Source organism: Scomber scombrus, chromosome 21, assembly GCF_963691925.1.
Source record: "Scomber scombrus chromosome 21, fScoSco1.1, whole genome shotgun sequence".
NCBI classification, from domain to species: Eukaryota; Metazoa; Chordata; class Actinopteri; order Scombriformes; family Scombridae; genus Scomber; species Scomber scombrus.
The window spans coordinates 196781-268869 of NC_084990.1; the positions used below are offsets into that span (position 1 = coordinate 196781).

General features: G+C 38.9%; 2 protein-coding genes across 3 annotated transcripts; one reads left to right on the forward strand and one right to left on the reverse strand.

Moving 5' to 3' along the window:
* Positions 1-15468: 15468 nt before the first annotated feature.
* LOC134002999 (monocarboxylate transporter 4-like) lies at positions 15469-18552 on the forward strand. The gene is made up of 5 exons (XM_062442079.1): positions 15469-15691; positions 15797-15937; positions 16593-17194; positions 17553-17733; positions 18230-18552. Exons 1-5 carry the CDS (start codon positions 15469-15471, stop codon positions 18550-18552), a joined length of 1470 nt encoding a protein of 489 aa, XP_062298063.1.
* A 1791-nt stretch (positions 18553-20343) lies between these two features.
* Positions 20344-44741, reverse strand: csnk1db (casein kinase 1, delta b). Of its 2 annotated transcripts, XM_062442081.1 has the most exons (10): positions 44289-44741; positions 42067-42177; positions 41477-41625; positions 28226-28454; positions 27927-28097; positions 26190-26338; positions 25766-25934; positions 24550-24683; positions 23994-24064; positions 20344-22126 (listed from the first exon to the last, which is right to left on the reverse strand). In XM_062442081.1, the coding sequence occupies exons 1-9, from the start codon at positions 44362-44364 to the stop codon at positions 24032-24034; spliced, it is 1221 nt and encodes a 406-aa protein (XP_062298065.1). In that variant the 5' UTR covers positions 44365-44741; the 3' UTR covers positions 20344-22126; positions 23994-24031. The 2 variants fall into 2 exon arrangements, with proteins under 2 accessions (XP_062298065.1, XP_062298064.1); XM_062442080.1 differs by lacking the exon at positions 23994-24064.
* Positions 44742-72089: the final 27348 nt, after the last annotated feature.

Consider the following 72089-nt stretch of genomic DNA (forward strand, 5'->3'; position numbering starts at 1 on the left):
GCATGGTCAACATAAAGGTTACAAGACCATCTCCACAAAGCTTGAACCAAAGATAAGGAGGGTGACACAAAAAAGCCTGACTGAACTTTGCCACGGTCCTTCTGGGAGGACATGCTTTGAACAGATGAAACAAACTGAGAGGTTTTTGGTAAATCACACCAACCCTATATTTACAGAAGAAAACTTGAAGCCCTCAAGGAAAGAGCTGAAACTTGCAGTTAGGGGACGGCACACATCATACATAAGAGCAGTATACTCTAGAAGAGTGGGCCAAACTATCAGTGGAGAAGTGCAGAGACGTTATGCAGAGTTATAGGAAGTGCTTGACTGCAGTTATTGCCTCCAAAGGCTATGCAACAAAATATCAAGTTTAACTAACTTTTTGGGCCATGTCATTACATTTGCTTTATTGTATTAAATAATATATTATAATAAGTTGTAAATCAAATGCAAAGTTTCAGTTATATTCAATGTGAAATAAGCTTCTGTCAGTTTCAACAAAATACAAAGAACATGAAGTGTTTTAAAAAGAGGTGGAAGGGTATCAATCATTTCGGCCATGTCTGTACCAACAGGGTCATTACCAAAGACTGTCAACAGGTGTCTTCCCTAAATGAAATTAGTTTATATAATATACAGGGTGTCCATAAAGTCTCTTTACAATTTAACAAAATTATTACAAAAGCAAATGAATACACAAATCTGTGGAAATTATCACAAAATGAGGAGTAGATATTTGAGTTTTTTTGCCTCATTTAATACACCTCTATATGGGCACCATTAGTTGCACGAAGCACATCGAGACGGTACTCGATTTGTTGCCATGTTCGCTGTAGCATAGCCTCATCAATGGTGGCAATGGCATCAGCTATCTTTTGCTTCAGGTCGTTGTTTTCCCGTATCTTTGTTCGATACACGATATCTTTAACATAACCCCATAGAAATAAGTCCAGGGGAGTGATATCTGGTGAACGAGGTGGCCAGGGAATTGGGCCATGGAAATGTTTAATTTAGGAACCCACAAACATGCAGTCCCCAATGTGGTGGTGCACCACAAATGCAATGTGATTAAACACTTTGATAACCACTGAGTACATAGAACAAACCTGATTAACATATCTCATCAATTGCTTTTGTAATGATTTTTTTTAAATTGTAAAGAGACTTTGTGGACACCCTGTATTATATAAGTGGTTATGTACAGTATATGCATGTGCTCACATCTGTGCACAGTACATACAGCCTGCTTGAATATGCAGAAGGCCTATATATGACAGTGATGGATGACTGATTTAATTGTTTAATAGAATGGTAAATGGACAGCACTTGTATACCGCCTTTCTAGTCTTCCAACCATTCAAAGCGCTTTTACACTACAAGTCACATTAGTTCCACTCAACCTCCTGAACCACAGCCGCCTCAACAGGTTATGTTCAGAGTGTAAGGGGTTGCACTGATTTTCCTGCTCGTTTCCTGACTTTGGATGTGTATAGATCCTGGATAATGGGCACATCAGCACCATTGATTTTTTGGGAAAACCCGACTCTCCGTTGTTTCAGTCCTGATTGGTGGCAGACCCAAACCAGACAGTGACATATAGGTGCAGAGAACAGACTCCTTGACAGCCGTGTAGAACTGTATAAGCAACTCCTGAGGCAGACTGTACTTCCCGAGCAAGCCTTTTTCCTGAAGATCTCCATAGCTGCTCTACAGTACGGTGCATTCATTGGTGTAGAGGAAGAAAAGCAGTGGGGAGAGCACAAATCTCTGAGGGGTGCAAAATGCAGACTGTCCGGGTGCTGGATGTGATTTTTCCAGCCTCATCTACTTGTGATCCACTCTGGTGATCCACATAGGTGGAGGCAGGTAAAGTGAGCTGGGTGAGTTTGGTAGGAGGACTTCTGTGATGACATTGTTGAATGCCGAGCTGAAGTCCAAAAACAAGACCCTTGTGTGGGGAGTTGACGTGTTACTGAATGCAGTACAGTCCCATGTTGACTGCATTATTTAGTGACCTGTTGGCCCAGTAGGCAATTCCAGGAGGTCCAGCACGGGGTCTCTGTTGTATTTCACGTGGGTCAACACCAGTCTCAACAATACTGCTTAAGTTTTGATGTAAAACAGGGCTTGATGTTATTGAAGGTGCCAAAAGTTTTAGGTGGCACACACATCCTCACAAAAGCTCATATACAATGACAGTGTCAGTGAGTTCGTCCAGGTCTATAGATGCAGCCTAAAAAACACCCCGATTTGTACCGTCAAAGCAGGCTTTCAACTCGTTGGACCATCCCCTCACAGTCTTGACCACAGGTTTTGCACATTTTAGTTTATGCTGTAACTCGGGAGAAGATGAACCAGACAGTGGTCAGAGAGATTCCCAAAACTGCAGAGGGAACAGAGCAATAGACATCCTTTCATATGGTATATGGGTGTGGTTTTCACTCCAGAACACTTCCCTCAAGCCAAGTCAAATAGTGAGTCACTGCTCCTTTGTCAAGACTAACTGAAAAATCTTCTGGGTGTGCGAAGATCAGTGAGAAAGCTTTTGGGGGTGAACTGTGCGGGTCTGTTGAAGACTACACAAATGTAACAAAAGTAGAAAAAGTACCAGGGAGTGCAATACAGAGGCAGTCCCCCATGATACAATCTTAGATGCCATGTTGTAAGTCAAAGAAAAAATTGAGATAAAAGTAAAACATGAAAGACAGCAAAGAATCTCACAGACATAAACCACGGACACAAGTATATAATTAATCAGAAGCCTTAGCAAATAAAGGAATGCATGACTTGATAATTTGTCACTTTTCTCTGTTTTAAATACAACAGATAAACTGGATATCTTTGGGTTTTGGAATGTCAAAAAACAGAATTTGTTTATATTGCCTTGGGCTCTTGAAAATTGTGATTCACTATTATTCATTTTTGATATTTTATATACTAAGGGGTGAATTGTTTAACTGAAAAAAATATAAACAAATTAAGTGATAGTGAAATATCAATGTTACCTCAAAACCTTACAACAAACCAAACATTAACTTGTGACAGACAATTAAGAATTCTGCAAGTAACTGCCTTCTGAATTTTACTAACTATAATTAGAAAGTCATTTGAATATAAATGTATAATTTAGATGCACTCCAGTTAAGCACATGTCATTTATTTGTTGGTAACATCAATTTTGTATGAAGTCAGAGACTGGCTTCTATTGGCAAACAATTGGTGAGCTGCACAGTGAACTTTTCAGTTCACATTTACTGTTCACATTCTGATGTGAGGTGGACGTAGACATGGTACCTGAGGGTGAGGCACTCCTCCTTGGCCTTTTTGAGGCAACACTCTAGTTCATGAATCCTTACAGCCTGAAGCTCCTTCAACTCCCTCTCTTTACTGGCCACCTGGGCCCCCTGGTTTCTCAGTCCACAGCCCCCTTCTGACTGCATGCCTCAAGTGGGATAAACCTAGGAGCCACAATATAGGTCATGTATTACGAAACACACAGTATATTAGAAGCGCTAAAATAGTTTCTGAGCTCCACATCAAAGAGCGTCTGAACTCCTAAAAATGATTACCTTGTGTAACATGTTATGTTATGTTGTGTAGGGCACAACTGATACTGGATTTTTGGGGCTGATGCCAGTACACTAATAGTAGGGAGTAAAACAATACCGATATCGATATGTTGGCTGATAATAATATATGTACAGAATATATACATAAACACACATTTTTTTGCAATGATCCCTCAAATGTGGTTATCAAACACTTGTGACAAAGATATGTAATGGAGGCCATGATCTAACAGTTACACATTAAAATGTATTGTATAAAATAACATCAGTGCACTGAAACAGCACACTTAATTGGGAATTTAAATATCATACTATACAACTATGCTATGAATAAAAAAATAATAGGCACATATCAGACAACATATTCACTGATACTGATATATCTGTGATTGGTCAATATCGGCAGGTAATATTGGCTGACCAATACATCGGTAATAAGCACCAATAACTTTCAGGTCACTGCTTTTTATGTAAAAAAAAAAAAGAAATAATAGAAATAAATATAGCCACAAGCAGCAATTTGCACTTTTTTTTGCTCATTAATGAAATATAAATAGCAATTTGTAATACTGTTTGCTACTGGAAAAAGTACAATTATTAGTCACAAATTACTAGTCAAACCTGGTCTCCATATTGTTCATTGTGTGACAAAAACCAACCTCTTGACATGTCATCATTTCATCAGCAATTGTAAATATGAAAGGAAATGACAATATAGCAATTTTCAAAGATCAGGTTTTGACATTAACAACACATTTTAGACTGCCACAACATTCATCCCATTACATAGTTCCCATTTTGACTTACTGTATATTGATTCACTACTGTACCAATTTTAGATAATAATAATAATAATAATAATAATAATAATAATAATAATAATAATAATAATAATAATAATAATAATAATAATAGATATCTTTGTGTTTTGTTTTAACACTCCATGGCTTCTTCAAAAAGGCAGTAAGACCTACAATTGCACTTTGGCGGAATATCAGATGTCCACCCAATACATTTTTATGACTGGCTTACTAAATTTCTTGACAACCATGTTGTCACAGTTGTGGCATTGGCCTTATGAAGTTCGAGTGTTTTGGATTGTTCCAAATTTGAATGTAAAGATATAAATAAAGCCACCTTTTTGCAGTTAATTCTGATAAAGACAGAATTTTAATAGTTTTTTTGCAGCAAAAAATATTTTTTTGTAAATTACTCTACCATTATTTGTGTTGTCACGAAGAAGTAAAGCTGAACAGAGATGTTTAATCCATATTGGAGAATGTTTACCCAAATGTATATTCAGTGAAAGGGATAGAAATGTATTAATAACCAGTGAGCAAGACTGCCGAATCTTATTAGTAGTTTCAAAATACTTAATCTTGCTAAAAAGATGACAACTAGAACTAGTTTTTATGGCTTTGTGACTTTTCTTTATTATTTTGAGTATGTTTAAGTTTGTTTGGTGGGGTTTTTGAAGGCAACATACCATATACACTAAGTCTGGTTTAAATGTACAAGCTTCTTCATAGACAGTATTTCTCCATCCACAATGCACAAGCTGCAGGGGCTGTTATTATATTCCTATGAAAAGTACCAGTATAAAGGGAGTAATAGATTGTAGAAGAATGGGGCCAAACAGCCACTAAAAGTTCTGGTGCAATAAACACATCATGATTTTTGTTTGTTCATAGACTCAGCAGCTTGCCTCAGTTCAGCCAGAGGAATTGGGGCTCCTTTTCTATTCTTATGACAAGGGGGCAAATCAAGTGCATTGAGATATTGTATAAGGTCCTGTGACTCAAAATGTATTTTAGTTGAATAGTGATGGGAATAATATTCAGTATTTGAAGGGACAGAAGTAACTGAGAAGCCTAGATCCACAGAGGAACTGTGGCAAGTTCTCCAAGATGCTTATGTCATCTAGTTTCATGCCTTTACCAGATAATTTTTATCATCCACTGTCCATATGTTACTTAGACACTTAGAGGAAGATTTAGAAGAGTGGGAGTCGCAACATTTGAATCAATTTTCTGTATTTCAGAATTTGAACGACAAAGAGAGAATCTGATGACGCCCAAAAAAATGGAATTTTGGCAGCTACCATGTCTAGCATTAATGCTTGGTGGTAGTTATGAACAACACCTTGTTGTATAAGAACAGCTAATGAGACAGAGAGCAGAATTGATTGGACTGAGTGCCTTAGAAAATCATCTAAATATTTGAAGACAATAAACACATATAGGCTATATGAGACCGTGACCGATCATCTGATCATTTGAAAAGTTAAATCTAAGGGGTGAGGGCAGCAGCAAAACGGGATAACCCATTAAATGTGTAGTCAGATAGCAAATGAAACCAATCACATACAACACACATGTAGGGTGTAATCTCATAATTAGGGGTATAGCCTACTTAATATTATTCAATTTGTAAACAGGAGGAATGTGAGACTAAATGAGGCGAAAATAAAACTTTATTAACTGAGGTCTCAGTAAATTAAGGTGTGGCAGCATTCATCTGATGTGGCCAAGCTGCCTGGTAAAAGCAGTAGCCTATGTAAATGTTTGGTAAAGTAGTGTTTCCCCGAGATGAGAAAGCATGTGCAATCGAGCACAATAAAGTTGGGTGCAATACTTAACCTAATATATTGTTCACGTAAGCACTTCGGGGACTCTATGGGAATTAAGTTAGGTTCAACCTTAAAAACACACGCAAGCACACACACACACATATGACAGGCACTTTGTTAGCCTACCGTGATACAGGAGCTTTATCAGTCGACTGGTAACTGCAGAATTAAGTCTTCAAGCTTCTCACTCAACGCGACATCTAGCGATAAAACAACTAACATTAACTGTTTAACACGTAGCAAATAATAGCATGTAACGAGCTAGTTAACAAAAAATCGGCTGTCTTTCCTGATACAAACGGTTTCCAGAGCAACCGCACGTCTGTCAAATTGTTCCCCAGCTACAATAATAGAAAATGGTTCCTGATCCTACCACTCAAATGAAAATGTGCAGTTTGTCAAATAGCATAATAATAGCCTATCTACGTAGTTTTGTATTTATCTTAGATCACCATTAGAATCATCCAACAGATAAATGCAATATAATACAGTGTGCGCGCACGTCAGTCAGTGAAGCAGAGACAGTAGGACTTTGGTGACTGCCTTAAATCATAATTCATAGTTTAGACTTCTTAAAATTGATAATAATAGGGTGCACCCATAATCAAGAACTGGCACCCACCACGATCAATGTCACAGACCTCCATCTTTAGCATAGTTACTTTATCAAACTGACTGAATTATTAGTCGCATGACGGCCTATTTCTTCCGTTTTTCTTTTATGAGAAGCAAGTTTTGTTGTTAAATTAAACTAGCTGCAACCGCCGAAATGTAGAAAAACGAGTCAGTATCAGCAATGTCATGTCATTTATACAAAAGGTGAGCAAGGGTCAAAAAGCCTTGAGTCTGAGTTTTGTGGAAACACCGAGTTTCCTGTGCGCGCCGCATTATAAAAAGACAGTGACGGAAGCGCGCACAAGCGATTTATGTAGAAGCGCTTCCACAAGGCGACACGCGACTGCATCTCAACAGGTAGGCTACCGTGGGATTCATTTCCCTTTTAAACTAATTGTTTATGTATGTTTCTGCGTTTTATATTAACTACCCCGTCTTTTGCAATTACCATGAAGTAACAGGTTGCATAAAGGCTTAATGGCAGGCGACAAGGCAAGAGTAAAGTAGATGAATATGAAATAGAATTGAATGCATTAATTATATTTGTGTTAGAGAGTTTAAGTTGATATTGTATTATCGTTGTGATGTTGACGTCGCCAAATGGTCCAGTTAGATCTTTTCAGGTCAGTGTGTCCTGCAGGGACACAGACTCAAGACCAACGCCTCTGTCCTCACGTACGCCACCAGGGTTTGTCCGCACACACAGCGTGAAACATCTGTCTCTTGCTTAGACTTCATCAAACAACTTGGGACTAAGGCTACCTAAAGAGCAGCCGACATGTTGCCGAGTTACTTAACCTAATGAGATTGGACAATACTATTTTTCTAAATGTTAAAAATACCCTCTATCTATCTAACCAATTAACAGGATCAATCAGACAATAAACTAACAAACACAAACAACAAGGTTAGCGAAGCGTTTCATTCTGGGTTGTTTCCTGAGGAGGTGATGAAGTCAATGTAATGAACTTTGAGTTTGGAGCAGACGCAGAGGGAGTCGGACATATACGTGCGCTGTGCTGCAGCCCCAGTGATTTAAGATGAAGAGATTCTCACACTAATCATTTCTCTGCATTAATAAAGCCTGAGATTAGTCTGCCTATCAAATCAACTAAACTCATTGTATCCAGTAGAACAGTGGAGCTATAATTGAGAAGAATAGCTAACCAACTATCTGATTGGTAACACCGCATAATACGGCAGGAGACACAACTGTGAGTAGTTAGTCTGCTAAGGAGCAAAGAACCACCTGACAATGAATGAATCCTTAATAAGCAGTAGTGGAAGAAGTAAAAGTTGGCCAACCAATACTACCTGCATGACGAATCGTTGTTAGTAAAAGTGCATAAGTATTATCAGCTTGATATGGTAAAAGTATTGCAGGAAAGGTACTTTATATACAGTTAGCTAGTTTCGTCCGGTTGTTCACAACCAAGGGGTCGGGACCCTCTGAAGGGTCACTGGCTAAATCTGAGGCGTTGTCAGATTATCTATGGGAGAGGAAAGAAGAAAAACTAAATCCTAAAAAAGATCCCAAATCTGTTTTCAGTTTTGGGACTTTTTCTCTAATCTTTGATTTTTGAACATTTATTGAAATTAAACCATTAAACCAAAATCACTATTTGGTGGAGCAATTTGGAGTAACATCTCGCAGACTAAAAGCTTGTTATATTATCCATTGTGTCAAATCTTCATTTGAAAAGTAACTAAAGCTGTCAAATAAATGTAGTGGAATAGAAAGTACAATATTTCCATCTAAAATGTAGTAGAGTGTAATTATAAAGAATGAAAATACTGAGTAAAGTACCTCAAAATTGTACTTAAGTACAGTACTTGAGTAAGTGTACTTAGATACGTAATAACCACCACTGGTAGTGAGTACGCCGACTTCCTGACTCTTAGTCAAGGACAAATAGATAGTATCTAGAGAACAAACTTTATGTTATTCAAAAATCATTAACTATTTAATGAGTAGTCAATTCAATACATGTGAATTGACAGGTTATCATTTTTTTTGCTGAGGGGCACAAAACTAGTAATGACTCATGAATGACTAATTACTTATATCTTCATTATTCATTACCAATCATACACAATCATACTCTGATGAACAGGTTGACAACCTGTTCATCAGGAGTGATGCAGCCGCTCCTATCCAAAGCATCCCACAATATTTCTATGCTCACCCATTCAAACACACACACACACACACACACACACACACACACACACACACACACACACACACACACACACACACACAGACACACACACACACACACACACACACACACACACACACACACACACACACACACACACACACACACACACACTCACATCACACCATTAGAACCAATTTAGGGTTCAATATCTTATACTAGGACACTTCGACTTGTGGACTGGATGAGCCAGGGATCAAACTCCCGAGCTTCTGATCAGTGGACGAGATACATTATAGTGATATATCATACTAAGACATTACTAACTGCTTCTCTTACCATTACCTACTAAATCGACCTATAAAACAGTAGCTACTGAGCACTTACTGAGGAATTCCCAATTAATTAGTGTATCTTTAGAGTATTTAACAATAAAATTCATATGTAACGGTGTAATTAGAGTAACAGATTTGACTATGCATTACTTCATGTTTCTGTTTTTTTTTTGTTATACTTAACAGTGTAAAATATTCTGTTATAGGATGGTTTCTAATGTTTTATTTTGTCTGTCTATCTCACACATATACACAATGCAAGGTAATATCCAAAAGTCTTTCATTTGGGATAGGAAATGACCTAGTGTGTGTGTGTGTGTGTTTGTGTGTGTGTGTGTGTGTGTATTTACTAGTGGGTGTGTGTGTGTGTGTGTGTGCGCGTGCGCGCTTGTGGAATGTAAGGGTCTTAATTTAGTATGGGGGGTGATACTTGGGTACTTGGATTGCTCCTGACAAAATGGTGCATGGGTCATACTGGGGTCATGGAAGGTGTGGATGATGTGGATGGGTGTCTTGTAGGGGGACTTGAGGGAGGGGCTATGTTGATGTAACTGGGTGTCTGTGTACAAGTGCTCTGGTATGTTTGCAAACCAGTGACATTATCAATGCACTGTTCCCCAGTGAATGTTTGTTTGGTGGCTCATTTAACAAGCTAATATTGGACGAGACTTGTTTATGTTTATAAGTTATGGTTATAAGATATGATTCCTTTTAGCAGGAAAGCTAGTATTGGTTGTTGTTCAGAGTCTTGGCCCAGTATGAGCATATGAATGAATGTAATGCTTTATGCAATATTTGCTGTCTCAAAATATGAAGTATGCAGATCATGGAACAGTATTCAGTATTCAAGTACCTTATTCATGGTTCTGTTGATGTCACTCTCAACTTTATGAGATTTGTTATCCATCAGGCGCAGTGAAGCCAGGTAACCAAAGAGAGCCAGTCTAAGTTGACCTTGTTTCAATTCACAGGCAGTTCAATTCATGACTGGAATATACATGAGTGGGGAAATGGCTACAAGTAATACGTAATAGTGCATAGAGACTTGTTTAAAGGGGAGTTTTTTCATGCCGCTGTCGCCAAGTGCTTGCTCATGCGGGAATGTTGGGTCTCTTTAAATTAAATTAAAGAGTACGATGAAGACCTGCTCTGTGTGTAAAGTGCATTCAGATCATTTTTGTTGTGATTTGGCGCTATATATATATAAAGATTAATTGATTGATTGATTGATGAGAATTTATTTTCTACAGAAATAAGTTCTGTGTTCCTCTGACTGCTCATTGTATGTACAACTCTTAATACTGGTCAGTAGCAGATATCTAGGAGGGTGTGTGTTCATACGTAGGTGTTTTGAACCCTATCATAAAGAATGCGTGCAATATTTCATCTTAACTCTGACGTGGGAAATGAGAGAATATTATAGCGAACCCCAGCCGGAATGATGGTGAAGCGTACAGATGTGTATTTATGTTCGGCCATCATCCTTATTTTTTAACACAAATTTCTCCGTCCTTCACCTTTCTTCCTTTACACCGTAAGAGCTAATGGACAGATAAATAAATAAAATAAGCTCTTACAACACAAATAAAAATAACCCATATGCCTTATAACTAGGGCTGTAACGCGTTAATTAAGATGAATTAATTACACAATAATTAACGCGTTGAAAAAATTGACGCATTTTAATCTCACTTATTTTTGCACCGCGGAACGTTTCTCACTGGATGAGTTTCAGACGGACCGATTATACTGGAGCACCAACTGGCGTAGTTCAGACAACAACAAACCACAGTGAACATGAACGAAGTAGCTGATGAGACCGCTTTGGTTGGCCCCGTGGACGGGACATTTTGTTACAAAAAACGAACGGATGGAAGTGTGGATAAGAGCATGGTTGACATAGTTCAAAAGAAAAGGGCAGCCTTGAGCTCTGAAAATGTGAACAGGCTAGTTTGTCTCAGCAACTGGCTGAAAGAGAAGTAGAAGAGGTATCCTGAGGCCAATGGGCTTGTTGTTACTGAAATGTTGATCAAACAGTGGCCTAAGCAACAGAGAGATTTTATTTTTCATCAGGATATTGGAAGAATAGAAGGGATTGAGGTCAATTACTGGCACTTTTTTTTTTCTTTTATTTTAAATGGAGCACTTTATGTTGAACTATGTATTAGGTTGTTGGTGCAACTGGCACTTTATGTTGAACTCTTTATTGTTTTGGCCAAGGTTATTGAGAGAGTTGGACTGAAATTAATTTTATTTTTTTAAACCAGCTGTTGGTAAATCAACAAAGTCTGTTATGGCCTCTGAAGCAACAGAGATGTGTTTTCTAATAGTCAGGGTTTCCAATGTTCTGAATGTACTTGAAAGTATTGTGTTTTACTTAAAAAACAAAGTATTATAGTTTACAGAAGGTCTACCTACCAGTGGCGGCTGGTGACAAAAATGTTTGGGGGGGTGCAGTTTGATGGTTGGTGGTCCTAGGGTTAGTGTCAAATAAGCCGTAGCATCACTTCATATCGCAGCAAAAAAATAAAAATAAGAAAGAAAAACCAATCTAAAAACAACACAACACACTATAATGTCCCCTGGTTTGTCCCAGTATAGTATCTCTGACCCACAGAGAGAGGAATAAAACATTATAACCAGATATGATAAAATGCCCATTTCACTCACATCACCTAAATATACCAGCAGTTAAAGCAGAGTTACCAATAAGGTAATATGCTTAAAAAGAGACACCACCTATATTTTAGTTATTGTGTCTTCAGTCCTGATTTCACTGTCATCTGTTAGTTGTTGCAATACCTAAACATGACAATAGATGGCGCATTAAGCACTATACACTGCTGTGATGAAGCATAACTTATTTAACTTATTTTAATAATGAAATGTACCCAAATCAACTGTAATAGTCAAAATGACTTCCATCATTTCTTATCCTGCATTTATGCATTTTAGTTTTTTACACTTCATAGTTTTTTGTCTTTTATAAAGTATTTTTAACACTTTACAATATTAATAACAGTAATGCAGCTACTACCTGATCTTTTATATGTCCTGTTGGAGCTGCTGGATGCAGCCACTGACTGAATCTATGTTCCTCTTCTGGAGCTTGGCATAACGGAGGTCCACATGTGGCCAGATGTGGTGAAACAGCTGCATAAAGAGCTCAGCAATGCTAAGTCTGCTAAAAACAACTTAGCTCCATGCTATTGTCTCGATGGCTGCAGCTTTCTGTTTGCATTTTTTCAGAGAGATGTTTTAGGTCTCGTTCCCCTGTCGTTGTCCACAACGTTTCGGTGCTGACACTTTGAAACAGCAAACAGATAAAGCAATAAAAGGAATAACTCACACTGCATCCAGCTAGACAGCTCCGTTTATCATAACAGCAGCAGGAGAAACTCTCAGCTCCTCCATCACCTGCTGCTGCTTTATCCTCTTTCTCTCTTCTAGTGAAAGTCTTGTGAAATTATGTTTTTGTAAAGAAAATACAAAATAATCTTCTTTAATTTCCGCGGCTCCACTTTAACGTCATCTCCTGAACCTACCGTCAGCAGGAGTTTGGGTGACAGCAGCTGACGGGAGGGCGTGAATGACAGCCGGAACTGTCCAATCACAGTAGATTAAAAAACATGAAACAACAACAATTCGCTGCCACTGAGCACTGAGCGCTGCGCCCCGCTGGAAAACTGACGCAGGCCAATGAGAGACTAGCCTCAGGTCATGTGCTTGTCAAAAGTTTGAGGGCTTGCATTGACTCCTGTTAGGCCGGCGCCCCGCATACAGGAAGTACATATAGAAATGAATAAAATACCATTTGGAATCGATTCATAATGAATGCTGACAGGTGCTGAGAGACTAACAGGCGCATTTTACAAGCAAATACTTTTTATTTCATAATGATTTAGCATTATCTAATTAATTTATATTTAATATGTTTAAGTAGACTTTCTCTAGATTATTGGATGGGGCGGCGCCCCAGCGCCCCGCATTGACCAGCCGCCACTGCTACCTACCTATAGGCTACCTGAATTTCTGAAATGTACTATATTTCTAAATATGCTATTGCTACACTTAATGGAAAAAATTACACTGGTCTGTTGGACTTGAACAAAAATAAACAATATTTGTGTTGCTTAAGCTTATGTTTTCAGTCATTATTCAATGGTATACTAAAAATCCATGAGAAAAAAATTACTTCTCACTGTTCTCAGGTCAAATATTTATATGCGATTAAAATGCGATTAATTTCGATTAATTAATTACAAAGCCTCTAATTAATTAGATAAAACATTTTAAACGAGTCCCGGCCCTACTTATAACCTTACATATGAGAATTAGTCCAAAATTTCACATAACATAACATTAGCAATAAACACATAAAAGGATTTGAAAGGCTCTTATAGCTCAACAGCACCACCATGAGGCCCAAAACACATACACAGAGGAAAATGTTAGCATGGTAACACATTAAACATTTCTCCACAGTAAATATAAAACAAGGAGGCACACATAGCTGCACATACACATTATTTACACACAATACCTTGTTCCCAACTCCAGTTAGTCGCTTTAACATCTGAAGGTATCCGTTTGCAGAAGAGCTGTAGTTTGTGACCGTACCGTCTGCCATATACTCAGAAGTGACGTGAAGAAAACACATTCATAAAGACGGGTACCGATACTTCCGCCCGAAGAGCGCCAAAATAAAAGCATACAGGAAGTGAACACCTTATTAATAGAAACCCTCTTTAAAGTTACTTACAAATATAAAGGGTCAGCAGGGTCAGAATCTGGCCCAGGATATACACTATGGGCCTGACGCAGAGTGTGCGTCTCTCCACCAGTGCTCGTCTCTCGTCCAGTGCCTGGCTATTTAGCGAAATGTTGCCACAGACTTGGCAAATTATATATTGTAATATTCAGATTTTTTTTTGCAACTCAATATGTTTGTTATCCTCTTCCACTAGAATCTTTAATTCCATGGGATCAAATTTAATTTTGCTCTTGTGGGCTGCTCATCCAAACTCCCCATTAAGACATGCAAAACCCTCATTTAAATACTGCTGTCTGCACCTGTTGCGCATGATTTCATGTACGCAGTTATTCTTAGTAGATCACCCACAAAACGTATGCTAACCAAATGTGCAATCTGTTAGACTGCACAAGTAATTTAGTACTCTTTATTTGGGATCTTTGTAGATTGGGTCCTAAGTGTCTGAAGATGACAACTGCTCATGGGTTCGGGTGAGTTAGAGTGTTGGGTCAGGGCCAGAGGCTGCACTGAAAAAATGGCTACTGGTTTTCTGAAGTCTGTCTTCATCCCTTTTTTATTTTTTCCACAAATGAAATAAAGGTTTTTACAAATGTGAATGTGTGTCTCAGAAAACATACGGCTCTACCTAATGACTAACGCTATTATAACAGTCAGAAGTGGGAAAAAACGGAGCATTGGTCGCTCAACAATGTAAATTTAGGTCCCCTTGAATCCCCCCTTTCCCCTTGTCTGCTGCACAACTGTGAAAAAAAATACTGAATAATAGCAGCTTTTAATGATGCAATGGGCTATTATTAGAGTGCGCACGCGACGTTCCTGGACACGGGCGCCCGCGTGTGTGATCCTCTGTGGCGATGACGCCATGCGGTTAAAAATAATAACCGCACGGGGGGGGGGGGGTTTGCAATACCAATATGAAATCCCGTTTGAAGTGAATGATGATGACTCATGAAGTTGTACTGGAAGTTACCTAACTGAAATAAAACTAATCTAGTTTTACCAAGAAAAACAGAAAGAGTGCCAAGAAGAAACAATACTTAAGACCCCTTGTCCTTGCATTTGTCCATCTCGAGCAGGAAGAGGTCTCTCTGTATCAGCTGCTTGGCCAGCAACTGGTATTTCAGACTCAACATACTCCATAATGTAAATATCTTTGGTCTTGTGGATACAAAAACCAGATGGCAGAGCTTTGAAGCTGAATTTGCCATTCATAAGACCATTATTTAAATATCATTAAAATATTGCTTAATCAACTTTGTTTAAACTGTAGTAAGCATGAGTGCAAAATCCACATGAACACAATTAGGAGTGACACAGGTTAAGTTTTTGTTTTTTGCTACTGTATTCATAGCCACTGACTTCAACACAGCAGTTAGAGAACATCATGGGAGGAGCAGTGGTCGACGATGGGCCTACTGGAGTGAAGGCACCCGATGGGGGATGGGGTTGGGCGGTGTTGGCTGGCTGCTTCGTCATCACTGGCTTCTCCTACGCTTTTCCCAAGGCTGTCAGTGTCTTCTTCAAGGAGCTGATCAGAGAGTTTGATGTTGGCTACAGCGACACTGCCTGGATATCATCAATACTCCTTGCCATGCTATATGGCACAGGTAGACAAGAATAACACCTCTGACAGTGATTAACTATATGCATCAAAATGCTAATATGGCAGTACTCAAGCGTATACTATGTACATAATGATTGTGTTTTTCTAGGCCCTGTGTGCAGTGTGCTGGTGAACAGGTTTGGCTGTCGACCGGTGATGATGGTAGGAGGGCTCTTTGCCTCACTGGGAATGATTCTGGCCTCCACTGCCACCAGCATAATACACATCTACCTCTGTACTGTTGTTACAGGTAGAGTCACAACATATATGTATACACAGGAAATACACAAACATGTAACAAGGATGTTGAAATGTACATGCGATCCAAATCCCTTTAGCTGAGTCATTTTCTTTAGAATACACAACAAAGACAAAACAAAAGGGGTCAATTAAAAAAAAACCTTATTACAGTGAAAGACATGAATCACCATAAAAGACTATAAAAACATTTTATTTTTATAATTGTGATGGTATGTATGATAAATAAGTGCATTTATTTATGAGTTATTTACTTTTATTTTCTTATTTATTATCACAAATGTTACAAATGGTATGGAAAGAATAGTTGTCGTTAAGGTACAAAATATTGTAAACCAAATAAAAAAATCACTCAATCACTAAAACAAGCACTAAATACAGTTATACTGTACTAAAGTTGTTCAACCTTTAATTCATCAAAGACTTTGGTCCAAAGCAAAATATATTAACAAGTACTCTCCAAAGTTGCCATTAAATTTTCTTTCCATATATTTTTGCCATATATAGTTCATATTTATCAAAGAAGGTAGTGGTATTATTACCAAAACTCAGTTATGTATGGTCATGGAAGCATTTTACAGTGATGAGGAAACATGCAATTTACACATCAGTGAATTGTTTCTGTAACATTGCCTGTCTCTCCTCAGGTCTGGGTTTGGCATTGAACTTCCAGCCATCCCTGGTAATGCTCAATCGCTACTTCAGTGAGAAACGTCCACTAGCCAATGGCTTGGCGGCGGCTGGCAGCCCTGTGGCACTGTGCTGCCTCTCCCCACTGGGACAGATTCTCCAGTACCATTATGGTTGGAGGGGGGGGTTCCTCATACTGGGAGGCATACTGCTCAACTGCTGTGCATGTGGTGCCCTCATGAGGCCTCTCTCTCCCCCTAAGCAGTCTCAGGAGCAGGAGGAGGGTGCTCTCACAGTGGAAGAGAAGCCCCAGCCAAAGAGGAAACTTTTAGACTTCAGTGTATTCAAGGACAGAGGTTTTCTCATCTATACCGTTGCAGCATCGATTATGGTGCTGGGCTTGTTTGTGCCCCCTGTGTTTGTGGTCAGCTATGCTAAAGGGCTCGGCTATGAGGACACGACCTCGGCATTGCTGCTCACCATCTTGGGATTTGTTGATATGTTTGCTCGGCCTCTGTCAGGACTCATAGCAGGCATGAAGTGTGTACGTTCAAGAAGTGTCTACCTTTTAAGCTTTGCTATGATCTTCAATGGGTGCACTGACCTCATAGGATCACAGGTAATAATGCAGTCATGGATTCTGTACCACAAGGACATTATTGCCATCATACAGCTCCAAGAACTTGTTCCATGAACTGGCTCCTTCTCAGAGAAAAAAAAAGGAATTTAATAAATGAATAGATTTGATCCTCTAATAAATATAACTGGTAAAAAAGGAAATTATTGTTGTTACATAGATATGGGTCAGTTTCTTAACATTGAACATGAATACTATAGATGTGACACATTGTATATTAGATTAGAGACTGCATGTTAGTAGCCTTAGTGTCTCCTGATCAACAAGGCCTATTTGATCATCTGTATTTCCTCTATAAACTTATTTAATGTTCAGAAACACCTTGTCTCTCTCTTTGCAGGCAAACAACTATGCAGGTCTGGTGGTCTTTTGTGCCTTTTTTGGTATGTCATATGGCATGGTGGGAGCGCTACAGTTCGAGGTCCTCATGACTATCGTAGGGACAGAGAAGTTCTCCAGTGCCATTGGCCTGGTGCTGCTGATGGAAGCTATTGCTGTTCTAGTGGGCCCTCCTGGAGCAGGTGAGAGCATTGGATTTGAACTAGGGATGCTATCATTCATGGATACTGTCTTGACCCATAACTATACCTGGAATGTTAAATCTTTATGGTAACTCTTTCAACAAACATAGTTGTGTGTGTTGGCAGCTCTGAACTGGCCGAACAAAACCTGCCCAAATCCCAAGATTAGTCCAGAAAACATCCTCTGATAATTTAGTCAGGCAGATGGAGGACAGTTAAATTAGCAACCGACTGATTATATTGCAAAATATTGACAACCTGAAGTGGTTGTCCTTTAGAAGGACAAAGCACAGTGGATCAAAATGACACATTTTGGTTGGTGTCATTCAAGTGCCCCTATAATCATATACCAGTAGGCATGCCATTTTGTGCCCATCCTTCTTCTAACTTCTTTTTATATAGCCACACAAACCACTTTTAATATGTAGCCAATGACACAAGAAGCCATGGACTGAACTTGTAACAATCATACTAATATTATTGTATTCTCCACTAGGTCGCCTCTTGGATGCCACCCATCAGTACATGTACGTCTTCCTGTTGGCAGGCTGTGAGGTCACACTGTCAGCCTTTGTCATCGCCCTGGGTAACTTCCTTTGTATCAGAAAGAAACAGGATGAACCAACGGCTAAGATGGAGATGGCTGTGACTGCTGCAGAGAAGGAGGGGCTGAACCATGGGGTGGAGGGTGAGGAAGATGGTGGAGGTGAAGAGGAGCCAAGGGGAAAAGAGAACGGAAAAGCCAGTGCATTGAAAACTGGGGAGATGATAATGGTGGAGGAGGAGGATAGAGAGGATAACACTGAGACATCATTATGAAGAGTAAGACAAGACATGAGAAAAGACAAACTGCATCAAGAGGCCATGCATATAAAGTACTGATGATGATCTGTGGCAAAGACATGGAGTGAGGAGCCATGCAGAAAGTAAGAGAAGTAGTGTAAGATAAGATGGCTGATATTGCCCTTTTAATTATATTTATATATATTATAGTTTGATATAATGGATACAATAACTGGTTTAAACTAGATTCTGTCCATTATAGTCATTCTATATTGAAACGAAGGGTCACTTAACTCTAATATATTATAAAAATATTAGAAATTACAAAATATTATTTTTGGACATGAAAATGTCCCACTCATAACAAACAACAACTTCAAGATAACCTCTCTATCTACTCACTCATAGTATATGAGACTATCCTATACTAATTAGTTCATCACCAAAAAGGTGCAATTTAGAAAAAGAAATTGACGGTTTAAGACAGGAAGCAGAAGTCCCCTTACATATTGCACTGCTTATACCCATAAAATATTAAAGAAAAACTGGCACATTTTACAAAATGAACCACAGCCAGACAACAACAAAAAACAATGACAACCTAGGAGAGGAAGGCACGGACAGGATTGTCGAAACAGTTCCACATACTGACATACTGGAACTTTTAAGTGTGAGAATCATGTCAATTTGAACAGAAACCAGAAGGCATCACCTATTGAGGCCCATTCCGCTGTCCATGCAATAATACATATGTTGGTGAAATGGACTGCTCTGTCAAAGACAGGATGACTGAACACAGGTGATGTTTTTTGCTATTTGTTTAATTTTGTTGTGTACTTTTATTCAGAAGTTTCTGCTCTCATCCTTTGGAGGCTGGCCACCAATGTGTCTATATGTCATAGACACTCGTCTGTGAACTCATTGAATAAGTGATGAGGATTCAGCCTTCTTTAGAGTATGTATGTTTTTACATATGCTGTAAAAAATACTAACGATGAACCTGTGCTGAAATGTGATTGTGAAATAAAGATTTCTAGTTTGTGTGTGCACAAGTGTTATGACAGTACAGCCATGTAAGGGAGTAGCCCTGTGATGCTCTGGGTGGATAGCCACCTGTTATCATGACTTTACAAACTCCATTCTCTAACAAGGGCAATAAGATGCTCTTGAAAGCCCCAGAAAAAGCTAATAAATGGACTTTGTATTAACAATACAGTCAAATGATAGCTCCAAAGCTCCAGGGTGAACTTTACCACTTTAAAATTAATGATTACACTTTGCTGCACTTTTGCTTTAATTATAGCTGATTTATTTATTGACATTTTATGCAACAAGAGGACAACTCGCATACAAATACATGTACCCAGACAGCTGAACTGCATATTGCAGAAAGTCCTGTTTTGTAGTTTGCTCCTGGAGTGATGTGTGCCACTGTAAGACTTCATGTGGTTGCTACCCGATGTATTGGTCTGTGGGATACTTGAACTTGGATTGTTGCCTCAGTGCAGTGTTGTATACTCAGCTGATTATGTCCGACATTGTCTTCAACTGTCCTGTCTTCTGCAACACTGGTACCTGCTGTGTTATGTGTTACATCTAATGTTTAACAAACACTAGAGAGCAAGTATAGTTCCCTTGAGTGAAGAAATGTAGCACTTACACTGCTATTTTTCTGAATGTTGTCAAACACAATAAAGGCTTGTGCTGCATGTTTCTTGCAAAGATGTTCATGGAGAAAAATTCCCACAAAAACGATTTGCACCATTCTCCTGTAGCGCACCCTCTTCATCAATGAGATAAACAAATTAATTCACAGACACTGAGAAGTCATGGCACAAAAAGTACAAGGAGTTCATTTATTTACAGTTTAAGTACACAAATACAGTGGCAAATATAAATGTGAGTAAAAGTAAATCTTGCTGACTAGGTTGCTTACATGATTCAATAGGTTTAGGATGGCTGACTTAAGAGGCCTAAGGTCAGAATCACTCAAATCAATCTACTTATGAGAATGAGCAGCAGAAACAATTAATTACAACAGACCATTTCATTCTGACAGACATGGCAGAGCATCACAGCCAGATGTTAAAGACATGTACACGTTGAGTTCAACCCCAAAACAGTGTTGTTGGAGGTTGTAAACCTTTCCTCTCAACAAAATATAATTTCAAATATTAAAGAAGCTTCATAAAGAACACATTCTCAGTGCCCATGGCTCTACAGTTTACACCACGGATAGATGATTCACTGAACCTCTCTACCCACCGCAGTAGCTATGATAGCAACGTGTCATACATAATGTCCTCCTTATTCAATAAATCTATGAGCACAGAACTGCCTTCCTGTAATAACTCCATGGCTCTTAGGGGGCAGTCTGATGGGAGATTACTACTTGTGGCAGCCTAAACTTGCAGCTAGGCCCCTGTACCAAGCTTAGAAGTTATGTTCAGACCCTTCCCTATATGACATTGGGAAAAAACAACAACAAAAAAACATTTACACATCTAGATTTCAAGTTCTTCACAGCTTCAAAATAAAACAAATAAGAAAACTGTTAATCTGTACACAGTAAATAGTCATCTGGTGAAATATGTCAGATGACACCCTTGCCCCTATATAAAGTGCACTTCTTTTGTACAACACTAGAAAGGGAAAAGGGCTCATTGGACAGTATACCAGAGCCTAGAGGTGAACAACAGAACAGTTTGACTAATCAGTGAATTCACAACCTCCTGCATCTGAAATACCAAAGCATATTTTTGGTACTTTCATAGGTTCAGCTAACAGTCAAGCCTCCACACCTGACTCTGGGGACTCACCTCTAAAAACATGCAAAGAAGTCGTTTCTTTTTATTGAATACAAATGACTATAGAATTACTGGAGAGGGCCATCAGTGGCAGCTTCATACATCTTGCTGCAAAAAAGGGAGAAAAGCAGTTTTACTGATAAGGCATGAATTAGCAGACAGTGATAGTGTCATCAATGACGAGGTTTTCTCCAGAAAAGGGAAAAACCAGTTTCATTAACTGGTGTGTCAGTCAGGCAGTGTTCTAAGAAAAGACTGCTGGGTTGCCATGTTTGCCCTGGAAAAAACACTCTCCATTCAGTATCTCTCACGCTTAAAAATGGAAGAAATCTGGTTGAGTGGGAACAGTGAGGTGGGATGTACAAATGTCTCCTTAAAAAGTGGACAGAGAACAGTCCTGAGGTCCAACACTTTTACATGTTATGGGAGGTCAGACCAGGACACAGAAAGGGGAAAGAGTAAGAGAGAGTGAGAAATAGAAAGAGAGTGTGTGTATGTGTGTGGGAGAGAGGGTGAAAGAATGTGTGTGTGTGTGTGTGTGTGTGTGTGCGTGTGTGTGTGTGTGTGTGTGTATGTACGCAAGATTCTGATGGAGGTGACAGTACTGAGAGTAGTCAGTTAGAAAGCTATTTGAGTCTGAAGCTGGATTTCAATGGCAACTGTTGAAGTAGTGATTAATAATGGTGGTGGTTAGTATGTCTGATCGCATCTGAGTGAACAGGGCTTGGTCCGCCAGGTTGCATTGTGGGGGCTCATCGAGGAGCTAAAGGATGGAGACCAGTAGGCGGTATACCCGACACCATCTAAAGGAAACATAGGACAGGAGATAGGGGGGGTCAAACAAACAAAATATACAAGTGTCATGACTCACTGGCTGCATGAAGCTTCCCTATACTGTCATTGTGTCATTGATTAAAAATATATACATGTACACATGTATGTTGGCCTAATGTATTTGCAAGCCACAGAGTCAGCTAAAACATATAATATTCAAGTTCACCCCATAATATACACAATCAAAAAACGATAACACTGCTCTGATGTGAACAAGTTCTCATATAAGGGCAAGAAATTGCAAAAATGTCTAAAATTGCACAACTGAGGAAAGGTTAAGAGTGTAATGACAGAGAGGCAGAGCTGTTAAGTAGCTGCAAGCACATGATACACATGTGAGTTAGAGAAGCAAGTGGGCTAATCGAAAGGGGTGCCTTAAAGAGACAGGAGCTAAAACAGCCTTTTTCAGAACGGAGGGGCTTTGTAATGAGTCAGCAGGTGAATACATTTTTTGAACTGTAAATACAAAGATATTCCAGTAGAGCTCCTGATTAAAAATATAGACCTGGAAGTGTGCAGAATGTGTGGCCTTTAAACACAGGGAAATAAATATTACATTTTCCTCAGTTCTTATCTTGCATCCCTGTGTTCATTGTTCAATTATGTATAACTGAAGCTCTTGACCTGTATCTGTAATATTTTATGCATCGCACTGCTTCCACTTGATTGGCTCACTGCATAATGGCATAAATAACCAGGTGTAACAAGTGGTCCTAATAAAGTGCTAGGGGGGAATCAAAAAGAAACTAACTTCACTTGAACATTAACTTTAAGGTAAAGATTTTGATTTATTCATTGTAATACAATATTGACAAGTCACATGTATACTGAAATAATTACGTGTCACTGCAATCATTCCTGCTCTCCACTACTGGCTGTTAAGTGAACCCTTTTGTAAACGGACTATGTTGTAAATGCTCAGTGGTTTCAGTTAGACTAATCTACTGTCTTTGGCCTAGTGTCTCTAGGTTTATTGTCAGTGTTTTGTTCTAGCAACAAACCTACATATAAGTAACAGGACATATCCCTCTGCAGCTCAGCAAGGACCTACTATCCAACCTAGGAAGAAGGGAAATTTGTTTTTCTTTCTTTTTGGGGCTGGTCTCCATCAGATTTTCAGGCATATTTGCCTGTCTTGTCCTGTGTCATGTTCTTTTATGTTAATCACTTATCTTGCACTGTCAATAAAAAAGGCATGTGAATGCTCTATTAAGATACATTTGAGCAAGTTCTCTCTTTCAGAAAGCTACAGCCACGACTAAATTGAAAGCTGACATGCAAACAGTTAACTTTATATCAAGTGTTTAATGTAACAAAAACAAAAACAACCAAAAGGGGGGTGGGCAAGCAACAAGCCACAAGCACATAGCAGATTAAAGGGGAATTCTGTCAATCCTGAGTAGGCTATGGCAGAGTTACATTCTTAGGCTATGATGCACTGTGATGCATTATCCGCTCCAGTTCTCAGAGGACTGCACCCTCCGGCTCAGACAAGAGTCAGTATCCAACTGTACAGTGAAACTTTGTTGGTACCATGCAACTACGATGTCATCAACAGCCAAGTAAATGGTACCTGCTGTAGTGTTCACCCTTGATCCCAGGTACAAAAAACTTTTGTATTGAAAAAAACCTGTTAATGCTGCTGACCTGAATGTCCACCATGTGTTTTCTTCCTGTGCATAGTCTAGTTAGAAAATGTAAATAAATAAAATGGCAGACACCAGGCTGAAAGTGAAACAAGTTGGAACCAAGACTGAACATGGGATTCTGAAGCAGGCCAGTGTAGAACTAGAATTTGGACCAATGCATCCCTGCTGTTTTGGGGATGGGACTCACCCAGTGTTGCCGCCGTCACACAAGGACGTGGCGAGCGTCTACTTGGCGTGATGCTCGTAGGGAATGCTATTCTGAAGTTGGGGGAAGGGAGAGAGAAGGCCCAATATGTCAGGTCAGAACCAACATCATGCGCTAACCACACAACTGGAGAAAACTGGCTGAATAGCAGCACTGAACTTCTCCCTAACAGTAGGCATGAGACTGGTGATCTGTAAGAACTGACGTTTGACACTTTCTTCTGCTGTTTTGGATCTTGGTTCTGTATGAAATGCTTACACAGGTCTGTTGTTAATATTGTAAACATGCACTCCTTCAGAGTGCCACTACTTTTAAGTAGCAAGACACAATTCCATGGAGACAAAGTTTAAAGTACTTTAAAATGTAATTCTACCCACTGCTGATAACCAATAAGCTTAAAGCACAGCCTACTCCTGTGTATTCAGAAAAGGGCTTGACTTCAAGCATAGTGTGGGGTGAGGTGGACAGAATTTAGATTTTTTGGGGTTTGGGAGTGACTATAAGAAGGAAGCAGATGTGTCTCAGGGATGTCTTGTACCTGTGAGGTGGACATGCGGGAGGTGTCTTGCCGTCCTGTTAGATCTGAGGATGAAACATTGACAGGGGCACCACGGTGCAGTCGCATGCTGACCTTCCGCTCACGCTCCATACCAGACGCTTGCCGAGGGGAAGCTGGGGATCAGAAACAACAAACTAAGAAAACCATCAACCTTCCCTAATTGCATTACATTCCTATAATTTTGGAGCAGAGCCTGACCGATATGGGCTTTTTTGAAACTGATACCAATTTTAGAGTGAAAAAATTCACTGATAACCGAAACGGTGGCTGATATAGTACATTTTTTAACTGGAATGAAAATAGACCTTCTCTATGTGGATTGTTCACTGACTTTGCACTGATGACTATGCAAAGGGACTCAGAAGGCTGCTTTATTAAACAAGTAACTAAGTATATTTAACATTATACAGTGGTAAGCATTTCTAGAAATGAACATGAACAAAATAAAGAATGCATAAAAATAAAAGAGCAAAAAAGGTCATTATTTCAATTGATTGAACTCCAATCAGAAATGCTTTTAATTCTTGTTTATCAAAAAATGTCATCAATATTTCACCATTCATGTATAACTATCGGTCATAAACAGTAACTCCTGGTTGGCTGCTGCTGAGTGAGGAGATGAAGAGCAGCAGCGGTGTTACAGCGTATTCTGTTACACATGTTCAGTGGAAAGCTTTAATCGTGAAAAAACAGAAAAAATAAAACATTTAACTTTTGTAAATGTAACGACTGTAATTATTCAGTTGGAGACAAACTGAACTCAGAACAAACTCGTTTGGTGTGAATACATGTTCACACATTAGCTTCCACTTAGCTGACAAGGTATGAAAGTAGCTACATGGTTAGTTGGCTAGCCAATGTGGCTAACAGCCGATTAACTGTTGTCAGTGAGAGATGGGGTCGTTGTTTATTTACTCTCCAGAATTGCGTCTCAACAGCTAGGTCACAATGTAGCATGAAATCTACACAGAACAGACTCAGTCCATCACCGCACCATCTTCTGAGCTACAGAAAGCTGCTCTGATGCTAACCTTTCAGTCTGCTACATAACTAACTGTACTGTCAAACTACAGCTGCTGACATAGCAACAATGTTATTGTTAATGTAATGATTACAGATTGTTTTTTCAGCATTTGTAACACTCCACAACTACTGTAGAGCCCAGAGGAGCTGAGGTATGGCGGAGTGTACCAACCGGTGTGTGAGGTGGGTGTCAGTGGGGTGGGCGGGGCTCCATCTTGGGCTCCTCGTGGTCGTCCTGATGCGGCTGGTACTCCTCTAGCTACTGGGTTCCTGCCATGTCTCAGCCTGTCCTCCCGGTCACGGCGCTCTCTCTCTGCTTCCTCTGCTGCACGGTTAGCTCCCTTCAAACAATAATAAACAATCAACAAAAGCAAGACTAGAAGAAAACACATACAAGGCGTTTACATTTACACCTGTTGTTATTTACATCATTCTGACATGACAATCATTACAATATATTATGGTGTAATTAACATACCACCATAAAGATAAAACAAGTTACTCCACATGGATCAACAAACACATATTTACAAACACATTAGCATATACTGTAGCCCAAAGTTTTAACCCCATACAGTTCAGATATAAGTACTTACAAACTTGAGCATGTTCCAGTCAAATACATAGTCATAGGAGAAGCCTTGTCTGTGGAACAGGTTCCTGAAAAGCTGCCGTAGGTACGAGTAGTCAGGTTTGTCATCAAAGCGCAGGGAGCGACAAAAATTTAGGTAAGTTGCAAATTCAGCTGTGACAAAGAAAGAGAAAACATTTTTCACCTCAGACTGTGTTTGATTAATATTGCAGACCTGCAAACCTTAGAAAAAGGCTCTGAGTACTACTGCTGGAAACAAAACCGGATCATGTGCAAATGTTTGTCAAAAAACGGAAAAAACACTATATATTTTGAATATCCAACTGAATTATTGTCAGATCAGATTAACTGGAGGTAACTGCATTGGTAACTGAAAAGTCAGAACAGTGCCTCAATGTAAAGTGACTCTGTATAAAGTAAAATGGGAACTAAGGTGTCATGGTGTCATGAATAAATAAATAAAAACATTAAACAAACAGGCAAAATAAATGTAGCAAAATCAGTAACACAGGTTTTTGAAAAAATAATGACTTGAAATGACAAAGAATGACCCTCTCCATTAGGGGTAGGGGAATTTCTCAATTATACGATGCAACACTAACGTTAGCGGAGCGGCTAACAGAGGGTGGTGCTCAGTCTGTCTCACCTCTACAACCCTGCAGCTGCTCAGCGTGTTGGACAGTGATGTCTGTCCCGGAGCTAACAGTGCAGCAGAGAGGCTGCTCTGCACTGCTGGAGACATGATAAGAAACAGTGCTGCACCCCGCCCTCACTTTGTTACTCTCATACATGCAGGTGCGCATCACCCCTACTAGGCCTATACTGTTGGCTTATTTTGGTGTACTTATTTTAATGTGAAAACATTTATGTTTACCATGCATATTAAATGTGGACATTCTGAATTTGTAAGTACTTTCTAAATAAACCGTCCAGATTTCTCACAATTTAAGGTGAAATAATTAAAGCCAAAGGTCATAATGTTTACCCATCGTTTGGTGTTGTTATGTTGGGGATATAAATGAAATGAAGTGAGTAAAATAGCCTAAATCAAGCAGTGGGTTATCCGGTCTGACCATGAGATAAATGAGAGATAAATACTCAACAAGGACAAGAAAATCTCCCGATTAAACACAAAAACACACACACACACACACACACACACACATACAGACACAATACAGCTTATTGCACAGTATTCATGTAGAAAAACTATAAAAGAGGACAATAGTTGTCTTAATAATGTAAAACAAAGTAATGACTATAATAACTACCTCATTACACCAAAATTGGTTATATCACACACACAACAAAAAATGGTGTTTAATGCACTAATAAATTCAGTGATATCACGAGTAAAAATAACGATAAAATACAAGATTTATAGATTAGAAAACAATATGAATCACTGCCCACTGTGTGACGTTGTTGAACCAGGGAATCCGTGCGTCCACCATGAAAGAGGATCCTTGTTGACTTTTTATTGGTATTGTTTCCATGGTGGGGACACATTACATGTCCCCACAATGGAAATTCGTTTTAACAGTTTGTACCCATCACGTCAGCACAATCCGCAAAACTCACAGGGCACTGTCAAGCTTTTTTTGCGTACCGTACCGGTATACTTTGTCAAAATGCGTGACTGGTACGCAAAATGCGCACAGGTTGGCTGGTCTGATATTAGTCAATATGAATATTAATGTCAATAGTACTTTAAATGATCAAATCCTAAAAGAAGACTCACATGGGTATCCCTTGCAAAGCACCTCAATGGGTGTGGACATTTTCTTCTCACTGATCCGTTCATACTTTTGCCTCTTGGTGGCAGCCTTGAGGCCCTGCCAAGGCAGCGAGCCCAGATTGAAATACATGAGAACGTAGCCCAAGGACTCCAGGTCATCACGCCTTGACTGTTCTACAGAAGGAGACAAAAGACAAGGGGTCATTATTGCACTCAGAAAAATTACAACTTCCAATTCCCGTTTTAAAAAAAGCAGTTATGTGTTCCTGTCAAAAGTCTATTCAGTGTGTGTATTTTTGTACCAATCCCCAGGTGTGTGTTGATTGAGGCGTAGCGTGCAGTGCCAGTCAAGTTCTTGTTCTCGCGGTAGGGGATGTGCTGGTGTGTGCGGGCATCACGATATTTTTTAGCCAGGCCAAAGTCAATAATGTAGACCAGGTTGCCCTTTTTGCCCAGCCCCATTAGGAAGTTATCAGGCTTCACATCTCTGTGTATGAAGTTCTTGGAGTGAATGTACTCAATGCGACTGATCTGCAGTGGAAAAAACAAAACAGATAAAGTAGGTCACCACAGCATTCAAGCACTGAATGAACAGTTGAGTCACCCGTCTCACAGCACCTTCTGTACACCACAGTGAAGCCATGAAGACATTTTGGGGGAGCTTGAGCACAGACTAATGAGTTTACTGACTAAACTTCATGACTTGATGGCAGCTGTTGCCAATATTCAGAAAGTTAGTTTTAATATATTGCTGCATGACTGCATCCTTTTTTCTATTAATATGGTGAAAAATGTGGGCATAAAAACATTGTAAACACACTTGCTATTATCTGTCTCTGCAATGTCAGCAATTTTTTATGTTAACTCAACAATAGCCTATATATCTAAAATTTCACCACCTTTGCTGTATGTGCTCTCGATTGAGGTCAAATATGGTTCAAATCAACCAGTTGGCATAACGTAAAAAATTGTAAATAAATTGCACCAGTGTATAAAACAGTCTATTTAGGGGGGTCTCATGTGGGGGAAAAAATGCATTTTCTATTATAAACTGGTTTATTTGAATGCACCAGTAACTATTCATTTATAAACAAATTTTTTTATATATATAGCTATTCTATTTTATTTATAACACAATCAAAACACACATATTACACCTGTAACCATAGGCGCCGGAAGCCCAATCAGCAACCCAAGCCCCCCCCCACTTTTACCATGTATTTATCAATACATCAGTCTATCCACTAAAAAATAATGAAGCACTGACACAGCGCTCTGAAAACAGCGCTGTCAGTGCTTCATTTTTTTTTCTTTCAATGCTGTTTATTAATTTTTTCAAGATGAAAACAAACATAAAATAGAAACATCCCCCAACAATCTCAGCAATAAGGAAAATAAATAAACAATGATAATATGTACATACCCACATACATATACCTACATATACACACACGTACACACAGTATTAACATATATTCAAGAAATATACACATGTGCACTTATACCTACATACTTATACCCTACCAGTTAGTAATAGTAGTTTAACAGAAATGAACAATATTTATAATTGTGCTAATAATGTAATAATTACCAATTAAAATAAATAAATAAATAAAATAGTGGGAATACAAAAATGAATAAATAAATAAAAGTAAGAGTAAAAGTAAATAAATAAATACATACATTTATTAATTAAAGAAATAATTATACAAAACTGTATAACTGTAAAAAAATCAAGTAAAGAGGAGGAATAAACAATCTCATTTGAAGAGGAGGTATTAGTCATAGGTGTCATTGTCTTGTTAACTCACACATTTACAGTCAAGTTATTCATAAATTGTAAAAAAGGTGTCCACATCTCATAGAACTCTTCAGCTTTGCCCTTTACAATGTATGTTAGTTTTTCCAATGCCAGAGTACAGGACATTTCTTTAATCCATTGTTTAGAGTTTGGTCTCTCACAATCCTTCCATCTTAAAGCTACTCGCTTGGCTTGTAAAAGACAAAAATGGATGAGTTTCCGTTTCTTTGCATTTATGAGGCAATCTTCAGGGTATATATGTAGTAGACACAGTTCAGCCTTTACAGGAACAGCAACGCCTGACAATTCAGAAATCAGGTCAAGGACTTCTCTCCAGTATATTTGGAGCTTTTGACCCTCCCACATACAGTGGAACAAGGTGCCAGTTCCATTATTACATTAAATGGTAAATGGTAAATGGACTGTACTTATATAGCGCCTTTCTACTACTTTCGACCACTCAAAGCGCTTTACACTACAACTCATTCACCCCATTCACACACATTCATACACTGATGGCAGGCAGCTACCACGCAGGGTGCCCACCTGCTCATCAGGAGGAAGCTACTCATTCACTCGCATTCATACACCGTTGGCACAGCAACGGGAGCAAATAAATACAACCTTCAGGAATATTAGGGTTGAAATGGTGCAGTTTGACAGGTGTGATGTATGTCCTGAACAACCACTTATATTGTAACAATCTGCATCTAGTATTTATGGATTCAGTTTGAGCCAAGAGGCATGCCTTCTCCCACTGTTCAGCAGTGATATCTAACTGAAGGTCATTCTTCCAGGCAGATAAATACGAGTTTGAGTTTTCTTTTAAATTCATTGAGCATGTTATAAAACATGGATAATTGTCCCCTGCCATGTAAATGGTTTACTACATACTGTTCAATATCAGAAAGTTGCACAGTAGTTTTTATGTGCGAATATATGAAGCAAAAATGTTTTCTGAGGAGGTTATATTTTTGCACTAGTTGTTGGAATGACATCAGAGTACCTTCACTGAATAAGCCTCCTATTTTTTTGAGCCCAAGATCCATCCAGTGTTTGAAACCCATATCCTGTCTCCCTGGTTTAAAATCAGCATTGCCCCAAATAGGAGTAAAATATGAAAACGTAATGGTCTGATTCATCAGGGCATGAGCCTCATACCAGATTGTAATTGTATGTTTAAGAAAAGGGTTATGTGTGTTTTTCTTAAGTTCCTTTACCCATGATGAGTAGAGATACAAATGTATTGGAAGTTTTATTCCATGTTTCTCTATTTCAACCCAGGCTGGAACCTCCTCAGGGATAAAATAAAACATGGCTGCCCGAAGCTGAGCTGCCAAGTAATAAAGTTTCATATTAGGCAGTTTAAGCCCTCCCCAATTGTACGGCAAGTATAGTAAACCAAGACAAAGTATAGGGCGTTTATTGTTCCAAATAAAGTGAGAAAAGCTTTTTCTTAGTGTAGAGAAAAAGGACGCTGTTAGAGGAAGTGGGATTGATTGAAACAAATAAAGAAATGTAGGTAAAATCGAAATTTTGATAATATTGATGCGTCCTACCATAGAAATAGGCAAAGAGCTCCATCTGTCTAACATTTCTATTACTTCTATCACCAATGGGTCATAATTGACCGAAATAATATTTTCAACATCAGGAGTTATTTTAATTCCTAAATAAGTGAACCCATCTGGAGCTAAAGCAAACTGTGTATGAATCGTCGGATACTCTCTCTCTTCTTTGTTTAGTAGTAACAGAGTACTTTTATTGTTAATGATTTTATAACCAGAAAATTGTCCAAATGTATTTAGAAGGTGATGTACTGATTTAATTGAAGTATTAAGGTTTGTCAAGAACAAAACAATATCATCCGCGAAAAGGGCTAAACGATGCTCAGTCTCTCCTATCATGATACCTGTGATTTCAGATGACTGATGAATGGCCATAGCTAGGGGGTTCGATGGCAAATAGAAATAAAAGAGGTGACATATGGCAACCCTGATGGGTGGATCTACAGAGTTGAAAATATTTTGAAATTTGGTTGTTTGTTATTTCAGCCGTTGGTTCAGTGTACAATAATTTGATCCATTTAAGATATCCTTCCCATAATCCAAATCTCTTCAAGACCTCAAAGAGGTATCCCCATTCGATCCTGTCAAATGCCTTTTCGGCGTCTAATGACAGTATTGCATTTCCTTTAGTGTCTTGTTTGAGAAATAATACGTTCAGTAGTCTACGTGTGTTGTGAAATGCTTGTCTACCTACTACAAATCCATTTTGGTCATTGTTGATCAGATGTGGAATAATCATTTCTATCCTTTTAGTTATGGCCTAACATAAGATTTTGGGGTCACACGACATTAAAGATATTGGACGATATGCTTTCTGTCTGAAGGAGATTTCCATGGCTTTAGCAGAAGAGAGATCACTGCAGATCTTAAGGATGGAGGTAACATCCCTGTTTCATAGGATTCATTAAACACATTAAGAGATGTGGCAACAGTTTTCCTGAAAACTTCTTATATATTTCTGTGGGCAAGCCATCAGGTCCAGGTGCCCTTCCACTATTCATGCCCTACAGAGCCTCCATTAATTCTTTGATGCATAATTTTTTTTCAAGATAAATTTTAGCTTCCTCAGTCAGGGTTGGAAATCTAAGCTGGTCAAGAAAATCATTTTGCTTTTCTGGATTATCAGGGTACTCAGATTTATATAGTTCTTTATAGTAATATAGTATTTGTAAATGCAGCATTTATTTCGACTGGGTCGATTAGGTTCTTTCCATCTTCAGTTTTGATCAAATTGATAGCCCTGTCTGTCTGCATCATCTCCTCCATGCCAGGAGCTTTCCCGCTTTCTCCCCTTGATCGTAATATGTCTGATTTAACCACATCAATCTAGAGGCGATTTTACTAGAATTTAGTTCATTGTACTGACATTTTAATTGTAGTAGTTCCCTCTCCTTTTCTTGATCAACATTACGATACAGTTGTTTATAATTCCTTAACTTTTTTTCCCAAAATATTCAATTGCATATAATATGATTTAGATTTTATGTTTATTAAAGCTTATTATTTCACCTCTTATATAGGCTTTGAATGCTTCCCATTTAATTGATGCACTTGTTTGATTTGTGTTGAAAGTAAAGAAGTCGTCTATTTTCTCCTCAAGAAACTTCACAAAATCAGGGTTTTGAAGCCATCTAGGACTGAAAAAGAAATGTTGGTGGTGAGGTGACTATTATTGGATACCTGCAGTATAAAAGAGATTGGAGCATGATCAGAGAGTAATATACTGTCATACCAACATTTTTTAACGCTAGGTAATAGGCAGTGAGAAATCAAAAAATAATCAATCCGAGAGTAGGTTTTGTATGTGTCAGTGCTTCATTATTGAATCCGTTCCGCTTGTTTATTGAGAGAAAACCCAAATCAATGAGACTCTGCTCCATGTTTTCACTGATACCGGCAGCTTCACACACACACACACACACACACACACACGGTGCTGCTGATGCTCGGTTGATGCACAGACACTGGGAAGCTTCAGGTGGGTCTAACACTGTCACAACTACATGTTCAGGATATTGTTAACTTACTGAAACTAAATATTAGTATTTTGTCGCCTTTATGTTTCTGTGACAAAGTCTCTACACAGACTGTTGAGTTAGCTAACTGTTAAGAAGCACTAATGCTACGTTATTAAAATAGTGAAAAGATGAGGAGAGTGGTTAGTTTTTATTTGATAGTAACTGTAGAGAGGACTGGTCTGTTTTTGGCTGACAGTCTCTTGGTTTGATGTTTGGACATAAAGAAGAGTAAAGTAATTCATCACTGGTAGTAATCAGTTAACTTCAGCTAACTACACCTGAGTCTCTTATTATAGACAGGAGCTGACTAATAAAAGCCCGGCTGCATCATTTATAAACTGGCTCATGAAACTGACAATTATTCTACTTTTTGAGGTGTAATCTTTGGCCTGCTGCTGAGGGCTTTGGCTAAATTTTCAGTTTCACAGACTGATATTTTACAGTCAGTTGTATTTACATTCAGTATTTATATTTAGTATCATTTGTTCTGATTATAAACATGAAAGAATAGCTACTGCTCACTAAATAATGATCACTCCACCACCTTTTCTGGCTGTGGTGAGGGATTTGACAGTTTAGAATCATTTGTCAATGGGATTATTGAATGTTAAACATTTCAGTGAAGGTGTCCTGTATGACCAATAAAGTCAGGAGAGCATCATTTATTTGAAAATTTGATAACTTAATATCATACTATTCCCTGGTGAACCATCTTATGCTTTGCTCACTTTCAAACTGTAAATCAACAATGGACATTTATTGTCATTTATTTGTAAAGGCATAGACCACCAAAAAAATTTGAATTAGCAAATGACCATCTCACCTGTATATGACTCCAATGATTAAATTGGAGTCACATCTAACATGTGGTCTGAGGCCAAACACTTCCTCTGGATGTAATTATAAAATGTACCCATCATTTTTCTCACAGCATAGTCAGATCAAAGTGTCAATACACCTGTTAAAAAGGTACCAGAATACAGGAAATGACATCTACTCTGTCCGGACCCCCAGACCCCACACTTAAAGTGTCCCACCCACATTTCATTCTTCTAAATGCTGCTGGAAAGGAACCTTTTTGTGCATGGGTGAAGCTTTTATAGACCTCTGTATGCAAATTAACTGCTAATCGGACACACTTAAATGACAAATGAAAAAGCCCTTTTTTGGTCCCCCCCCAATGTCAGAAACGTTCCTACGCCCCCGCCTGAAACAGTGTCAGGTTAATGGTCTGGTAATGATTTGATCAACTGAACTGGACCAGTATATTTAGTCAGACCAGGTTCAGGTTAGGCTGAGTTTCAATGAATCCTTTTAAAAAGAACATATTTGATACAGTGTGTAGCTGTATGCTTACTCGGGTCCCAAAAACCCTTAATCAGAGCTGTCGCTGTGTGCAATTATTGCGCCCGATTTGCTGTAAGTCTCACCAAGCTCAATGTTGTCGGACTCTGTTTCAGTCCCAGAGTCAAACAAAGCATCATCCTCTGTTCCATCCAGTGGATGCACCTCCCGCTAGCATAACACAGACAAGCTAACAGTGATATTAAGTTTAAGGAAACAAACACAGACCGCTGGTTAAAACATAAATCTACATCATCTGAGGCAGAACCTGCTCAGAAAAAAACAGCGGAGCCCGAAAAACTAATGAAAATAGCGCCATGTGATGTCAACATTAATCTTCAGACAGGTAACTGACTTTAATATAGTTTCAGGCTAACCGGCTCAGAGTATATGAACGGTTCCAACTAAACAGGTGATATTTAGGGCCCTATGATTTCCGCAATCATGGAATCGGCCAATTATAACGGAATTTGAAGAGAGAGTGCAGACATAACAACTCTCCCGGAAGTTCCGGGAGTCTCCCGCATATTTAGCGTCTCCATGACGCCCGCAAATGAGACGTATTCTCCCGGAATCTGGAGTGAACGAGCAAGAGCACGCACTAGAGAGTGACAGCGTGCGTGTGTATGTGAGAACAAAGCGTCCTTATAACTCTGTGTTGCCGTTTATTAGACCGATCGCACCCCCCCGCCCCCGGACAGACACCTAGTGTACAACTAAAATTTCATTACTTGCTGCTTGTTTTTGATGCACTTTAATGTGCTATATGGTACGGTATTGAGGAAATGTGTTGTTTGTTGTTAATTTCTATTTAATTTGTGTACATTTTAGTCATTTACATTAAAAACACACTGTTTTTGTTAGTAAAATAAGAGTAAAAGGTAAAAAAAATAGGATTCCCAAAAATTAAAAAGGAAAAAACGGAATTCACAAAAATTAAAACGGAAAAAACTAGGGCCCTAGATATTAACGGCGCAATGTGTAAAATGCTGCGGTGCTGCGCGTTTTATCAGCTGATGTTACAAAACATCAATTTTAAATCACTCAGATGTTTCTCATTCAGCAGTCCTGAAGAGAGAGAGTGAGGCATTCAACAAAACCGTGATGCTACTGAAGCTGAATATCACTACTTAACTGTATAATACTATATAACTTGTAATTACTATCAAATATAGTTCAGAGAATAAGTTAACTATATAAGATAGACTCACTGGCCTAACCTGTGCAATCTAATTTAATCCAATACAGCAGCTCTGCTATAAATTCTACATTTATAAAGATTATAAATTTTTTGACAAGAAGGTGAAAATTCTGCTTTATGTTCATTATGTAGTGATTGTTGGGTGCATTTTATTGAAAGGTGTTCCTAATATTTTGTCCACTCCATTAACATACATGAGGAGGGCAAAATATTAGGAACACCATTAAATGTAATGCACCCAAGTACACCACCACCAATGGCGCTTTTCCACTATACAGTTCTACCACTACTCGGCTCGACTAGGCTCGGTTCCAGGAAGGACCTTTGCCATTACAAAAAAGTCAACTTGGAACTCAACGTGGATGTCATAGCACGGCTCCGCGTAACTGCCGTGACTTCGTTTTATGACTTTGTTTTATACGAAGTCACGGCAGTGACCACGGTGACAAAACACAATGGAGGACATTGAGGAAGTGGTGTACTTGCTGCTGTATGTGGCCTTTTGTCACACACAAAGCAAGAAAATTGAGCCGTATGGCTGTAACGCTGTTGATTCTTGTGAGGGACGGCTCATGACTCTTCCAGCGACAACTCTACTGGACCAATCAGTGGCCGGCAGTCACATTTAGTATCGGCTCGGCTTGCTTGGAACCTCACCAGAGCAGGTACTAAAAAAGTACCAGGTACCAGGTACTTTCCCTAGTGGAAACGCAAAAAAAAAACAAGTCGAGTCGTGCTGGAACTGTGTAGTCGAAAAGTGCCATTAGTACAACCTCAGTAATAAACAAAGTAGAATTATCACTTTTTTGACAATGTCAACAAAAACTGAAAATGTATAAACTTCAAAAAAAGCTGAATTTATAGCAGAGCTGTTGTATTGGATTGAATTATATTGCACATGTGTTATTAATGAAGTTGTAGGTGACCGTAGTTCAGAGAATAAAACTACTAAAGTGTATATTAAATAACTAATTACTATATATTATAGTTCAGAGAATATCTTAAATTGAAGGAAAGTGACAAAATACAATCTGCAGTAAGAATAGGACAAGGTACGGCCTATAGTCCCCCCCAACAAAGTAAAATCTTCCCTATATGGAGCATTTAAGGGGGGAATTCCCCCCTATTTAAAAAAATTAATTTCAGGCCCTGGTGCTCATACTGTGTTTATCTGCCACAGCTCAATAAAAGCTGCTCATCTGTGTGCTTTTGCACATCACGCCAGTGTGATCTGTAAATACTGAAACATCACAACAACTAGTGTCTGAAATACTTCTAATCAACACATTGAATCAGCACCTGCCTGTGAAGCCTTCTGTGTTTTTTTTATTTCTCTGTATAACATACAACAGTAACGGGTCGTCGACATAGCTACTTTCATTAGCTGCAGACACAGCTGGAACATGCAGCGCATGCTTGACACCACTGTTTACAGGACGTTCCAGTTCATAAGTTTGGATGCTCGCATCGTTATCTTTAAAGTTATCATTCTTAGTGTGGACAGCCTTTTATATACCTATAATCACATCCAGATCCAACCTCTCTCTGCATTTTACTGGTGTATAGGGCCCACCAGTGTACAAGACGCACCTCACTTTTCAATGAAAAAAGTGAGCTGCCAGGATCCTGATAAGTGTGCAAAAACACCAACACATAACACCAATTCTGTTTTCATTGCACTAGCTCCCATCTCCTTCAGGATTGACAACAAAGTTCTGCTGCTCACATAAAAATTGATCTATGGACATTAGCCTACCTACCTACAGGCACTGATCATACCACAAACCTCCACACACCCCCTCAGACCTGCCAGCAGCTTCCTCCTCTGGGCCCTCAGTATTAAGCTCCGTACCGTGGAGGACTGAGTTTTCTGGCTCTGCTGCACCATGCTTGTGGAACAACATCCCCAACCATCTGAGGGCAACATAGACCCTAGACTTTTTTTAAGCCAAAAAAACCTTTCAATTTAGGAATTCTCTCAATTTAAATAACTTCTTCAAACTTCTTTATCTTCTGTGTTGTAAGTTATTAATAATGTAGCACTTTTGAGTTTCACTGTTAATAACACTGGTACAAATTAACTGTTATAATTATTATAATTGTTTTATTTTCATACAATACTATTTGGAGTTAGAATGAAAGGTAGCATCCAAGCTTCTTCTTATATTCTATGCAGCTGAGAACACACAATGATAATATTAAAATATACAAGAGTAATAAAATGTCTCAGTGCTTACGCTGGTCTTTCACACAAGTCACAACAAGAAAGAACCCAATATCCAGTGACCTGGCTATGGATTGAGGCACTGCTGAGATCCAATGCTGTCTCTGGTCCCGATTCACTAAAGGTCTGCATGTGTAAAATGTGTGTAAACTTCATATCACCTGCAAAAAAAGGTGCACAGCTTGCACATCAAGTTTACACACATTTTACAAATGCAGACCTTTAGTAAATCAGGCCCTATGTGAAGAGATGGGAACTGGTCTTACATCTGTGTTGTTTTCACAGTGAAGCAAGGTGGCTCTCTAGGGGCAAAGTGTTGTCGCGCGTCTTTGAGCTCAGAGCGGATTTTCGGATCTTTTTGGAGGATGAGTGCGTGTATGAGGCTGAAAGCAACTTGAGTGATGAACTGTCTTGTGTTTCTCTGCTGGCGCAGAGTCCGGTCCGGGGGGGCAGACACCCTCTCTATATTTAAGAGTAGGCTTAAAACTTTCCTTTTTGATAAAGCTTATAATTAGGGCGGCCAGGCTTGTCCTGGACCAACTCCTAGTTTATGCTGCTATAGGCTTAGACTGCCGGGGGACTCGTACTCCCATGATGCACTGAACTCCTCTCTCCTCCTCTCTCTCTATCCATCCATCTATATCCATTAACATTCATAATGCTCCTCTTTCCTCCTCTCTTTCCCTCTCTATCCATTAACATTCATGTACTATTAATGCATTCAATAAGCTAAACTTCTTCCCCGGAGTTGTCTGTGCTTTCTCGTCTCACAGGTAATCTGGGCCTGTAGACGTCCGGAAGACAGATTCCAGTCCTGGACCTTCTAGCTTCAATGTTTATTTTCTATTTGCTTCTCTCTCTCTCCTATTCTTCCTCTCTCTCCTCTCTACCTCACCTCTGCCTGAGGTTTCTTCCTGTTAAAAGGGAGTTTTTTCTTGCCATTGTCACTAAGTGCTTGCTCATGTGGGAATGTTGGGTCTCTTTAAAATTAAAACCTGAAGAGTACGGTTTAGAACCTGCTCTATGTGTAAAGTGCCTTGAGATGACTTTGTTGTGATTTGGCGCTATACAAATAAAGATTGATGGATTGATTGATTGACTGTGCATGCATCAGCCAATCAGAACAGCATAATAAATGTATACAATGATGAATGTTACAATAATTGAGATTTCATTCCACCAAATTAAGATATTTTGTTGTATGAAGTTAGTCATATGCTAATGTATAGAGATTTAGGGTTCCAAGCAGTAAAGCTGCAGCTTTGGACACAATTCTAAATGGCAGAACATAATCTAGGGTGATAATTCAGTTGATACATACAATTTGGTAATGATCAATAAAAGCAGGCATGGTTAATTACAAAAAATGTAAATGTCTAGACTTTTCGCATTCCAAACTTCTAAATATCAAAATAAATAAATCTTATAATAATATTACTTATTACAGATGTGAATTTTGTGACAAAAGTTTATCTCACTGCAACCTATGGTCAAATCAGAAGTCTTGTATAAGATCAGTCAAATGGACTTCACAGTAATATTCAGTACGATGCTGCATAGCAAGACATGAGGAGACTACTCGAGGAGAGAGGGAGCGAGGAAATCTGTTTGTAGAGATGAGACATTGTTTCCTCTGCAGTGTCATGTGAAGAGATTTCTGTTTCTGATGACGGCGGCAGCTGATCACAGCTGGCGGCAGCTGATCACAGCTGGCGGCAGCTGATCACAGCTGGATCAACTGTCAGTTGGCTTCAACAGCTGCAGCGGAACCCGATGCTCAGGAGTTATTAGCCTCACATGGAAATTAAAATTGAATTTTATCTGCTATAACATTTCATATCCATCCATAATATCAGTTAATGGGGGAAATGACAGATCATGTACAGAAAAACCCTTCTAATAAGAGTTATTAACATTAACGTTATATATGGTTTAAGTAGTTTAATGCTGAAGTGTGTGTTGGTCAGCCGGTCTCGTTTGTTACTGCTGGAGTTAGCTGCGCCGATCTGCTAATGTCAGCGTAGCTTAGTTGGCATAAAAAGTTCACAGTAAACTTCATGTTTGTCCCATAAAGTTAATTATTTAGTCATTAAATCAAACATGCTTGCCACCCCTGCTGTTTTTGAAGAACTAACGATAGCCAAAGCCCTCACAGATGAGTTGTGCTTTTTCCGTTCCGTCAACACCACACAGCTGGGCATCAATAAGAGGAATTGATAAGCTCAAAGACATAGGATTCCAATGGACTGGACAATTTGGAACCCGTTTTAAACTGGAACTGGATCTCGATTCCAATCTGTACAGACAAGTAACATTTTTAACTAGATGGTGTATAAGAAAACAAAATAGAAAACTGGAAGCAAGACACAGTAGCCCACACAGCAGGAATGCAGATTTTTCTCCATGTGCAGGTATTTGTCAAACAGGTAATATATTAAATAATTTAACAGGCTGCAAGGAGAAAACGCTGCTGATCTGTGAGTGGTAAATGTGCACCTTTATTAATATTAGCAAAGTCTTTATATGTGCAGAAGAAAAACGCCATCAAAAGTAACTACAGCTGTTGAAGGCTAGTTGCAGCTGATCCAGCTGTAACCAGCTGCTGCCAACATTATACACAGTCGTCACTTCACTGACGCTTAAATAATGTCTCTTGTCTCTAAAAACATTTTTCCTTGTTTTCCCTCTCCTTGAGTGGAAAAGACGCAAGTAAGGGAAACTTTTCTGGGGATAAAAAAGATCCAGGGGTTCGAATCTCCATGTGACATGTTTTCAAACTCTTCTGAAGGTCATATCAGGTCAAAGAGTGCCCTTATGTTCATTCCTAGCATGTCATCTCATGATAACTTTAGTTGCACTGGTGGATAAGAGTGAACAAGTAACATCATTCTGACACTTCATAACTTAGGTATGAAATGAAAAAAAAAGTATCTACAAAAATGTTGGATGAAGGATAGTCAGCTTTCATAGACCAAAGTTAGATTACATTGTGGAGGTGTGAACTGTCTGAGCCTGCCCAATATATAAACTTCTTTTCCATTTCTCAACTTCTCAATTGCCATTGGTCAGTGAACTTTCATGTCCAAATTGTGATTCTGTAATATATCTACCATTTCAGTTGTTTTACCTTTAGCAACACTGTATTAAAGGCTTGATTATTTGGATAACTGCAAGAAAAAAAATTCTGGTTGCTGTAAACACCTCTAAGCATGTTACTCCCTGAAATGTATTCTAGGAAGGGCTGCTCCATAAACATTAATGATAGCGTGCCTCAGTAGCCCATTGGTTAAGACACAAAAACAACATCTGTGTTTTGATTCCAGCAGGAATTTGTTGCATGTCTCCCTCTCCCCAACCCCAAAGGTGAGAAGAAGTGGGAAATGAGTGGCAGTCTCACCATCTGATCAGCGAGCAGCAGGACTGTCTTGAGGCTGAACTTGCGGGAGCAAAAGTTGAAGAGATCCTCCAGACTGGGCCCCAGCAGTTCCATCACCATCACATTGTAGTCACCTTCTGCTCCACACCACTTTATTGTTGGAATGCCCACTACAAACACATGAATAGAAAGGTCAATGCCAGATTTATAGTTTAGGGCACAATTTTCTCAGGGGTTCTCAACCTTTTAGATGTGTTTTGGTGGGCAAAACATGCCATGTATTAAGCACATTTACAGTACATGAAAGAAGACAGCAGTAGGTAGAAGGTAGGACTGCACAATTAATAAAATTTTAATCACAACATCCATTTTGGCTTCCCACGATCAAATTAATATGATCAGGCGATATTGAAAATGCCATTTTAAAAATACCAATTTATTTTGGTGTAAAGATTTGCACATTAAGGAGCATAGGGAGCAATATGGATGTGAAAGCATTTACAATTATGACAATAAATATATTTTTTGTCATTGAAAACGAGATGGTTCATCTCAAGGGGCTAGGAGTCCAGTGAGAGATGGAGAATCCAGTGTGTGAGCCGATCAGTCACCTCCTCCTTGCATCATCTTGTAGATCTTGCTCTCTATGTGGAGCTGGGGGTGTTTGGTCTTCACGCATTCCAACTTAATGGCAACCTCTTCTCCCACTGAAATATCTGTACCTGGAATTGGACAAACGTAAACACACATTCTGAATTTAGTTGATTATATCCATGCTTCCTTGCTTTTTTAAATGCTGAGTGTAAGAACATCATATCCCCTTGTTTTGATATACTGATTATCTGCCAATACAGCCATTTTTATATAAAATGTTATTTTGTCTTTTCTCCCCTAACAGTTTCACAGCAGAAGCATGTTGTAAAGTAGGCCTACAGTGTATATTCAGAATTCGAAAAATATACTTTGTGGATAGATGTTGCAAGCAAGAGCTGGTCAGCTCTTAACACCACCAAGTCTACTGAGTGTAGCCAGCGCCTAAAAAAAAACAAAAAAAAAACAACAACTGCTGCCTCTAAAAGTCAGTTGATCACATTGAGTCATTCCAATGCCTTTCTTTTCTTTTTAGCCACTTCAATATACACAGAGTACCAGTGACATCAGGAAACTGTAAACGTTTACAGATTTTTGCCTCTAAATGTTCCTAAATATATAAATTATGTGTGAACACAAATGTCTGAATCAGTCAGACTTTACCCTGCCAGCTCCCTAGTACCAAGTCTGTAATTTGCAATTGAACCCATGTCTGAATACAGTGGGTTATTGTCTGTCAGGTGCGCTTCAACTGCTCCCTGTTTAAGTGCAACAAAATCCGCTGGTAAGGGAGACGGTACGAACAATTTATCATGCAACTGTTGAACAAGCAAAACATTGGCCAGCTAAGCTTGTCTGGAGTTGATGTGTGAAAATGGCTTACAGGTAAAATATGAAACTCATGTAGTGCGTTTCATTTGTGTGTGGGGCAATCTCAGAACCCATCAGCCATCTGAATGATGACAGTACCAATTAGGGTTGGGTACCATTCATAGTTGAACCTGTAACTGGAATTCAGTACCAATAACCAAAGGTACTTGGTACTTCCTGGTACTTTTGATCATACAAGGATGTTTACGTAGGTTATGTAGGATTACCACGCTACTTGTGCTGCTGAATGTAACTGTTGTGAAACAATCAGAAAATAATGTTTCATGATCTGATTCACTATACTGCTATACTGAGTGGCTGCATAAAGGGCCAGTAACGTTTGAACTGTAAATCATGTGAAACTTCTCTAGTGGAGTTAGCATAATAGGTCCTCCTTAAGCACACTTAATAACAACTCAATAGTGTATCAAAATAGCACAGCTGAGTGCACTTAAGTGTATTTTTAATTACACTATTTATAGTTTAAATTAAATATGAATTATATTGTCCTTAGTATATTACATACACTGATAGTACGTCAAAATAGTACACTTCAAATGTATTATTCATGAGTGTACATGGAAGTGAACCAAGTATATTCAAATATAGTAACATGTACTGTTTTATACCTGGGCTGTCAGACAAACCAGTAAGTGGACAATTGTGCAGCTGTTTTAAGGTGATGCAATAATGTCATATCAAGTGTATGCTACTAAGGAAGCCTCACTAAATACGAGAATATTGGTCGGATTGATTCCGTTTCTAAAAACGTATTATCAATTTATGTGAGAAAGGCTCCTTCTACGAGACTTGAGGCCTTTTAGCCAATAAATGGGGATTGGTGACCGTTCAGTTTCTCGACCGTTTCATTTGAAAATGAAAACTTGGCTAACGTTGCTAGCAAACAACTGCAATTTTAAGCTGAGTCTGCCTCGACTCAAGTTTGTTCTGGGCAACCCAAAAACGCATTTAGTAACGTTACAAACTGTAAACAGTTTATACATAAAGGTAAACAAAATGACATGATTTAAACAAACAAACAAACAAGTGTTCTGCCTACATTTCCTGTAATGCTTACAATATCACACATTGTTCAGTGTATTTCAGCTCACTCCTCACATGGTCTGGCAACATGTTTTTAAGCAGACCATTTTTAATAACAATTTAGCAAGACCCAGGTAAGGAAAAGCTAACATTAGCTACAAAGTATTAGCTAACGTCTGCTGCGGTTAACACAAACATGACATGGGGTTACAAATGTCATTTCGACTCTGAAGTATTTTGAAAGGTTGCCAATAAAGGGTTGCTAACAACTACTCACTATTTGTAAAGTGGTCACACAGGTTAGTTGAACATAACATATTTTACTGACCCAAATAAATGTCTCCGAAAGAACCACTTCCGATTTTTCTGCCCAGTCTGTATCGGTTCCCCACTCTCAGTTCCATTTCGTTCAGTTCAATTCTTCGTTTGTAACTTAATAACGTTGCTTATCCCGGTTGTTGAGCTTTTTGCCTTTTCTTAACGTTACCTCAGCAGATATTCCACGTTCCTTTATTGGTTAACGATGCCCTTAATTCACGCTCCCCCTTCCCCCAGAATCTTAGATTTCAGTTCCTTCTGTAGAGATCCAAATTTCACCATCCCTTTTGTGTCTTTCTGGGGAACGAAGACCTATAATTTAAATATCATCAAATAATGTCAAATGCGTAGTTTATGTTCCTCGCATTTCATGGGTCATTGTTGTCCAAAAACATAAGGATTGAGATAGATTTTACACTTCACTCCTAATCGTACACAGCTCCATTCCACCATTGGATTTTTTTTCTGCGTCCATGAAAGTTGCAGCTGACGTCACTTCCCCTAGCAACAACAGGCAAATGTGGGGGGGAAATATCCGTATAACAGTATAGCCTACGTCAAACAAAGGGTTGTCTTCTAAAAATGAGGCTATGCTATTCACAATTAAATGAATTACTTGTTTATGGGAAATTGGCTGCATTACATCAGGGCTAGGTGAATTTACTATTGTGATACTGATACACACTGAGGCTCTTGGCATTAACATCAATAAGTTACCAAATCTCCATAACTTGATAAAAAATACAAGCATGCTCAATTTGTGACAGATTGTTCAGTTATTTCGGGCATAACAATAGACATCATAACCTTTGTCCTAAAAAATAAAACAACACTAGACTGAAATAGCTTATCAGAACTATACTGATCATGATGTTAAGGGACAAAGTCCCCAGACATAATAACTATATTATTTTTATTTATCATAAGTAGTGTTTGACAGTTATACAATGTTATTCACAATATTGCAACACATGCATAAACAGCACCAGATATAAGCAAACATTCAGCCTTACAACATTCATAACCCACAGCTGTCTCACTTGTCAGAAGGACCAAAGAGTTTAACAAAAACATTTTATGACAAGGCTTAGGTAAAATTCTGAAGTTGTTCTGAAGTTGTTGAGTTCCTAAGTTTATTCAGCATCTGTTAGCCATCAACAAATGTAACAGTCTGTCTCAGCTCCATGTAAGAAAGCAGACCAGGCACCACTGTAATTTTACCCTTTGCATCACCTGAAAGTACAAGTCATTGAAGCAGTTAAATCTTATGTAAATATATCCATGCTATACAGATGTAAAGAACAGTCTGGTCCTAAAATTCTTGTTCAGTTTACATTAAGTAAATCAACAATCATAATAACTACACACATACCAATGAATAATGGAAACATACAGTGCATCTGGGAAGTATTCACACCCCTTTACTTTCCCCACATTTTGTTATCTTACAGCCTTATTCCAAAATGGATTGAATTCTTTTTTCCGTCATCAACCTACACACAATACTGACAAATAATGACAAAGCGAAAATGTATTTTTAGAATTTTTTGCAAATATTAAAAAAACTGAACTATCGCAAGTGAAAAGAAGAAAAACTGTTGCATATATTTGCCACGAAGCCCCTGATGCTGTTTGTGTCAGCTACAGCTTCTGTCAGCTTCTTTTAGGCTTAGCAGACTGAAGATACCAATTGACAATCTTTCTCTCTGGGTTCAAGAGAGATTGATCAGGGTAGCACTGTTGAATAATACAGAAAAACACATCAACGTGGCCAGTGGTGACAGTCTGTTGTACAGCTCCTTGCCCACAGCTGCAGTAGTCAACGGCAACAGGGATAAACTGACGCTGTTGCAGTTAGTAAATATTTCACAACGTGATCGTATATTAAAAATATTACAGTAAAACAAAACACTTTACACATGTATATTATTTACAAATTGCCATGAACCCATTTTCTAGTTTTGTATAAAAATTACAACATTAAATGACAACAATAATACAACAATCTTGTGCAAAGGCCCTTTTAAAATTAGGCTTACTACCTATAATTATCATTAGAAATAATAAACAAGAAGTGCAGACAGAAAATACAAACATACCTGTTGAATAATACAGAAAAACACATCAACGTGGCCAGTGGTGACAGTCTTTTGCACAGCTCCTTGCCCTACACATTATAAATGAATAAAATAAACACACTGTAACAGTCGCCATTGTAGAATGATCAAGGGAAGGCTTTTCTCATTTTAACTCAGCTTTATTCTCAGCTCTGAACATACAGCTCGTAGCGACCAACATTCAGCATGAGCAGGGTTTTTCTGTGTATCCAAAACATCATACCTGCTACCGTAAAACGTCCCTGTCGTAAAACTGCTGTGACCGTTAACATTACTTCTGCCTTATGAAACCATATATGACATCTTCCCCCTTTTATGTTATTTCCAATAACACAAGGTGCATACAACAGCATTCAATAAACTATGGCAAACAATAGATCAGCCGGAAAATATGTCAAATAGGCCTTCTTTACAAACATCAAATGTATCTTAGCATCTTGGTAATGTTACTTCTCTAGTAATCACACTCTGTAAACAAACTCAAAGTGCAATTAGCTGTAATCATGCCTTTTCAAAACTCAAAATGCAATTTCTTTGACTTATAACTCATCAAATATTGTAACATGTATGTCACTCTTAAATTCAACCAAGGCACTGCAATATTAGTGTTGCAATTTTCACAAACAATTTGAACAATACAGTCATCATACATCTTTTTTTTTTCTTTGAGTCTTTTCTTCTCTTCCCCCAATCCCTCACTCACCTGCTCATCCGGGATCCCAAACCTTGCAAAGGTTGCTTTAAGTCTCTGAATAACGTGAGTCGGGCATAGGCGTAGAGATGAGCGGCTCTTTTTGTTGGGCCCGCTTTTGTTCTTGGCAAGTGTGGCATGACAGCACTGTGTGTTTCAGTTCTGCAGAAAGTCTTGGCCAACAAACTGATTATTTTGCCCTGTCTATACACTTTGTTAGCCCCTGATGTCCATCATGTATTTTCTTTAAGATGTCGGCTTTCAGTGACTGTGGAATGATGATCCTGTTCCCACGTATGAGCAAACCATCAGCCTCTGATAGCTCATTTTTCACCTTCATGTATGCTCTTTTGTGTAGGTTTGTGGGCTTCGGGACAAAGCATCAGCGATGAGTAGGGTTTAGCGGTACTAACGGCTTGTGATCCGTCTCAAGCCTGAACTCATCCAAGCCGCATGGATACTTGTCAAACTTTTCACAGGCCCACACACCAGCCAGACACTCCTTCTCTATCTGGGCATAGCGTGTTTCAGCCTCACATAGACGCCTGGAGCAATAAGCTATCGGCTTCCATTCTTCTCCGTGGAGCTGGAGCAGTACAGCTCCCAGTCCGTAACTGCTGGCGTCGGCAGACACGGCTGTGGGCCTCGTGATGTCATAAAAGGCGAGAACTGGTGCCTTTGTCAGCATCCTTTTAATGTCCTCAAAAGCTGACTGATGTGAATGGCCCCAGGTCCAGAAGTTCTTGCTCTTTAGAAGCTCATACAACGGTTGGCCCACTGTTGCAAGGGCTGGGACAAACCTTCCAAGGTAATTCACCATACTCAATATATTAGTTAACCTCTTCCACTAGAACCTGATCACATTTCATTTTGTGCTTGCAGCTTTCTGCTCGTCCAAACTCTCCATAAAGACACAAAACCCTCATTTAAATACTGCTTTATCCACCCTGTTGAACCTGTTTTCATTTACACAGTTATTCTTAGTAGATCACCCGCAAAACGCACGCAAACGGCACGCGCAATCTATTGCACCGTGCACGCAATTTAGTACCCACTATTTGGGATCTTAGTAAATCAGGCCTATAATGTGCAAACATTTTCACATTAATTTACAGAGTATGGAGGATAATAACTGAATTCAGATAACAAGAACACACTGATAAAACCTTTTACTATATTGTATTTGATATTTCAGCACCTCACATATTAGGACACAGTGTACTCTTAGCTGGTTGGGGAGCTGCCAGAGCTGAGGAGGTTTATTCCAGTCATTATAAGGTTACTGTTTTCTATCCACTCATCAAAACAATGTGCATGGCAACTTATGAAACACCCAGTATCTTACATATGGGAAACTAGTCAAATATTTTTTCAAATTCACAAAGAAATGTTTGGCTTCTTTCCAGAACACCTGACTTTTAGTTTAAGTCTGAGTCCTGTCATCTGCAGAAGTTTTCAGATGACTGCAGTTGTGGGGAGCACCAGCGGTGCTGGGAACAACAACCCGCCCTTGAATGTGGCTAAGGAGATAGTTGTGGATTTTAGGGGGACCAGGACCAAAATAAACACCATTAACGTTCTTGCAGTGAAGGTGGGGGTGGTGGAGGAATACAGATACATTGGAGTCCACCTCATTCTGTTTAACCTCATACATGTTCACATAGTTCAATAATTAATGTTACACAACTGCATTTGTACTGCAATGTATTTCAAGAATAAAAGGAGACGCTACTAAAAAAGAAAGTTGGAAAAGAGACTGATGACCCCTGCTTACCTGACGTCTCCTTCATAAAAAAGCAAAATATAAAGTTATAATCAGCCAGTTTGATGTGTGTAGAGGTGTGTGTGGTTATATTGTAGCAGTCTGGTGTCATGACGGTAAACACAGTGAACATCATCAACAACATCAGTATCAGTCCAGCTGCCTTCAGATGCTGCAGAGATTTAATTAACTGAATGAGAATGTACAGTATAAAATACATACTAACTAAAAAAACTAAAAGTTTCCGCAGATTAAGAGCAGTGGATGTACTAAACAATAAAGGAATACCAACTTTTTGATAAACCCACAGCCCTGTCATATTTTTGGGATCAATTCAAAACTGCATGTTGTTACAATTTGTCTGAAGGTTAAAGTAGCAGTATATAAGAAATATATTCCAAGTAATCATAAAATGGCCCTAATATGTCATCAGACATTAAGGAATCATGTTCATTTCAAACACTGATATCACTGACAGTAGTAGTCCAGACAGAATATTCACATTTGAAAAGCTAAGTGGCAGCCCACAAGTAATGTTTATGTTGTCATTTTGTGTTTTGGCCTGATGCGCCACCCACCACCTATCTACCAATCATCAAGTCAGTAGCATTTCAGCATCCAGGTTGCCAGTTGCCACTGAGCTGCAGCTAGGATACATGGACATGATGTTACAAAACCAAAAAAGCCTAATTATGACTCTCAAATACGTCGTGACAATTTGAGAAACAAAACAAGGGTATGTAAGGGCTGAAAATGTATAGAGTCAGACAACTCTACACCGCTGTCTCTGTCACACAGCACTCAGTTGCACCCGCTGATACGGAGGAGAGGAGCAGCAAACTCACTCTGTGTGTGTGTGTGTGTGTGTGTGTGTGTGTGTGTGTGTGTGTGTGTGTGTGTGTGTGTGTGTGTGTGTGTGTGCGTGTGTGTGTGTGTGTGTGTGTGTGTGTGTGTGTGTGTGTGTGTGTGTGTGACGGTGACACTCTCCTTTGCTCTCAGACAGTCTGTTCAATGAAGGAATACTACTACTTTATTCCGCCTCCCTGTTATTTCTAAAAGTTCAAACCACTGAATGGAGGACAGAGTTGCTCCGTCAGAGAGCGGCTACAAGACGATGTTGTGTTAACTGTGGTGGAGTGAGGATGAAGAGGGAGGGAGCGCTGACAGTAAGAAGCCGGTGAATCAGATCAATAACACGTTATTTTCTGATTGTTTCACAGCGGTTAGGTTCAACAATGAGTAATAATAACATACACATTAGCCGGTCAACTTACGCTGTGCAGACATCCCAACTCTCCTGGAAGTTCCGGGAGTCTCCCGCATATTGATAGCGTCTCCATGACGCCCGCAAATGAGACGTATTCTCCTGGAATATGGAGTGAACGAGCAAGAGCGCGCACTAGAGAGTGACAGCGCGCGCGTGTGTGTGTGTTTGTGTGACTATAAATGCAGCGCGTGTGAGAGCAAAGCGTCCTAACTCTGTGTTGATTAGACCGATCGCACCCCCCCGCCCCCGGACAGACACCTAATGTAACCCCCCCCCCCCCCCCCCCCCACACCGCAGGTTGGGATGTCTGACTGTGGGTCGCGTCCTCACTCCGCATTGTGTATGTTGAGCTTGTCTCGCGCACGTGCAGGATCACGTCCAACATCTGGCAACCCGCGTGAACGTCAACTCTGGCAGGAGTGACAGCTCTCTCCAGTGTTTTGAACGTGGGCTGCAGTACCATTTCTAAATGCTTGGTATCAGAGTTACATACTTCAACTTTAAGACAACACATTCTGTTTCAGCTTAGTGTACAACAAAGCAGATGCCCATTGGCTTATTTATTCACATTGCAGCCAGAAAATAATAAGCAACTTCATTAATTATATATTAAGCAACTTCATCATAATGGTCAGAAGTCGGGGCTCCTAAAAGGTGCCCCTTAGGTTCTTTCACAGGCTGTACCTGATCATCACCTATAAATTATTAGTTGAGTCAAGTATCAGGTTGTGGATGCACAATACAACAGGTTACTGTTACTAAGCACTGAGGCTCAGTGAGGAAGACTGAACCATTTATTGTAGTAAATGGTTCCTTTAGGCCAAAGCTATAATAGTAATCTGTATTAATAGAGTCAAACTCATCACTACTATTATAAAATGTATGGTTACACCAAGGTTATGAATGAAAAATAATCCTGTTCAATTAAATTCATATTGATAATTTGTTTGCCTTTCAGATTTGTCTTTTTGCTAACTTGGGGACACACGTCTACAGCATGTGCAGGATAATATACATTCAGATAACAAGAACAGAGAGATAGATCAATGAGTTAGGATGCAAAAAATAGTTTAACTAAAATATATAAGAATATAAACACTATTATTTTTTTTCAAATGTAGGGATTTAGCAGTAATGTAGGGGATTTGGCAGTGGAATCCTGATTATTCAGGAATCTTTAATCTTGAATTTAAACAATTTTCTGATGCTGTCATCTGCATCTGCATGGTGACACCTTGTGGATGTTTGGAAAAAGTGCAGCCACTATAGAGAATATTGGAGTGAATATGTATGATAAGTATTATCAACCAATCAACTGCTACTCCTCTGTTCTTAGAACTTACCTTCTAAAAACAAACACAATATGACATTAGATATATGGTCATTTACAAGTAAGCAGGTAAGTAAAAGGTAAAGAAGTAAGTTGGTAAGTACAACTGCATTCTTCCTTTTCAGATACTAGGGTAACATATAGGTAAATAAGAGGGTAAGTACAGACTAGCTAATGATACGTTTTTTAGAATAGATTTTTCCTCTACTGTTTAACCATTACCAAGAAGAAAATAAGTGCTAAAGGTAATTATAAGCTGTAGAATCTTATTCTGTTCACCTTCAGGTCAGTTTTGTCCACAATTAGATCAGCTACTTCCACAGCCAATACTGCAGCATCGAGTTCTAACCTAGGGGGCTTTGTCTTGCCAAAGACAAATCCAATCTCATTCCCTGATGTTCCACCGCAAAAACCCAAGCTGTGCTGTACTGGAAGATCATCCACTTTAAGATCCAGGTGAGAAAAACAAACTTCAGGCACTCATGTGTGGAGCAGGAACAGAAAAATAAAATTAAATAAAATAAAATTGAATTTAGAAAACGACCAGTTTCAACCTTAAAGGTCTTCCATGGCTTTCAAAGGGTGAGCAAGCAACATACATACAATTTTTAAGATAAGAAGTACTTTATTAATCCCTTGGAGGGGAAATTGAATGTCACATTCTCACAAAAACAGCCAACATACAGCAAGGAAACAAACAGACTCAGGCGGTACAAGAAAAGAGCAGAGCACTGCATTAACATCAATCAAACAATCCACAACAACAACATCTGATGATTATGACAAAAGAGGTCTGATGAAGTTTGACAACAAATTCAAAACAAGTTTATGGATATCTATCCTTGATGGATTTTGGAGATGACACATCTGTAAGGGGTAAGTTCTATTGATTGTAACAAGGTGCCTTTACTGACACATGTGAAAACACTTTTTGAAAATCACTTCACTTACAAATCAGAGCTTGAGCACTATGCTGTTATGTGGATGAAGTCCCCAGACCCACAAAGAAGGCCAGATTTAGCCTAATTTTTTCTGTTCTATTTTGTGAAACACAAATATGTTTGTTTTCTTCTACTGCGCTTTGGTTGTTTGAACAGTGTTCAACCATTTTGAGAAAAAAAAGCTTTTTCCCATTATTTACATTAATAGTTTGTTTTGTTCAGAATACACATCCATACTTTACACATTTGGATGTATGTGTGTTTACTACATGTATGACAAACTGCTGCCCTGCAAACAGAAAAAGCAAAAGCCAAATGTGTTCTTCCTTTATACTGTCAGTGCATAGTTGGTCCTTTGTGTGCTTATTCAAATGATAGTTTGTGTGACTGTATTGATGCAAAAACACATTTAAAAAAAATAGTTTGGAGAGTTTTGCAAGAATAGTTTGTTTTTGCAAGAGATGTTTTGCTGGTTTGGTATAAGGTTTTGTGGTAAGTGTGCAGAGTTTTGCAAAATAGCCTATAGTTTCAAAGATAGCCTAAGCAATCAGAAAAAAAACTGTAATGACATCTCTGTGTTCAGATTTACTGAGCTATGACTCTGAGAAGTGGTGGGGGGCCACAAATATTACTGCAAAAAAATGTTCCTTACGTTTCATCACATTATTTGTACATATATATTACAGTCCCACAATATAAATGTAAATAAGACAATATGTATGTGAATAAGTATGTTTATTTTCAATATTTGCTGCCCTTTCGGGGGGTACATTTACCTGTACAAACAGTTTTTGTCATGCATACAAACTCCACTGAGGACACTACGAGAACATGAACCAAATGTCTTTTATGCGAAACCCCCCCCCCCCCAACTAAGTACAGCTGTAATACTGCATACCACAATACCATAGTTTTATATTTAAAAAGTGAAAATGGAAATATGATAATCCTGTTGCACCACTTAAACTTACTACACCTGTTATAGACATCTTAACTGGCATGGCCAAGTTTTGAACCCACAATAGACAGCACCAGTCCTTGAGCACAACCAATAACCTTAGACACTGAGCTGACCTAAACCTAAAGACTCTCCAACTGGTCCAGAATGCAGCTGCACGCGTTCTGACAAAAACTAGAAAGAGAGATCACATTACTCCTATTTTAGCTTCACTGCATTGACTTCCTGTAAAATCTAGAATAGAATTTAAAATCCTTCTCCTCACTTTTAAAGCTCTTAATGATCAGGCTCCATTATATCTTAAAGAGCTTATAGTACCTTATGTACCTACCAGAACACTGCGCTCCCAGCATGCAGGCCTACTTGTGGTACCTAGTATCTCTAAAAGTAGAATGGGAGGCAGAGCCTTCAGTTATCAGGCTCCTCTCCTGTGGAACCATCTCCCAGATTCGGTCCGGAGGGCAGACACCCTCTCTACTTTTAAGAGTAGGCTTAAAACTTTCCTTTTTGATAAAGCTTATAGTTAGGGTTCCAGCTCCTAGTTTATGCTGCTATAGGCTTAGACTGCCGGGGGACTCCTACCTCCATGATGCACTGAGCTCCTCACTATGAGGGGCTGTACAAGCCATAATTCATTCTGGCCCTCTCACACACATACATTCTCCTCTCACACACATACATTCTCCTTTCACATACATATATTTTCACTCTCACACACATACATTCTCCTTACACATACATATATTTTCACTCTCACACATATACATTCACCTTACATATACATATATTTTCATTCTCACACACATACATTCTCCTTACACATACATATATTTTCACTCTCACACACATACATACATTCTCCTTTCACATACATATATTTTCACTCTCACACACATACATACATTCTCCTTTCACATACACATATATACTTTTCACATAAATGTTACACCTAACTGTGTCCATGAACCCCCGAAATTCATGGACGTGCATTGTCATGGCAACGGACGTAACCACTGCGCAAGCTGACCAGTGTTGCCAACTTGGCGACTTTTATCGCTAAATCTGGTGACTTTCCAAACCCTCTTAGCGACTTTTTTTCTCAAAAGCGACTAGGGACAAATCTAGCGACTTTTTGTGGTGTTATTGGAGACTTTTCTGGTGTTTTTGAGACTGAAGTGAAAGCACGTATCGCTCTGTAGTTACTGTCCTCAACGAGCTGCGGGTGCTGCCGTGAGCCCCTCGCGCAGGAGACCCACACCACTCTTCGTCCAGACTGCAAATAAATTGCACATGCGCAATTCCACCCTGCATTACAGTCTTTTGATTAAATTTGATATTCTAACATTTAACAATACAGAAAACAAAATTGATTCAAATAAATAAAAATAAAAACAATTATCAACATAAAGTTCATTTGTACTTCTCAAACATATTTAGGTTTTTTTACTCACTTTTTGTATTTGTTATTCCTCTTATTACATGCAAATAAAAAATTATGCAAATTAGGTGATGACGTCATTTAGCGACTTCTAGCGACTTTTATGACAGCCAATAGCTACTTTTCTTACTGAGGAGTTGGCAACACTGAAGCTGACCAACATGGCAGAGTCTGAAGCGTCTGCTGGTGGATGGTACGTTGGCTTCAGTTTGGGAAGCAGCATTTATTGCTCTGATAGTACAGTAGCATGTGTTTTATTAACAAGTGTATTTAACAAGGTGTTGAGACCAAATACTTATTAAATCCGAAGTCAAAGCAGAGGAGTAATTTAGTCTATGTATAAATGATGTTAGCATCGTTGCTAACATTACTAGCTTCACAGTAACTAACCTCCATTCTTTCATCAGTGATAGATGTCACGTTAGCAGTTTATTGAGAATATTAAAAGATCTAGGAAGAAAACTTCATACAGCAGCCTACTCGGACATTATTTATATTATTAATATCAGTTAGTTTCATCCTGTTATGATGTAAAAAGAGAAATGAGCAGATAGACGGGAGAAGTAACGTCACACAGTGGAGAGTTATTTAGAGGGAAATAACGTGATATGTGTCTCCTGTAGTAAATAACATATTTATACCAAGTTTACAGGTAATATGTCTGATGTTATTTATGTGTTATTACTATCATGGTGCAGCTCTTTGATGGGGAGAAACCTTGAGCAGAATTGTGCAGCCATGGGTTTAGGGAAAAAAGGGGGTTTAGACATTTTTGTTCTAAACATACACAGCAAATTCTAAAGAGTTAATTTTTTGGTGTCAACGGTTTTTTAAGGAAAGTAGAGTTAATTTTACTCTGAATAGAGTAAAATTCCTCATATTCAACTCTCTACTGACATAGAGTTAGTGTAAAAACAAATAGTTGTTTTATATTGACACTTTAAGTGTCATAATAATAGACTTCAACACTGCTTTGTCAACTCTGCAACTCTGAACGTGACTTTGACACTTTAAGTGTTAAGTCACCGTGACCCCGCCTCCATTATCTACACCGTGACCGACGGAGGAGCCATGTCTGTCTGTTTCCAAGCCGCGACCGCGCTTTCGGTGCTCATCTTAACCTGTGCGTTGTTCGGTAAGTGGCCTAAATTAAAAATATTATGAGTTTGGTATGCATAATTTCTTTTGGTCATTTTTTTGTTTCATGGTAAAGTAGTTGTGACCACGCCACCGCAAGTTGTGTTGACAAATGTACGTTACTGTAATGTTAATGTCATCTTGGTTCGCCATGTTGGTTCGCTACGACGCTACATTTGATGGAAATGATGAGTCTGCAACTTTGCAGGGTATTTTTTTTATTTTCGAGTTGTTTCATAAAATAAGCAACACCATGCTAATTTGTCGGTATTTCGGATGAAGGCTTTGCTTGGCATTAGCTAGCGTTGACTGTTAACTAGCCAGGTAAGCTAACTAGCTTACAGCGTGCCCTTTGTTCATAAATATATCGCCGGGACAATCGGCAGCAACTTGTGAAAATAACCACAGGTTAATTTTATATCTGTCTTGCTCGTAACGTTATATGAGGACTTGTTTGGGCGGGCAGCATCGTGCAACTCCGTGCGTGCTTATGCCGGGAAACAGTTTGCAGATTGTTAAAACTGGGGATGAAATCTACATTGTTAATTTACCCAACGTTAGCGCATCCCGTTTTGAATCAACATGGGACAGTATTGATCCGTCCCATTAACATTGTCCGTTCAGATGTAAAACAGCTTAATGAGGTCAACACTCTCATTCACAATGGAGCTGAAGTGATTTGGTTATGAAGGATGAGGTCTCAGATGCATAGGCATTTATGTAATATATCAAAATACAGCACTAGTGTTTAACAATCGTGATCTCATATTCATAACAAAAATATTTGTGTGTTCAAGGTTCCTGCCAAATCAGATGCATTGATGTCATCGCCTGACTTCTCTTGTGGTAAGATGGTTAATATGCAGAAGTTGCATGACATTAGTTTCCACTGACTACTATTAAATGGCTCTTAAATGTGCCATAGAAATGTGCATGTTGACTTGTTTATACATATCTTATAGAAAATGCTGGCCAAAGTTGAATATAGAGGAGTCCAAAAGTACATCAAAGTTCCACAAATGGATGGAAATTTTGATTTCCTACAGTTTCTTCAAGCTGGTCTGTATCCATATATATTTTAAACTCAACAAAGTAATCACTTAGTAAAGGTAAAATCCAAACAGGTTGTTATAGCTCATTGTTATTTTTCTTTGTATTCTCCTAGTCACAGACAAATTTAGCCTGCAGGCTCAGTTGGATGAAGGAGTCCTCAGTTTGACCGATACATCTGGTACTGAGGTCGATGCAGATGCGTTTGATGAACTGATAAAGTCTGGGATTCAAAGTTTCAAGATTGGATGCCTTCAGTACCCAGTATCAAGTAAGGTTATCCAAATGGATGATTATCAATGAGAGCTTATTTTAGAAATGGTTTTGAATATGTTCTTAGCGCAGTTTCATGCATTTTCCAAAAAGTGTATTCAACTCTGACCTTATTTTAAGTATCCTGACCTGAAATTTGATTTTACTTCATTTAATTTTAGATATATTTTAGATAAGATATTTTCAGTACTTCTCATTAATCATTATATGGAAATGTTCCTTTTCTTTTTTTACATTTTTAGATCTCGACATATGTCTTGTGGATGAGGAAATGCAATCCTCAGTTCTGTCAGACCTATCAGTGTCACCGGTACCATTGACAGCAACACCTGTGTCAAGACCCGACACACCAGGATCACCAGCTTCTTCTGTCTCTTCAGATTCGACTATCATTCTGCCATCTACTAAGAACAGGAAAAGGGGCCTGCGTGACCGTGATGAAGCAAGACAGGTGAAACAATGAAACATCACATTTTGAACTGTATATTACATTTGAAGATTATCAAGACTACATTACTAGCACTTAAACTATTATCATGCACCTCGTACCAGGTAATTGTTAAAAGTCAATCTAAAATGAATTTTACAGAAGCTACTGATATTTCAAAAATGTCTTTGCAGAAGGTTGAAGCGGCCCTGAGATCAAATCCAAAGGGAGAAGAAATCTTCAAAGAATATAACAAAATGAAAATGCTGTCGGATTCAACCCGTAGACAGATGGTCAACATTTTGATCGCAGATATGACTGAATCATATGCATAAGAAGTCTTAGAAATGATCAATGATTGTGAGCTTATATTGGATGTAAATGTAACATATTTTTTCTTTCAAAAGGAGAATTCCACCCACGAGTGTGCGGACCACCTATGCACTTGGAATTGTGACCCTCTTTCCATATCTGCAAGATCCGTACTCAAAAAATGGATATGTAAGTTTTAGAGTATCTTTGAAGACCAAATCTGTGTTTTTGTAGAACTTAGTATTGCTTAATATTTGATTAGTGTTTGGTTGCGTTGATGTCAGATGTGTAAGTGTGTGTACATGTCTGTGCTTATGTGAACAGGAACATTACTATGATCCAGAGGCCAACACTGGCTACCTTGCTTGGAGACTCAAAACAGTCCAACGCAACAGCTTCGATGGATCAAACAGGCTTTCCAGGCCTGATTTGCAGGACAGTCCAACAACCTATCGAGAATCACTGTTAACTGGTCAACAGCTCTTTGCTGAAGAGTGTAGCGAGGCTCTCTCTGTCATCAGATACTCTACAGATCATTCTGTGGTTAAAGAAAAGATGAAGGCCACCTTTGATCATAGACAGAAGCTTGTTCATGACCATGATGCAACATCTTCAGTCTTGGATGTTTTCCCTCGTTTCCTTGATGTCCCTGGATTGGTAAGTATATAGATTGTCGCATGGTATTTTATTTTATTTCAAAGCCAAATCCCTCAAAATGAGATGCAATCTTGTTTTGACATGTACTATGTACATTGTGTTTCTGTTTTACAGATCGACCAAGATTTTTCCATGATGTTTGGAGATGAAGTATCTGGGAAATTCCTAGCAAAGTGGCCTTCATTTTTCAAGCAAAAAGTCATCAAAGAATGCCAGAGTCTTCCCCCAAATCAGTATGTTGAGGAACTTCTTGTAGCCTTGGACCCTGAAGCAGAGAATGACTTCGGTAAATATTAATATCTTTTGATTGTATATTTTTGAATAAATAACATGCACACTAAGCAAGAAGTAATTTATTAATTAATTCTCTACTTTTTTCCCAGGCTGGGATAATCATATTTCAGCTCTCCTCCTGTTGTTGCATCTCCTGCCCCCTACATCAAGAGGCCATAAAAGAACAGCCAAGATCAGCTCAGCACAGGCAGCCCACCATCTTGTAAGATTTCTCAAAGTATGTACCTTCAGATATGTTGTACGACCAAAAGCACTTTCTGTTAGCTAGCAGATGTGTGAAATAAGTTTGTTTGCAAGTTAATATAGGACTGTAAGAATAATTCTTGATGTTTTGTCATTCAAACTCCAGGAGGGTGCAAGCCTCACCACATTCCTGGAGAAAGTGGATACAAGACAGCCTTTCCTCCTCTGCATCGGTGAGCAAAAGAAGAAAAACACAGAGGTTCTTCATTATTGTGGACCAGAAACCGATCCCAAGCAATGCTCAGACAACGGTAGCTGCTTTTGATGAGCTATTCAAAGCTCACTACGTCTTTAGCCTCTCTTACGATGAAGCGCTCACCAGCTTCTACACCTTCATTCAGACCACGGTGTACAATATTGATGTTGGAAAAGCAAAGGAAACTCTGCGAGTCAAGGAGCTGAGAGCACGACTATTGCGTGAGTGTTGAAAGGCCACAACTCATATTTTGAGTGCACATTTGCCTAAAAAATGTTCACATGTTTTGTTTGCAAAACGCACCACGGAACTTGTTCAGTTCTTTGTAAGCATTTGAAGTTTCACCATGGACTATATCCAGCCAAGAACTTGCGTTTAAAATGTGGAGAGCAAGGGTGTGCTTCATCTTTTTGTACGTATAGATGCTTAAGAAAGCATCTAAACAATGTGCATAAGCTCTCGTGTGATGAACAGATCAATACACCCCAGGAAGTGGCATCACAGATACATTCTGAGGTGGGATTTTTAAGTGATCAGCCAACAACCTCTGCATCCATGTTGCAAGTCCCTCCTGTTGTCACACAGAAACCTCTTGCTAGCATGTGTGGCTCCATTGTGGCACATTTACAAGCCAGTGGTCTCTCTGAAAGCACTGTCCAAACAATAGTTTGTTCAATGGAGGAAGTGGTCAGTGATGTTCAAAGTCAAGCACGAGAAGCTGTTCTCCAAACATTTTCTCCTGAAACCAAAAAGTCAGAAATTTATAATAAAATAGAGCATACTTTAAATCAGTTAGACAATCCTTTTTCAACATTTAACACGGAGACAAAGAGACAAAAATATTATAATGAAAAATGGGAAATAGTTGAGCCCAAAGAATTTGTCCTTGGTGTGAGACTGGATGCACGTAGAAGTAGAACTTCAGGTGTCTATAGCCAGATCCCTGTGACAGACAAGTTCATGTATGTACCTATCTTAGGCACACTAAAGTCCATTTTCAAAAATGATGAGATAAGGGAATGTTTTTTCCAAGATAAACATAGTCAAAAGGGAATATATAAGGACATAAATGATGGGTCATATTTCCAGAACCATCCTCTCTTTTCTCAAAACAGGTATGCTCTACAAATTTTGCTCTATTATGACGACTTTGAAACAGCCAACCCATTAGGTTCCAAGAAAGGTGTTCACAAACTGGGGTGTATTTATTTTACTTTAAAAAATCTCCCACCAAAATTGAACTCTGTATTAATGAATGTGCATCTTGCAGCTCTATTTTATACGGAAGATTTGAAGAAATACGGTTTTGATGCAATTTTAAAGCCCCTAATTGATGATTTAAACATTTTAGAGACAAAGGGAATCCAAATTCCATTTATTCAAGACTCATTGTTTGGTTCTATAATTCAGGTGACTGGAGATAATCTTGCTTTGAATAGCTTGCTAGGGTTTGTTGAGTCTTTTAGTGCAACACGCTGCTGTAGGTTTTGTCTGACAACCAAGGAAGAAATTCAGTCTATATTCAATGAGGACAATCCTGGACTTGTTCTGCGCTTCAAAGCGCTTCACATTGAGCACTGTAATGCACTAAGTGAAGAACCTGCTCTACCTTCAGTTTATGGTGTTAAAATGTCTTGTGTCCTCAATACATTGGAGTATTTTCATAGCACTGAGAATTTTGCTGTTGATATTATGCATGATTTGTTAGAGGGTGTTGTACAATATGAGCTGAAGTTGTTTTTTCAGTACTTGATAATAAATGGTTACATTTCTTTGAACACACTTTTATACAGGATACAGAGTTTTAATTATGGTTTCACAGAACGTAAGAACAAACCAAGTGGATTAAAAATTGATGATAAAAGCAAGCACTTGGGTTTAAATGCCATCCAGTCATTGTGTGTTCTCCGCAATACCCCTCTCATCTTTGGTGATGTGGTTGAAAGGGACAATATCTATTGGAACTTTGTGCTTCTTTTATTACAAATTGTTAACATAGTATTCTCCCCAATCCTTACTGATGGCATGATATGTTACGTAAAACATTTGATTTGCGACCACCATAACATGTTCAAAACCTTATTCCCCGATAAGAATTTGATCCCCAAGCACCACTTAATGATCCACTATCCAAGATGTATTAAAAAAATAGGCCCTTTAATCCATATGTGGTGCATGCGTTTTGAGGCAAAGCATCATTTTTTTTAAAAGTCTGTGAAGAATTTCAAAAATCTGACCAAATCTCTAGTAAAACAACACCAGCGTCATTTGGCTTGTTACTATGAACATTTTTGTTTTAGAAGGTTTGAAGTTGGAATTGATAGCATGGAATGTGGAGAAATACTGTGTCAGTTACTCAAATTAGATTCATGTTCAAATGTGTCAACTACAAAGTGGGTTAAACATAATGGCACAGAGTACCAGATTGGTTTATTTATAGCCACTGAAACTTCCCATGATCTACCTGTGTTCAAGAAAATATGCTGTATTGTTGTACATGAACAGTCTGCTTTCATAGTAGGTTGTACAGTTAATACCTTGTACTTTGATGAACATTATCATGCATATTGTATAGAGGAGAAAAATGATGAGTATGGGGTGATATGCATTGATCAGCTCACTTACTTCAGACCCTTTGATAAACAGTGCTCTAATGACGGTGACAAAGCATACATTGTTCCATACTGTTATCTGTTTTAAAAAAAAATTAAAAATGTAAATGAGATGTTCATGTGGTGCGCGTCTTGAAATAAACGTGTTTTGACTAAAAACGGCTTCATTATTTTTAGCACACTTTATTTTGAAAATATTTTCGGAGTTAAAACAATCCAGAGAGTGAGAGTTGAAATTTAACACTACTCCAAAGAGTAAAAAAAAAGTAACACTGGTTAGTGTTAAGAAGTGTTAATTATTCTACTCCATATAGAGTCAATCAATAACACTTAACTAGTGTTAAAGTACCAACACTCCAAAAAGAGTTAAATTAACACTTTGTGGTGTGGACCCATATAGACACTTTATAGTGTTGAAATCAACTCTGACAGTGTTAATTTGGGTATGCAGAATTTGCTGTGTAAGGAAGCAGCTCAATCAAAATTAAAGCTGGTTTCAGGCTTCACAAAGGTTAATCATCCACCTCTTCATTTTTGAATGATGAATGAAACCAGGCATGTGTATGATCAGGACATGGTGCAGAATGTACCAGTCAGTTGAATTAGTATTGCTCAAAGGCATCTTGAGTTTTGAGCAAATCATTTTTAGTTATGGTGCCAAGTTGCAGGTCACCAACTCATTCTAGCCCACTGCATATTAGCAATGATGTGAAAAAGCAGACAAAATGTTTTTCCAAAATAGCTGCAATAAGCAATTTGAGTGTTCCAACCTTTTTGCACTCAAAATAACAAAGAAGCTCAGTCTTCCACAATTGTAGCCATGAGCAGCAATGAGCAGGATTCAGGCTGAGCAAAGTCACCAATCACATACAAATTTGCAATTCAATCAATCAATCAATCTTTATGTATGTAGCGCCAAATCACAACAAAAGTTATCTAAAGGCGGTTTTCACATAGAGCAGGTCTAGACCAGACTCTTTATTTAATTTAAAGATTCCCAACATTTGCACATGAGCAGCACTTGGCGACAGTAGCAAGGAAGAACAGGAAGAAACCTCGAGCAGAACCAGGCTCCAAGTGGGTGGAGTCTGCCTTGACCTCTTAGGGTTGAGAGAGAAAGAGGGAGAAGGAGAGAGAGAGAGAGTGAGAGGGAGAGAGAGGGGGGCAGAAGAGGAGAATAAAGAGAAGGAGAGAGAGCAGAGAGCGAGAGAAGAAAAAACAACCCTCTACCCACTCCCCTCTGCTTTTTTCGAACTTTACACAGCCAGCGTGCATGCATGTTTTTTCACTTTAGTAAGGGGGATGTTTTCCAGGTCCCTCACAGGGGCAAACATATATTGGAAAATGGACAAGGTACCCAGATTATTTATTTCTTATTTTTTAATTAAATATTGTTGTTTACTCAACAATATGGCATACAGCACCACCCATGTACAAACATTTAACATTTAAATTAAATGAAAATACGTAACCTGGGGAAAAACGGCCAAGCTCATGTTTTATTTGTGAATAGAAGATTGCAGGTGAGGGTTGTACGATGCAGGGTTTTTTTGAGCGGAGTGGTGAGCGAGTGGAGCGGGATAACATTTAAGTTGGAGTGGAGCGGAGAATGCGCAGAACCAGGCGGAGCTGACGAGCGGCACAAATTGACAGGTCTGTGAGCGAGGAGTGGGAATTTTCACCCGGTCCGCTCCGCTCACATGCTCTGTATCTACTACATCTCTAACCGTCTCTCTCTCTTTAGTATTTACAGCTTCTCACTATGATTCATTTCAAACATGATTACCATTGACTGTGACTATTAGCTGACGGCACACACACCTTGCTAGCTGGAGCCAGTTCTCCTAAACTGGCTCCTGGAGTGACAGGAAATCGAAAGATGTCAGGAGAAGTCAATAGTAATTGTCAGTCATTTCCCCCACTAATTGCTTGACGTTCGAGAAGGAAGAGTAAAGACAGCAGATATCGTCATTCAGTAATATCCAATTATTAATAAATTATAGAGCAAACAGGAGGCTTTAAGTTTAATCTGCTTTCTGTGCTGGATTGGCAAATTGGCAAATGGACCAGGTACCCACTTTGTATAGAGCTCAAGCTGTTTAAGGACAAACATAAATGTGTTGCCGTCAGAGTATAAAATGGTCAAAGTGGAGCAATCCATTATTAACTGTGACTTGTAATTTCAAAAGACTGTTTCTTGCATAAACAGGAACCAGGCAGTAAATGTCAGTACAGAGGAAGTGGAAGCAGTGTTGGAAACATGACTGATGACAGACCATCTGCTTGTGTGTTTGTGTTTGTGTGGCATTGTTTAATAATGGCACCATAAGATGGCTGACACATCTCTGCCTCAGAATAGACCATTTTAACAGGGATTTATTTTGTGGAATGAATTACCCCTTATAATTAAAAACCTTAATCTTTCTTTCTCCCTCAACAAAACAATTTTGTTCAAACCCAGAGGAGCAATCCAAAATTAATTTACCGCACCACTGAGTAGTATTAAAGCCCCCTTGCCCCTGTCCCCGATTGCCTGAGCCACCCATCCACATCCTCATTTCTTGCTTAGGTTATGTGATATGAGATGATCGGTTGTTCCCATGTTATCATCAGGAACACAATAATACACAGAGGATGGTGGGTATTTGCTCTAATAGAGAGTCCTGTGCAGCCATTGTTTGAGTCTGTGTATCTCTGTGTGTGTTTGTTGAGCTTAAACTGTGTTAAATCATTAAAGACTATGAAGGAAACGTATCATGCTGCCTACCTGTGTGACTCTGATAGTTATAGTTCTTTAAGCTGTATTGTTTTATAATTTATCAGTAAATTAGATGATCAGTCAATCAGCTCAAATCAAGCAAGTATGTAGGATTTTCTGGTCTTTTGATGCCTTCCCATAAAAAAGATAATTTGACATGTATAAAGGCATGCATGTTGTGTGCAGCAAGTTGTTTCATGTTGCATCAAGAGCAGGAATGTCAAACATGGCCTCAACCGAATGAAAAGAAATAATGAAAAGTACTTCCAATTTTTCTGCTGATTCAGAAGTTTTTTCTCCCGCCCTGACCAGAATACAGTTATCTGAAAAAACAATGAATACATATTGTCATATTTAAACCATTCATATATTGAACATTGTGCAAAATGTTGTCAATCAGCAGCCTCTGTGCAAAATAATCTGTAAAAAACTGAGACAAGAAATTGTTGAAATTGCAATTGAGCTATCTCAGGCTGTTCATCTGTTTTGTAAATGGATAATTTACTATGCTAAAGTTATAATATGTATATTATATATTTATTTGTACACTTTAAAAAAATATATACTTTATTTTTATTTAGTTTTCCATATAGAATATGACATACATCTCAAATGATTTTGACAAGCATACCCCCAAAAACATCACAGAGAACAAAAACAAAACGAATAGCATCAAAATCGGTTGTCTCATGGAAAGAAAATTGGATATTCTCTTAATTGTAGTATTCTCGTATCTAAAATATTAATTATTTGTTAGTATGGTGCCTCATGTAACGCTTCTCAAAAATATTGTTCCTAAGTCTTAACTGGTATGTTAGCTTTTCCATTAGAAAAATATCCTCCACAATCTCTAACCATTGTTTTTTCACAGGCGGATTACTTTTATACCAGCTTATAGCTTTTGCTGGCTATAATTAAAAAGTTTATTACACATCTGTCTTTCTTTTGTGTAGCTTCTTCTATGAAGCACAGCTGTTCTGTAAATACATTACAGAACAGTTGTGTGGAATGACATACCCCATGATCTCTTTAACAGTTGCATTTACGCTACTCCAAAACGACACTATTTTTTTTTTTTAACAATATGTTTATTAAGTGTTCTCCAAGTAGTTTAGTACAATGGAACAGAAATGAGGAGTCTATATGAAAAAATAAATAAATAAAATAAACAAACAGACAAACAGACCCAAAACAAAACAAGACAAAACTAAAACAAAGAAGTACAGGGCGTATAACTCAAGATAAAGACATATACTGTTGCATCACTGGTACTGTAAATTAAAAACAGTTTATCAAAGAAGAGGTGAATGGCGTATTGTGAGTCTCAGAATTGTTCAAGGTCTCCATCAAATTGAGCAAGATGGTCCAAGAATGGCTGCCAAATCTTGTAGAATTTTTTAAGATTGTCCGTCATGCCATATCGGATTTTCTCCATGTGTAATACAGAGGCAAGATCTGTTAGCCACGTCTTGAAGAGTGGCACTGCTTCTGACTTCCAAAGCCTTAAAATCAATCTCTTTGCAATTAACATTCCATACATAATGGTGTGCTGTACAGGGGGGCTGTGAGTCAATAGAGAAAGGGAGTAGCCAAACAGTGCCACCTCTGGCTCGGGCTTGAGCACACAGCCGTACATTTCAGAAAACCAATGGAATACTCCACACCAGAAGTCATACAATTTTGGACATGTCCAGAAGAGGTGGGTTAAGGAACCATCTGCAGACTTACATCGATCACACAAAGGGGAAACAGTAGGGTATATTCTATGTAATTTAGTTTTTGAATAATGAAGTTTGTGCATGACCTTAAACTGGATTAAGTGATGTCTGGCATTAATAGAACAGTATTGGATTCTACCAAGACTCTCCTCCCAAACAATATCATCAATCTGGAAACCCAGTTCCTCTTCCCAAGCTTTCTTCAAAGAGTGGGTGGCATAGTTCACCTGTTCAGAAAATACCTTGACAAAGTCTGAGATCAAGTGTTTTGAAATCTGGTGGACCAAGCAAAAGACTATAAACCCTACTTTCCTCAGGGAGGGATTCAAAGTTAGGCAGATTTTGGCGGACATAGTTCCTAACTTGAAGATATCTAAAGAAGTGTTTAAAAGAAAACCAAAGCGCAGAGGGCGAGAGGGGAACATATTCTTGAGAAGAAAAAAAAAAAAAAATTGCAAGCGTGTATCATTTTCTTGTTGCGGATCTCTTTGAGGCACAAGTAAAGTAAAAACAGAAATTAGTAATTGTTGTGCTTTTTTTTCCAAAAACTTGTCTTTTAACTTAGTAAATGAGGCAAAATGTTTGTCAATGTACAGATCTTTCAAAACTACTATGCCTTTTAGCCTCCAACTACAAAAAGTTGCATCTGAGAGTGCTGCCAAATTTTCAAACAATTAAGAACTATTCGGTTATTTACTTTAGTCTTTACAGACAGTACAGGTGTTGAGAAAAGTAGAGCTGGAAGTGAACTGTCTTTGACATCTTTCTTTTCAATGGCTACCCACGCAGGGGTTGTTGAAATCTCCAGGCTATAGCCTTCACGCCAATAGGCAAGAGCTCTAAGATTTGCTGTCCAATAGTAATGCTGAAAGCATTGTAACCCAAACCCCCCCTTCTCTCTGGGTTTTTGTAAATGAGATTTTGATATTCTATGAGCTTTAAAACCCCAGACAAAAGGCATGACTATTGAGTCTAGTAGTTTAAAAAATGATTTTGTTAGGAAAATAGGAAGATTTTGAAAGAGGTATAAGAATCTTGCCAGTGAGACCATCTTGATAGCATTTATACGACCCACCATAGAAAGTGGGAGCATGCGCCACTTGCCAATATCTCCTTTTAATCTTTCCACCTTTTCATTAAAATTCAGTTTGAAAATTAGTTTAGGATCTTTTGGTAAAGTTACACCAAGATACTTCAATTTGTCTGTAACTTTAAATGGAAGTTTATGCAGAAATTCCGCTTTATGGTTTTCTCCAAGAGGCAAAAATTCACTTTTTTGCAAGTTAATTGTGTACCCAGAAACCTCACCAAATGACTTTATGAGGTCTAACAGAATGGGGATAGACTGTTCAGGCTGTGACATAAAGATTGCAACATCATCTGCATATAAAGATAAATGGTGGTCCACATCACCTAGACGAATAGGTTTGAAGGGGCTGTGTTGCCTGATACTAATAGCAAGAGGTTCAATACCAATCGCAAACAGGAGAGGGCTGAGGGGGCAGCCCTGGCGTGTCCCACGATGTAATGGAAATGGCGCTGACCTTTCTTGATTTGTTAGAATGGAAGACGAAGGATGGGCATATAGAATTTTAATCCATGAGACAAAACAGCTACCAAATCCAAAGTCCTCCAACACCCTCAACATAAATGCCCACTCAATCTGATCAAAAGCTTTCTCTGCATCTAAGCAGAGGACAGCCACCTCCTGATCTTTTTTATAATCATGGTACATTATGTTCATTAGTCTTCTAACATTAAAAAAGGAAAACCTTCCAGGGATGAACCCAGTTTGATCAGCATGGATAATGGAGGCAATATGTTTGTTCAACCTATTTGCCATCAATTTTGTAAAAATTTTAATATCAGAGTTCAGCAATGCAATCGGACGGTAAGACGAGGTTTCAGTCTCATCTCTCCCCTCTTTTGGAATTAGTGAGATGTTAGCTTCATATAATGAGCTTGGAAACTTCTGAGTTTCAAATGAGTGATTAAACATCCTGAGCAAGAGAGGAGTCAACTGTTCAGGGAATTTCTTATATAGCTCTATTCCAAAACCATCTGGTCCAGCACTCTTGCCATTGGGAAAGGACTTTATAGCATCTAGAATCTCTTGAGTGGTGATGTCAGCATTAAGTGCCTCACACGCTGTGTCACTTAATTTAGGGAGATTCAGATTCTCCAGCCACGCAGAGGCATCCCCCTCAGCTTTAGACGTATATAATTGTTGATAATATTCCCTGAAGCGCTTGTTTATATTGCTGGGGTCAGTGATGTCCCCAGATTTTGATTTAATTGTATGTATAGCTCTGCTAGCCTGTAAACCTCTCAGCTGTCGGGCCAATAGCTTCTGGGGCTTGTCCCCTAGCTCAAATTGTTTTTGTTTCAGTCTAAACAGTTGATCCTGTACCTGAGCAGATAAAATATCATTATATTCATACTTCAGTTTAAGAATATTCTGTAAGGTGATGGAGTTAGCAGAAGATTTATAGGCAGTTTCTAGTTGCGTTAGATCTTTTTCAATTTCTAAAAGACGTTTTTTCTTTTCTTTTCTCATTGAGCTTTCAAAAGAGATAATGTGTCCTTTAGTCACAGCCTTAAAAGCCTCCCATAAGATGGAGTCTGTAACCTCTAGGTTATCGTTTGTGTCCAAAAAATCTGAGATCCTAGAAGAAATGAACTGAATAAACGAGGAGTCAGAGAGAAGTGAGGGATGGAACCGCCAACTATATTGCGGTTTCTTATGGTTGAGGTCAAGTACCAATGATATAGGAGAGTGATCTGAAATTAAGATATTATGATTGGAGTCAAGCAAAAAATAATCGATTCTAGAGAAAGATGTGTGTCTTTGTGAGAAAAAAGAATAATCCCTATGTGTGGGGTGCTGAAGCCTCCATATGTCAACTAGATGTGTGGATAGCATTAAATTATGCAAGGTTGTGGTGGCAGCAGAGGGCAACTGGTTTGTTTGGGCTGATCTATCCAGAAAATTGTCAAGCACACAATTCAAGTCACCACCTATAATCACATGCGTGTCCGAAAGAGTAGGCAGTAAATTAAAGACCTTACTGAAAAAATGTGGGTCACCGAAATTGGGACCATATACGTTTAAAAGTGTGACATGATATGAATAAATGTAGCCTGTCACCAGGATATATCTGCCGTCAGGATCACACACGGTGGAAACATGCCTAAATGGAATAGTTTTGCTAATCAGAATAGCCACTCCTCTGGCTTTACTGGAGAATGTGGACTGGAAGATTTGATTGACCCAGCTGCACCTAAGCAACTTTGCTCTTGTGGGCTTAATGTGAGTTTCCTGTAGGAATATAATGTCTGCAGCTAGGGACTTCAAATGAGAGAAGACTTTTGCCCTCTTAATGGCATGCCCCAATCCATTGACATTCCAACTAGTAAAAGTAATGCCACCACCTCTTGAAGAAAGACTAGGATGCATATCTAAGTACAGTGATGTAAAAATGTGACGCCCTTAAACAACACTGATAACAGCACAGAGGAAAACAAAATAAAAAACACACAACGAACGTACCCCCCCTCCCCCCGTCCCACTTTCCCAAACAAAGTGAGATCACGCTCCCCTCAAACAGGCATAGAGGCTGCCGGACCATAGGAAAGACTAGTTTAGCTAAGCTAGCAAAAAGAGCCCTATGCAAAAAACACACAAGTAAATTTAAACCACGGTCATAAGAATGTCCCGACCTGCGTAATGGCAGGAAACAAAGTCACATACCAGATAATATACGCCATCCCAAGCGCATGTAATGTTCAGGACAGAGTCCCTGCAAACACCTCGGCTTCTTGTAGTGAAGAAAATATCTGCTCCGAGTTCCCCAAGGTGACCCAGAGTCGAGCTGGGTAGATGAAACCGACCCTTGCGCCTGCCACCTTGAACTTCTTTCGGACATTTTCAAAAGCCTGGCGCTGTTTAATCACCTCCACTGGCAAATCGGGGAAGACATGGATCGCCGCCTCGTTGTATGTCAGGGGAAATAGTTGACGAGAAAGCTGTAGTATTTTCTCCTTGATTTGGAAGTGATGAATCCGGGCTATCATCACACGCGGTCGTGCGTTTTCCTCCGAAGATTGTTTCCCTAGACGGTGTGCTCGATCCACGACAACAGGGCTGGAGAAATGGCTAGCACCCAGCAGCTCAGGGATAAACTTCTCCAGAAATTCAACCGGGCATCTTTTCTTGATCCTTTCGGGCAGGCCAACAATTTTTATATTCTGACGCCTACAGCGAGCCTCCAGGTCGATCACTTTTGAGCAGAGTGCTTGGTTTTTTCCGCCCGCATTTTCACGCAAACTTGTTCAACTTGTGAGAGGCGGTGGTCGTCGCTGGAGTTAGCTTCTTCAATTTCTGTCATACGGTTTCCTAGACTCACCAAAGATGCTTGAGTGGATGCTAGCGTTGCCTCTCATGTGTCAAATCGATCAGTCAGTCTTGTTCATACTTTCTATTGCCAGAAGAATGCTGCTCGACTCTGCATTAGCGTCCTTGCTAGTCTCGAGATCTGCCATGGCACGTTCAGGTGCTAGCGATAGCCACAGCGGTGCAGGAATTTTAGTCTTGATAGGGTTTTTATCCTGCTGTTTTCCACGCTCAGTCTTCGCTTTTTGCATCTCCTCGATTTTAGTCTTTGGTTGAATTAACAAGAGGTCGGGTAAACTGGTGAATTTTAAATTAAATACCGAATTATTCTATAGCATGGAGAGGAGCTCAGGAAAAACGTGTCTACTCCATCAGGTGCTCACTAGCGCCCCCGCAACGACACTATTTTTGTCCAGAAGATATGGCTATGGTTGGCCTCTACCTCTCCACAGAGTCTCCAACAAGGTTGCTGGGTTTTTAGTTGATGGCTTTTCTGGGGTGTTCTAGTTTTTCTTTAAGTTTTTCCAACCAAACTCTCTCCGCACCCTTGAGTTAGTAGTAGAGCATTGTATCGTGCACATCTTAAGCCATGTTTCATCTTGGATTTCTATATTCACTTCCGATTCCCATTTGTTTTTAATGTATATTGTAGAGTTCCCCCTACTCTCTCCCAAAGCCTGATAAAAAGCTGAGATGACCCAAGATTTGCCTTGTTGATATGCATCTACTATAACTTTAATTATGCCATTTAATTTTTTGTTGGGATCCGTTTTCACAACTTTCATAAAATAATCCCGTAGTTGCAAGTATCTAAAGAAGTCATGTTTCTCTAGTTGGAAGTTTGTATTCTTCAAAGCTCATACATGACCCATCCTTAAGTATGGTACATAAAAGCAGTAATACCATTTTCTGACCATTGTTTAAATCTTGGGTCATATGTCCCTGGTTTGAATTTTGGGTCATATGCTGGCCAACTCAGTATACTGTTATGCCCAGCTCGTTTAAGAGCACAACAAAGCAGGGAGGACCACACGGCAAGAGCTCAAATAAAAGTAATTTATTAAAGTTAACAAAAATGAATCAAACAATAGTTTTAACATCGAAATAACACGAACCAAGGCTACTTCTTAACGCAATAAAACAAACTAAACTAAACATAAGGAGCCTGAAAGGCACCAGCCTTCCAGGAGGGCCAGAGAGTGAGAGAGTGACATCTTGGCACGCCAGGATTTAAAAA

Coding starts and splice junctions, on each gene's coding strand:
- LOC134002999 (XM_062442079.1), top strand. CDS start 15,469: ATGGGAGGAGCAGTGGTCGACGATGGGCCTACTGGAGTGAAGGCACCC. Junction 15,692..15,796: donor TGCCATGCTATATGGCACAG/GTAGACAAGAAT, acceptor GTGTTTTTCTAG/GCCCTGTGTGCAGTGTGCTG. Junction 17,734..18,229: donor AGTGGGCCCTCCTGGAGCAG/GTGAGAGCATTG, acceptor ATTCTCCACTAG/GTCGCCTCTTGGATGCCACC.
- csnk1db (XM_062442080.1), bottom strand. CDS start 44,364: ATGGAACTGAGAGTGGGGAACCGATACAGACTGGGCAGAAAAATCGGA. Junction 28,098..28,225: donor CAACACACACCTGGGGATTG/GTACAAAAATAC, acceptor CTCCTTCTGTAG/AACAGTCAAGGCGTGATGAC. Junction 26,339..27,926: donor GCTTTGCAAGGGATACCCAT/GTGAGTCTTCTT, acceptor TCTTTGTCACAG/CTGAATTTGCAACTTACCTA.